The 66937-nt window shown below is 39.1% G+C and overlaps 1 long non-coding RNA gene across 1 annotated transcript; it reads left to right on the top strand.

The window, feature by feature from the left end:
* The first annotated feature begins 29589 nt into the window (after positions 1–29589).
* On the top strand, positions 29590–39288 carry LOC144589164 (uncharacterized). Its single transcript, XR_013545104.1, has 2 exons — positions 29590–31742; positions 33282–39288. It is a non-coding gene; the product is annotated as an uncharacterized LOC144589164 (long non-coding RNA).
* Positions 39289–66937: the final 27649 nt, after the last annotated feature.

Genomic DNA, 66937 nt, shown 5'->3' on the forward strand with positions numbered 1-66937 from the left:
ATGCTTGGCATTATTGGTAGCATATGGCTGTCTTTGAGGAATAACTGGAACAAAGATTTTAAGCTCTCTTCTAAAAGGATTTTCATGGCAGAATTTATTCTTTGAGCCATAGTCTGTGGGAAAAGGGCTCCAGAATTTAAAAGAATATGGAAATTTGAAAATTTTATAGTGCTGACAAAATAATCCATCACTTTTTCTGATATCAAGGGTTCGTCTCCATGAGAGCTGATTAGACTCCTAGTATATTGCAGTCCATATAATACAATAAATTTTATCAGACTAGAATTGTAAAAATGGCATTACTAAAATGGCAAACATAAAACACAGTTTTGTCTGTGGCAAAAATTTGATGAAATTTTTAATTTTAAAAAAGCTTTAAAAATACTTTGCTGCATTTCCTAAATCTGTGAATAGAGGTGTCTTATGCTTGCTAGCTGGTAGAACCTTATCTTAGTCTTTTGGCACCTCTGGCCAGCCAGGAAACTGTATCGATGGAAGCCAGCTCTTCAGCAAAGGGTATATACCACATTGGTGATAACTTGTGTTTCTGTACCACAGAGGGGAATTCTGGCCCCATGCTAATTTTATGAAACAGCATTTATTTCATAATCTCATTTATATCCAGCATATTCTCCAATAAGCCCTAGGTGGGGTACATGAATCTCTGTCACCCAACTTTTTTCTCCCAACAACTCTTTGTGGCTAGGAGAGTGTGATGCTCCAAGGTTGCCTAGTGCTTTCGTTGCTGAGTGGGCACATGAAGTTTGGTCAGCCAAGTCCCAGTCCAACGTTCAAACCATTACACTATAGAAAAAGGAGTGGGGTTTGCCCAAAGCCAGTAGGGAGACTCTCATAATCTTAACCTAAGATCTCCATATCCAAGTCCAATAACTATGCGATCAGTAGCTCAGTAGCTGTGTTATAACTGATAGCACATGCTGGAACATTTATATTAAATCGCTACAGCTGAAATTCTGTGAGGATATAAGATGGCTGGTGTCTGCAGGAGTATAAAAATACAATGTGTTTTTTTGTGGCCAAGTATCTACTAATACAGAACAGGAACCCAGACATTCAGACTGTGATTCCATTGGGCCATCAAATCTATACTTGATGCCAAAACTTGAGCCTAGTATGAAAAGATTCCAATAGCCAAACTCAGAGCTCTAGATACAGTACCTAGTCTTTACTTATTTCTGTATACAGTGTTTTCCTCTGGTTAGTGGAAATGCTTTCTCTAAGAGTTGTTATATTCTGCTATGTTTAGAATTCCTGAAATACTGTGCAGGTAGAGAGTACAAATAGAAATGAAAAATAATTAAATGGATTTTCATTGTCCAGTGAAAATGGAAAAAGAACCCCTGTAGATTCCCTAAGTTAGCCGTTGTTTTCTTTTAGAAAAGGGAAAGGTCTAATGCAGGAAAAGGTATTTAGTGTGTGTATGCTGGAGGTCTGGAGATGTTAAAAAACTCTTTTAAAAAAACACACCCTCTAACAATGGACCATCATGTGGTTAAGTCAAACCTATAATACAGTAATAATTATCTGAACAGAGAGTCATGCTTGTATCATTTCTTGAAAATTTTAGCTTGCTTTGAAATTGCAGGGAGTTTAGGGCACATGTACATTGCAATGTTAGGCTATACTATATTTAGATGTTCATTTCAAGCCTGTCTGCTTGAAAGGCAAAGGTGTCTCCATTCAGCAAGCATTGCTGTCTTGTAACTGATAGCACAGACTGGAACATTTATGTTAAATCATTCACTGCAGTTGAAATTCTATTTATAACTGCATAAAAACTGATAAACCATTGAACTCTTTGGGACTTACTTCTGTGAATAAAAGGTCAAAATCCTCCACCTTTTTTGTGGGTAAAGTTAGGGTGCCGATGTCATGGCATTCCTCTAGGGTAAGGAGAAATTATGTCAAAGGTAGGTCTAAATAGTACTAGTGGTTCTGGCACAGCTTTCTTTTTGTTTGCCCCAAAGAATTTTTAATTGCTTGCACTGCCAGTGTCAGTGGCAACCAGAGCAATGACATGGACAGTCTGTTCCCCATTTTGCTTCTTCTGCAATGCCACTGACCTGGCATCATGCTAGGGTGTGGTGGTGGCAGCAACAGAAGTGGCAAGGAGTCAGACATCAAAATGTTGGTGGAAACAGTTTGGGACAAATTTTGCAAAAGTCCATTTTTTAGCAGAGCAAGAAAAGGAAAATTCTCAGAATGTTTCTTAGAAAAATATCTTCTGAAATAATTTCAATCTTTTGATGACATCTGCAAACTTACTCTACTTAACGGTCACCTTGCCAGTAATTAAATACCATTTTTAAATTTCTAGGCATAATTTCTATCACATAGCTCTTTGTCAAACTGCAGCAGCTTTCCTGGATGCCCATGTTTCTTTATCTGACAAAATCTGGTGAGAGAAGTTACTGTATGCCATGTCCCCCATAGGGCTTCAGTGGAAGTGTGGGAAGCTGGGGAAGGCTGCTAACACTAACTAAGTGACTGCACAATGAAAGACGCAAGGTGCACACACTGTCCACAACCACTTCATCAAAAGTCCAAAACATCTCTTATGAGATTTTGTTTTTCAAAACTTCATCTCCTTTGAAACTATTTTAGATGCAATTCCGTTTCCATCAGTTTGAATGAAGATGATTGAAATTGTCATGGGAGACATTTTATGGGCATCATTACTACGTATGTATAGGACTGGCCAGTAAGTACTGTTCTCAAACTGGTCAAACGTAACCTAACAGAAAAATGCCGGAGTCAAAGGAAAAGCACCACACGGTCCATGATACAACACTAGCCGCCAAGCCTGCTTTTTATTATGTAAATAGCTGTCAAGAGGAATCTGCAGCTGCAGCCTTGGATTGTGAGGACTAAGAGAGAAAAGTTAAACTCTTGCATATTCCTGTCCCTGTCCCTGTCCCATATACCTTCATGCCTTTTCTAACATGATATTTTATTTTCAAGGAAAGCTCTCTCTAGTCCCTCTGAAATACAATGGCAGTTTTTAATGCCAATGATTTCACCTATGTACATAGTTTTGAGGTTTTCCTTCCATACAGTATAATTAGTTGTGGTTTTTTTTTTTAGTATTTAGTGTTTTAAAAACAAGCACGAAAGTACTACATATACTTATAACCTTTTGAAGAGCAGGTATGAAAATAATATTCCTGGATTTTTCATGACATTTCAGAATAATACACCTTTTCTCTTTAGCACTTTACAGATAAGTCTAGTAAGAGAAAAACCACTTTCTGAAAAACAGGCTGAGTTACCAAACCACACAGGATCATAAAAAGAACTGTCAGCCTTACTGTTGGTGATCAAGGAATTTTGGATGCCCCTGGCTGGAGGCATCCAAACACCTCCAAGAAGCAGCATCTAAGTAGTCTTTCCCCTGCCAATCTATCCTAGCAGGAAATATCAAGGGTTGCTGATCAGTGGAGGTCAAGGACACTCGGGGCTCCTCCAAGTTTCATTGCCCAAACTGGTTTCCTCAACCTCCTCTTGCACTGAGAAAGATTGTGGGATGGGAGTTTGTTTGGATGGGGTGGTGATGGGTGCAGTGCGAAGGGGGCAAGTAGGTGGCAGAGAGGGTGGAGACATTAAGTTCCCCTCCCCCAGGCACAAAATGGGAGGAAAAACAAACCAAGAACTGTTTCATTTTTCTAAGGTTCATGGGTAGCCACAAACCACCCCAATTCATTATTTTCCAGTTTGTGCCCATCTTTAGTCATGAGCATGAGTCTTCTTCGGAAGGCTTCAGATAACATTTCTGCAGCTGAGACTTGGAAAGTTCTGCGAACTCATCTTTATAATTATCAGTTCTAGGCAGGAAAAGTTGTGGGAAACAATGTCCATTCCTGTCTCTCACTCTTCCCAAACACTTTTGAGCTTGTATCTGAACATTATGCCAAACTACCTTCTGATCCTGCCTTTGTCCCATTGTTGCCCAATGTATTTGTTAACTGCTAGGACTTTGCTAGCCTGGATGCCAGATTACATATCTGATCCTGTCTTTCAAGTATCCCTGTCTACATTTCCACTGTTTGTTTGGACCCTGTTAATGTAGATTTTGGCTTGCCTAGAAATTGTCCAGGAGGCCACTAATTGAAAGACAAAAATGAGGGAAAGCAAAGGTTAAGAGGAGTCAACTCACATCTCTACTAACAATGACTAACACATGCCCTACTGAAAGTTTTGGTGGCATTTTCAATGTGTTCCCCTGCCCCAGATGGTAGGTATGCATCCATCCATGCCCTCAGAAGGACTTAAAACCCATCCCTCTTCCAGGACAATGGAGGAAGCAAGAACTATATAATTAGCACCTGTGATAAGTAGAATGCCAGGTCTGCCACTGTTAATTCTGCCCTCACATCTGATCTCACCAGGCAGTCATATCAGCATTCACAGAAAATACTAGATATGTAAAGCACAGTGCTACTTACTCTTGGTGGGGGAAAAATTCTCTCTCATCAGAGAAAAAGTGAAAATATTAAAGGTAGTAATCAGTACCTTGAATATTGCCTAAAACCTTGTGGGAAGAAGATGGTGTGACAATAGAGGTGCATCTCTAGAACACCAACTTCTTCATTTTGGGCCATGTGATGTTTCCAAAGACTTTTTCAAAGAGAGCCAAATTGAAAGCCAATTACACTAATAAAAGTTGTTTTGGCTAAGGCACCACCTGTATTTAGTAGAAATAAATACTATTGGTAAACCAGCTTCAGCTATGCAAAAGCGGCCTTGAGTGTGGCTGCCACCCATTCATAAATACAAGATTTAAGCCCCTTATTCTAGGCATAAAAGCAGAGTCTCTGACAGGATTGGTGGCAGAAGGTGAGAGAATGGGTGGAGAATGGGAGCTAGGGAGAGCAGTAGTAGGCAAAGTTGTGTTCACAAGCAAAGCAAGTTGTGAGCAAGGGTGAAAGTCTTGTAAAAAAGGTAAAAGAGGAAGGAAGTAAAGGAAGAATGAGCTCTATTGTTCTTCTTGGTTAGGTAGAAGTACCAGGAGCTCAAAAGGATACAAGCAAATCTGTTTATCTTTAGTTGAAGTCCATAAGTATGAGACTGAGGACTGTGCTGATTTTAATGGGTTTCTTTTAAAGACATTTTAACCGTTTAATCTCTTTTTAACTTATTTCAAGTTCTCTGTTTTTAAATGATGTTTGCAAGCTGTCTCAGAAAGCAACCCACCAGTAGGATGCAATCCTATAATACCAACTTATTAGTTGTTAGAATTTTGCTCTGTTTCTGCTCTGTGAGTACAGGTTATGGAGTAGCTGATATAGTGGTGGCACCCATCAAGATAGGACAATAAAGCTATACTGCTCATTAAGAGAGATTCAAGCTTTTCAAGGCCAAATATATCATGTACCAAGTCAAGAGCATCTTCTATGCTTCTACCCATATATTGCTTAGCAAATTCCAGGTGAATAAGCAGGTGAAAAGATGTTGCTGGCTCATCTCATTAATAACGCTTTTGTTTACAGAGTATGAATGTGTCATAATGGGTGAATAGGCAAAAGCAAACAAGCTGATGGACATAAGCAAACAGCAGGAAAGAAAGCTAATATATATGCAGGAGGCTTCCATCTGTTTGTCAGGTGGCATCATCTCACTGCTGAAAACCTCTAGAATCTGTAAATTAAATGAAGGGGGTGAGTTCTCCCAGGTAGAAGGCTTCTACTACTGCTGGGCAAAAAAACAGTCCTGTGCAGTTATGTAATTTAAAGTAATTTCAATAGAAATAAAGGTCCTGAAGAAGCTGTGGGAAAGCATGGAAGGATTACAAGTGGAAGATAATTACATGGAGCACACACACACTCCAGTAAGATCCTGTGAAAGAAGTGGGGCGGGAGAGGGCTATCCATGATATACTTACTTTGTTCAGAACTGTCTTCTGGAAGACCTTGTGTTAATTGTTTGTTGTTATATACCATCACGTCACCACTGACTTATGATGACCCTATGAATGAGTGATCTCCAAAATGTTCTGCCCTCAACAGTATTGTGTTAATACATAGATCTTTTGACCATGAGGGAGATTCTTTGGTATACTTGAATTGCTATCACCTCTCTTGTCTCTAGATGGTGCTCTGCAGTCAGACATTTGGAGAAAATGAGAAAATATTTCTTTGGAATTTTTTCTCCAAAAGATTATTTATGTGGGTCTCTAATTCTAGTATGTTCTTAACGACTGCATATTCTTTGCTTTTCATCATCTGCTTAGTCTAAGATTTACATACTTCCTATCAACAATACAGACACTTGAAGGTTTCATTGCCAATAAATATAAGCACAGAAATGCGTGACAAACACAGTTTATAATATCTGAGGTGTTCCCATGCGTCATGTTTAAGTTCAAACAATAAACAATTGAAATTTCTCACTTCTCCATTCTTTGCATTTGCTCATAAAACTATAAGATTTTTTTATGCATAGTGGGGAAGGAGTATAACTAGAGATCTTCCCAAACTAGCATGCTACTAAAATGGGTGGCCACTTCTCCCTGACACAGTTGTTCCCCTCAGCTTAAAACTGACTCAAGAAAAATCCTTCTCCTTAGCCTTTATGCACTGGATTTGGTGGATGAACCCTGGGAATGCAAGGGAAGGGGTGGTAGGGGCTGAGTTTGTGCGTTTAATAAAAGCTGCAGTGAGTAATCAAACTAAGCTGAAACCCACAGAATTTTTTCTGGGGGACTCCTCAGATGCCACAGCCCTTAGGAAGGTGGTTGGTACAACCCTCATACCCACTGAGTAGGAAAGCCTCAAGGAGTAAATTTCCATGCCTAGAATCCTCCTCACAACTATGAATCTGTGCAAGTAAAGCTCCCAAACATGAGGACAAATTTATTCATATTTAACAGAACATGTGAAGATAGTCTGTCACAACTTCCTGTTCAACATACATACAAAATCAAGGATAGAACCAGCAAGAATAGGGACATATGGACTGCAGTTAGCATTACTGCTCCTTTCCACACATATTTGTACATATGGGGGAATCAAAAAACATTTGGAGGGAATTTGTTTTGAGCCTACTTACGATATTGGTTGTTATGGAACATAGTAGAAACGGAAGGGCACACAAGGGATGGACCTTCTCAGGTATTGGATTCATTTCAATTAAAAAGCAATGCCTTGAAAGCCAGAACTGTTCCTGAATGTAATTCTCATCTTTGCCAGAAAACTATAGTATTTAAGTTATCAGGGTATGACGTGGAATGCAGTGAGCAGGCCAGGGAGACCTTTCCTCGTTCTCTTCAGGAAGACTTGAAATAGAAAAGGCAGAGGAAAAACAAGCAAAATAATGGAGTTATAGGGTCTTTTAGAATGCTTCCTCCCATAAGTTCTTACCTGTCCCTAACATGGATTTTAGAGACCCTCTTCAGAAGGGGCCTTTTTGATGGTGGCCAGGCCCTGTGGAATATTCTCCTGATGGAAAACCAATTGGTGCCAATGGTATTTTTTATCATTGCCAGATTCAGACTGCCCACTTCTGTTACCCTCAGATCTCTATTTTAATCTCTCTTACAAACTGATGGCTTTATACTCCTTTTCAGTTTTTTGCTGGATTTAAAAAAGAACAGGTTATTTCTGCATTATCTTTTTATCATGTTGACTTTTGTATTAGCATCCTTATTTTTAGTGTGTCGATTTGGGGAGATCTAAAAGAACAGATTTCTGGAGATACGTTTGAACTGCTTTATGGAAAAATACAACTAGATTCAAAAAAGATATTTAGGTATTTCCGTTTTATTGTATAATTTTATTTTAAAATAATTATATGACACCTGTTGAATCTGTCTTATATGTATATGATAAATACAAACAATACATTAAATAAATAAACTGAAAAATCCTATGCAGACCTACAATACTTTTGGGCAGAATGTAACAAAATCCCCATACGTTAATTTGTGTGCAGTGATACAAAGTGAAAGTAATCCTTCATAGGCATCACACCCAGCAGGCAGCTATCTTCGGTGCCATGTGGTAAATTTAACATCAGAGAGTACCCACAATTGTTCTCCCACCACACCCTACAAACAAGATAAAAAACTAATTAGGAGAATTTTCATTTGTAACTATTGCAGACTTTTGAACCAATGATGGGCACTGGCAAATCTTCCAGACTGGTTGATCAATGTTTTCCATTTTAATCCTTTACTGTGGTTAATGGTTCTGTTTAAAGTATTTGGATTAAGGAAGTATTTAGAGTCTTCAATCATGTTTACAATCATTCAAATACAAGATGGTTAGTTTATTGTTTAAATCTGGTCGCATGCATTTTATACATATGCTTTTGCTTTCTCCTTTACAGTCTCTGCTCTAAGAGTCCCATACTTCCAATAATGATTAAATTCATGCTATTTTAGAAAGGAGTCCAATGTCTGTGTCTTATTAGAACAATTGTGTTCAAAACAATGGACAGGAACCTCAATTCTTGTCAAAAACAAAATAAAAAATAAAGACGACAAAAATGTCGTGACACCTTAAAGATGAACTCCTATATTTTAATGTGAGCTTTCGTGGACAAGCCCAACTTCAGGGATCTGAAGAAGTGAACTTGTTCACAAAAGCTTATGTTAAAATATAGCAGTTAGTCTTTAAGGTGCCACAATGTTTTTGTCTTTTTTATATTTTTATTTTGGTTTTGTTTTCACCTGACATGCTAGCACAGACTAAAATGGCTACCTCTTTTAAAAGCACTTCAGTGTGTGTCTCTCTAACAGGAAGTCAGCAGAAACAGGCCTTGTAGTCCAGTTTTCCTCTCTTTACCTTCTTCTCTTCTCCCCTTCCCTTCCCTTTTCTTTAAACTATCTAGAGTCCAAGATTTTGGCGGAATTTAGTGGATCATGGCTTCTTACCAGCCATTAGGCTCCTCATTTTCTCCTGAACAACTTGTTTCCTACATTTTCTTTCTTTAATCTAAAATAGAGTTGTGCAGATCTGTCAAGTTCAAACTTGTTGCAAACCTCTGATTTCTGTCTCAAAGCTCAGCCTTGTCAACATTTGAAATGTTGCATGTGTACAGTGCTAAAATAATTAAGGGGAATAGAAAAATGTAATCCTGAAAATGTACATTGTGCTTAAGAAAATGAGGTTTGAACAACAGTCTAACAAAGGTCACTGCAAAACAATCAAGTCTGAAAGCAAGGCCAGCGTAAACTAGCATTGTCTTGCACAGAAACTCTTTCATGGCAAGGAAATACTTGGGCATGGATATATAAACACTGGGAAGAAAAATGAAAGTATAACATAGGGGGAGGGAGACTTAAATCATGAAACTCCTAGAGTACTGTAATGCAGGTATAGCAATCTGATACCTCAGTAAATTTGTTCACCAGCAATTTATGCTCCTGGTGGTTTACTAGCATCACAGGTTTTCAAGAGAATACACACACACACACATACACATGTATACATATAAAGATTTGCTTCCTTATGAGTTTGCTTGCTTAGCAAAAATGAAAGAGATTTCCATAGAAAATTTGCAAGAAATTGGACTGGTAACAAATTGCTGGTATACAGGAAGCATGGCAGCTGACAGTGAAAAAATTAAACAAATGAGATAAATATAAATATAGGTAAGTGTGACGTTTGCCACGTAACCCCTGCTTGTTTCCTCAAACAAAGGGCTCATGCTATGTCTTCCCACCAGCAGATAACAATTGGGACGTTCCCCCTTTTCCTCACTGCCACCAGTGGATTTCCTTTATCCACAATATATTCTGCCAACAGAACTGATTTATTGAACGATATTAACTTTATGTATTTATTTATGTGAAGGGGATGGGGTGGCGCTGCGGGCTAAACCGCAGAAGCCTGTGCTGCAGGGTCAGAAGACCAAGCAGTCGTAAGATCGAATCCACGCGACGGAGCGAGCTCCCGTCACTTGTCCCAGCTCCCGCCAACCTAGCGGTTCGAAAGCATGCAAATGCAAGTAGGTAAATAGGGACCACCTCGGTGGGAAGGTAACAGCGTTCCGTGTCTAAGTCGCACTGGCCATTTGACCACGGAAGATTGTCTTTGGACAAACGCTGGCTCTATGGCTTGGAAACAGGGATGAGCACCACCCCCTAGAGTCGAACATGACTGGATAAAAATTGTCAAGGGGAACCTTTACCTTATGTATGTATGTATGTATGTATGTATGTATATATGTATGTATGTATGTATGTATGTATGTATGTATGTATGTATGTATGTGTGTGTGTGTGTGTGTGTGTGTGTGTGTGTGTGTTTGTTTGTTTGTTTGTTTGTTTGTTTGTTTGTTTGTTTAACTTATATGCCGCCCACTCTACCCAAAGGTCTCTGGGCGGCTTACAACTATTAAAATTCAATTAAAATACAATAAAAGATAAAATGATTAAAATACAATTAAAATAGATACTCTAAAAATTGCCATCAGGACCCACAATGTTATTTCAATTATAATAATTATAATCATTATTATAATTTATAATTATAATTTATAATTATAATCACAGATGTTCTTTATTCAATATATACAACATAATCATTCAAATATCATATATCTTGCCACCTTCACCACCTGCTCTATGTTTATCTTGACCAGCTTATCTCTATTATCATTCCTTCTCACTATCTCACTGACTATCTCTCTATCTCTCTCTGCTTCTTTCTGCTTCTTTCTCTGCCAAACTTTCTTATCTCTGCTGACTCCGCCCCTCCACTCTTCTCATAGGCTCATGCAAATGAGAACCAGACTGTGAATGACAGGAGTGACATGGGGCAACTCTCACAGTAAGCAAGACACAGTCACCCACATCAGATACCACATACCAAACACAAAGGCACAAGACACCAGAAACCATCAAGCAGTGGGCTTCATGTCCAGATTTTCCTCAAGAGATGCAAACTGGCACATGGCTGGCTTGGCTGGCTGAGAACATGGTTAAATGATTTTCTTTGAATATGCTTAATGATTAATAAATGTATTTTACTTTCATATATTTTTCCATTTAAGAGTGCTGATGTTTTAAGAGATGTATTCTGTGCATTTTGATTGTACCTTTTAAACTATGAACTCTTGCATCACTGTTGTTCTTTTTCATTCTTAAAATATATTTATTAAAATATAATTTAAAAGATATTTATATCCTAATTTTATGCTCCTGCATTTTGGATTGAATTCTGACTTAAATAATTGGCCTGAAACTTAAGTTCAGTCTTCATTTGTTTTTAAGCATAGATGTAATAATGATTTTTATAACATGAAAAAACATGCCTATGAGTCTCAAAAAATTACATGTTTGAATTACCGTAACTTTTGGATTTTTATGTATAGAAGCAATGTAGATAACTAAAGCTTGTATAAATAGGCAAACCAGTGTTACTTGAAATCATTCCAATAAAGGAACAATTTATTATACCTTGATACCCAGATGAACTTTGATATGATTGACATGAGTGTTTGATGTCACACTGGAATTAGCTTTTTTGGGGGATAAATGTCAGCTGTGCTGGACCACCACAGACTCAAACTATCAAGGGATGTTACAAAGTTTTATAGCGCTCTTTGGTTAATGTTTGAATATCATACTTTTTACCCTGACAGTCTGACTCAGGCAATTACTGGACTGCATTATTTCTTTCTTTGCCACACACATAAAAATGTGTACACAATTCTGCATGTGTTGTAAATGTAGTCATTTTTATTTGCATAGGTACGCATTTCCACATTTAGTAAAACATTTTTGTGCACATTCTTCAAATGTACATATTTTTGCATGTGCATTTTTGAAATGCACACATTTTGGGTTGTTTGTATTATACCACAGCGTCATAAATTTTTAGAATATATATTTTAATTTTATTTATTTATTTATTTATTTATTTATTTATTTATTTATTTATTTATTTATTTATTTATTTATTTATTTATTTATTTATTTATTTATTTATTACTGTGTTTTAATTGTTGCAAGCCACCCAGAGACCATTTTATTGTAAATTTTGTTCAGATTCTACGGGGGGCAGAATTGAGTAAACTCATATCAAAATGTGAACCAAACAAAAATGTTCACCCTTACCTCACCTAGATCCAGCACAAGTATAACTTTCAGTTTTTTTCTTCCATTCTTCAGTCTTGCATATGTTGGTAAATTCTGTTGTATAAAATAAAAACACCTGAAATGAAAATCTCACTTATTCCTAATGCAGAAATATTGACAGAAAGATGCCACAGGAAAGGTGACTGACCCAGATCCCCGTGTTTTGGACCTTGTTGCTGTGCACTGATCTAAACAACATTGGAATGTTGTTTTCTCCTGTAGTTAAACTACCAGAGCAACTAGTATTCCATTAAAGCATAAATATTAAAAATTATCTAATTTATGATCAACATGCATTTTTTACCAGTGTCATCATGAATGACAAATGGTAACTTGACTTGCCAATAAATTAAAATTAAAATATATCTGTCCACATTAGAAAGGGAGACTTGGGTACCAAATAATATGCAATTGAAAGAGAAAGAATGAAAGGGAAAGAACTCAATGAACATACATAAAGAAGCAGGGAAACACCTGGAAAAAGAAGCGTAAAGATCATCAAAATGTTCAGGATGCATCTATTTCTTTCTGTAACATTTACATTTTGGGAATCATTTAACAGAGAAGGACGAGATTCAAAGTCTTGTGGAAAAGAATGCTTTTTCAAATATGCATTGCAGAGTTATCAACTTTTCACGCTGCAATCATAGCTGTGGCATGATATACAGACATTCCTATTGTTGCTTCTGCCATCACCCTCTTACTGAACATCGGACATCATCATAGCTGCCCTGATTTTTGATGGTTCATCAGGCAATACAAACATTAGAAAGTGATCATGCTCACCTATATAATGTGAGATGTTTCACCTGCTAATTTCGTCAGATCTGGGTATTGTTAAAGATACACGAACACTTATGACCATCTTTTTTCTGGTTAGTGGGCAACGCCATCCACGGGCATTTGTTGTTTTTTATGCACTTCCTCTTTCTCAGCCTGAGATGTTCCTTATTGCCTGTATATTTTCTAAAGAATTTCAGTTGTATACTTTTCCTCTTCATTTTTTATCCTACCAATTATACAAAGTAATAAAATGAAATGTGTTTACTCTATAATTAAGAACATCGAGGCATGAAGAGTTTAATCTGGTATTAGGAAACCTAGCCAAAGGCTTAAAACACAGCAAGTACTTTTTTTAAAAAAAATGGTTCTTTTAACAAAAACCTCAAATGAATTCTTCTATTTAGATGACTAGTTCCAACTTAATAATGAAAAACTGTGTCTTTTTCTCCCCTCCTCAAATGCTGGTGATACTATTATCAAAATTTGCTGGCATAAACTAAGTCTCACAACATAATAGTGGTTTAATATATCATGAATACAGATGGGCATGAACCAGAAAACCAGCAGTTCGCAATAGTTTGTGGCTAACCTTGAACCACCCCTGAACCCTGGGAAAAATGAACTGGTTCATGGTTCATGCCTGGGGAGTGAGGAACCTATCACCTCCACCCACTGTCTGCCACTGGCCTAACCCCCTTCCCGCTTCCCTGCCACTTCCCTAGCTGATCCTGCTTCTTCCACCACCACCATCTCCTTCTCTACCAGTGCAATCTTCAGAGATAGCAGCCTGGGTTTCCTTCCATGGGCTGGGTCTGCTGTCTCTGTGCACGTCTCTGTCTATCAGCTGATAAGTGGGTGCAGACGGACAGAAAAACATCCCAGCTCTCATTCCAGGTGCTGGGCTTCCAGGAGCCAGGCCCACTGTCTCTGTGCATGCACCAGTCTATCAGCTGATAGGAGGGCACATACACAGAGACAGAAGGCCCAGCTCCTGAAAGAGAAGCCAAGTCTTTGCCTCTGAAGATGGTGGGGAGCAGAGGAGGAAGAGAAGGGGGAGGCAGGACCAGGTAGGGAGGCAACAGGGGCAGCAAGAAGGAGACAAGTGGACATCCATTTTGGTAAAGCAAAGTCCTGCTTGGAAAAAAGTTTGGTGCTTTGTTTCATTTGGGCAAAATAGGATGCGTGAACTAAACCATGAATTGAACCACTGGTTCTTAACCTTGGGTTACTCAGGAGTTTTGGACTGCAACTCCCAGAAGCCTTCACCACCAACTGTGCTGGCTGGGGTTTCTGGGAGTTGCAGTTCAAAAGCATCCGAGTAACAAAGGTTAAGAACCACTGAATTGAACCACAAACCAGTCTAGTTCATGTTTTTTTTCCCCCGGTTTGTAGTTTGGTCCATGCCCATGTCTGATCATGAATTGTTTAATCTGATCTGTAAAAGACAAGTCTGCATATGCATCTTAATAGTCAGGGCCACATCAAGAAATCCACAGACCTGCCATTTTCCTTTCCACTGTGCTCATGGTGTGGCTCTGTGGGAACAAGCCACAACCATTCTTCAAAGATCATGTTACCCTGGTAACATGAACAAGGATTTGAACTGTCTCAGTCATCTAATATACAAAGGGAGGCATAGAAGGGATACCCACCACTTTCTCTTGGAAATGAGAAATAGGTATTAAATCTATTTGCCTGTTTAGTTACTCCTTCAATATTTTCAAAGCATTCTAGTAAGAAAGGAAATTGAAGGGGCTGGTGCCACCTACATTAGACATTGTTGCTTTTGCCTTGGCAAAAAGGGGCAGAAATTACTAGCTAACCCTTGTGAACAACAACAAAAAATATAAAAATTGGTGGAGTATTACCTCCCAGTTACCAAAACATTGTTTTCTAGCACATTTATGAACTGGAAAATTTGATAAATCAATAATTAAATTCACCTTTCTGGGAATAAGCCCCATTGGTCCAAGAGCAACTGATTTTTGAGTAAACCTCTATGGTTGCATTTTGAATTACAGATGTTGTTCTTCAACCTGTGCAGTATACAAAATGAGTATTTCCATTTTTTACTCAAGAAAAATTAAACAGCAGTGGTGGAATGAGCAGAGGCTGTCGTTGCTACAATGGAAAATGAATACATGTACATAATCTGATTACTCTGCATGTATGCAGTGCTATAGAAGAAAATACTAATGAAAGAAAAATCACCCATGGAGAATTGACTATGGAAGGAGAAATCTGAGTCATTGCTTTCGGGCAGGAATAAGGTAATTAGCATTAAAGCTCCAATCCTCAATATTTGGGGGTGAACTTGGAATTTTTTTCTTCCACAACAAGTTTCAACATTTATTTACACAAGGGAATTTGTTGTGCAAAAGACAGCATTAAAAGTAACCAGCTACATCTGACAATTCAATATGTCATGAACAATGGACAGGTTGAGTACAAAGAAATGGCTCTTGTTCAAGCTCTAAGAATCAACCTAACACTATTTTTTTTTCCTCTGACACATTCCATTGCGCTTAATTAAGTAAAATTTGAACCTCTGACGCATCGGGAGCTGACTCCCATGCTCTGTTGCTACACAATAATCCTCAATTCAAAGAACTTTCCCTAATGAACAAACATTGCATGTCCTATTTTACTATACAAACCTGTAAAAGTCAACAGGTTTTGAACAGAATTAAAGGTCCTAGATGGTAAAGGTAGTAGTTTCCTATAATGAATAGGGATAAGTCAAGAGACCTCATAGGCAGAAATCCTGAAACATGAAGGCAGAACCCATGCTCTTCAAGAAGACAGGATTAGTGGTAGAAATGCCCTATTTCAAAGTATCTTAATATGTAATTAAAAGTATTATTAGAAACAGCAATTGGCCCTTTCATTTTTCCTCTTTATTCATTAGAAGTTCCTGTAAGGCCACATTTCGGACTGAGCTTTTGGTTATCTTCTTGTCTATTGATCGATCACTATCATTCTAGACTTTTCTTCACAACTTTTGCATATCACTGAAACAAGTCCGGTAACCCTGAGATTAGGCAATTGCTTGGTAAATGTTATGACATTCACATATTTTGGCAGGGGAGAAATCATGTTCAGGATGCAGACCATGAATAATTGTTCAAATATTTTGAGGGCTGCACAACTCCTAATATTTTCAAAATAGATAAATGCATAAAACTAATTGAGGTCAAAGCAAAGGAAATTATGGAGCCAAAGCCAATCACTGCTGCATCTACATATGCTTGGTACATTCAACTTCACTTAACATTGTAATTTTCTGTGAGGATATCTGAGGAGACAAAGGGAACTCAAACCTCCCTTTTTATACATGAAGGGAGGGAGGGAGAGAGAGAGAAGTCTGCCCTTGGAGAGGAAGATCTCACCTTGGAAACATCTTCCCAGCCATCTGAGAAAATTCAAGAATCACTTCTTTCTGATGCTGGGACTCTGGCATCAGAAAACAGGGGAAGGAGGCGCACACGGAATGCATGCTGGATCAAGCTGTGCACCCACAGAACTGATCATTCTCATTTCAACCAGTGCCTTGTTTAGCCAGGCCGAGCAATATGGCATGGCCATGCAGTCTGTCTCCTGATTTTCAAGCTGTGAGAAATAAACACTGCAGATAAGGAGTTAAACTCGTGCCTCTGAGTTAAAATAACATAAAACTTTGCACAACATCTAGCTTCATAAGTTATTGTTAGATGTGGTCAATTTATAGTGACTCTAATAGGGCTTCTAAGGTTTGTGAGATATTTAAGCATTGATTAACCAGTGAGTCTCCACAGTCAAGAATGATTTGAACCCAGACCGCCTGCAACCTACTCTGACACTCTATCCACTGTACTGCATGGGTGCTCAGCACCATATAACACTTAATAAGATAAAAATAATCATAATTATAAATAGTTTGGATGCACATGACATTAAACTTTGGCAATGTCATGGGATGGTGATATGACAGAAAATATGCTTGTTTATCTACTTATTTCTTTCTTCATTTTAAATTTGTAAGGCACTTTCCCTCACATGACCTTTCCTCCAATCCCCTTGCAGCAATAATTAATGTGCTGCCATCTGAGAGCGAAAGTAGTGCTAGGAGCTGACTCTCCTGCTCCCCACATTTTTCTCAGAACATTTGTGCGATAGGTCAGGTGAAGAGAGTGCAATTGGCTCAAGGCTGCCAAGTGAGTTTAATAGATGAGTGGAAATCTGAACCTCAAATTTCTTGAGTTCTACTCCAACACTGTTTTCACAATGCCACACTGTCTTTCAATGGGCAAAACCTGGATTATTAAATGGCTAGAGAAACAGCAGGGTTACATTTTTGTTGTAAATAAATGGTGCTCACATTTATATATTTTCTGCTAATCATGGTTCCATTGATGAGGCAGATTTGCATCACTAATGGGGTCATTCAGTCCCTTAAATTCAGATTGATGGTGTACAGCTTCACATATGAAATAGATTATTTCCTGAAATTCCCCTTTTGCATGTGGATGCAAATGACAGGAACTAATTGCTCAAATGGTTATTGGAACAGGAAGCTATTGGATTTATTAAACAATTATAGATGGAACAGTGAATAATAGACTATTTTGTTCAGTGACTGTACTGAGCAAGTACCATAAACTTGAACTACTCCCAGTTCGTATAAATACAGAGGAAACACTACTTGTATTTGAGTAAATCAAAGCAACATTGCTTTGATGTCTTGCCAAAGTGTGGCAAAAGTCTCCTGAGGGCATTTAATGCATTTTTTACTTACATTTATCGAATTTAATAGCATGTTCTTATAGAGTCATGTTCCACTGTAGCCTGCATACTGTAATTCTATAAACCCAGTTCAAATTAGGCTGAACATCATGCAAACTAAGATAATTGTGTTGAAACTGAACTAATATCATAAATAAATTTGTGACACTTCCTCTGGTGACCAAATGTTGTAATCTAGAAATTTTGGGTTTTGTTTTTAAACAGAAGTCACCCATTTTTCCACATGTTATATTTTTAAAAAGAGTTATATATCTGTTGTAAAATGATTTTGCATTATAAATATATTTGTTGTAATCCAAATGCTGCAGAAACATTAGTGTTGTGGTACCTTTAATGTTACTGTAGCATAAGCCTTCATTTAAACACAGCCCTCTTCCTCAGGCACATTCTCAGGATTTCAGATGTATATGTGGATATGACATAATGCATTGAGAGCAATTCAGTTAACATAGACACCCAGGCATTAGTAGTGGTATGATCAGAATCAGGTATCTGTTGTTGGGATGCAATGCTCAACCTCTTTCTGTCATCCCATTTCATAATGTGCCTTGTTAAACCACATTTCAAAAGTTTTATGTGACTTCCTACTCTTGGGAATAGTTTTCAGAGTTACAGAGAAATTGAGAGGAGAGGAGCAGAGCAGAAGGATGTAGATTTATATTTCACTTGTACAAAGTTGGATTTTAACCCCCAAAGCATGGTTTTCAAAATATGTGAAATGGCACTTTTCTGCCCAGTACTGGATTGTGGAGCATTCTTTCTAAAGTATGCTTTTTGAAACTCCTGCAAAAGGAATTTTGGAAGAAGTGGCCTGAAACAAGTTTCATTAACAAGACATAGAACAGATTGATGCTAGGTTCCCATGCACAGAAACATACTCTAGCACTGAGCCACCACAAGAGTTAGGTCTCTTCCACTGGATAATTCTGTGCAAAAAACTGAGTAGGCTAAATTTTAATTCAAAAGACATGACACTATCTGCAAAGCCTGAAACTGACTGGGCTCTGAAACTGGCCAAAATGAATAGTGAATCTGTTCTGTTAACAAGGAGAACATGACCTAGCCAAACTGGAATCAAAGAACCTTAGTCATGGAAATAAACTTTTTAAGTCTACATATTTACTGTGCATACACCACATGTTAATTTATAAAACCTTCACTGTCTCTATTATGTCTTTACTACTGATGATTACTGATAAAAATGGGATTACACAGGCGGGAAATGTCAGCGATTTTGTCAAAATTAGATACATTTTTTTTGTTGTTGCTCTTGTTCTGTTTTTCTAAGCACAGATTTCAGAACAGATGGTCAACACACCCTGATCCTGAGAGAATAGCAATCAGAAGAGACAGTACTCACCAAAAGACTTAATGGTGCTGTCCTGAACCCTCCTGTGAATCAGCACATCCTTACTTAGTCAGGGCATTCACTGAGATTGAATTTATTGGGTTTATTGGGAAATTGATTAACATAGTGTTCTGCATATTCTACACCACATGATATTTTTCTTAGAGCTGTGAAAGAATTGTCTATCTATTTATCTATCTGATTCATTTTTTTCCTATTAAAATTTCATTTGCCCATACTCTAGTAATTGAAATCTAATAGTGACACATCTTTTTGACTCAACGTGAAGAGAAAATGCAATAGGAACCAACAATGCAAAACTACAAAGGATGGATCAGGGGCACTGGACCTGAAGAACACAGTACTGTAAGTGAAGTCATCTTCAAAGAGGGTGACACCACCCAGCCCCAGGCACCATCTCAGAAGTTGTTCCAAGATAACATTATCATCATCTGCTCACCTTAAAGGAAACATGAGATAGGGCCCTTCCACAACTGGGAGGTTCGTCTTCTTCGGATTATTTTTCAAGGGCTGAAATGGGGAAAGGGGGGAAAGGATTTTAAGGAGATTTTTAAAAATGTACTGATTAACAGAGAACAGGCTATCATATTTTAACTAACTAACTAATTAGTTACAAGCTGCAAGTAGCTAAGTAGAAGACAGTGAGAAAGGTAGGAAGAAACATGGAATGGATTGAAAATGCTTAGGTTCTTTGAGAATACCACTGGTTATCACTTCCTTTTTTTCTCTCTACCAATATTTAGCACGAAGCAGAGGAAGTAGGTAGAAGTAGCAGACATTCAGAATCACAGGTGTTCCAAACCACCAGGAACAGGTAGAAGTTGGTAAGATGATACAAATCACCAGGGTTGTCCTAAACTTCTGGTGACAAAGATGGATTGGGGAGCACCCTCAAGCTACAAATGGGCTCCTTCAACTGCATCTGGAACTACACAGGCAAACTATTCTGCTTTCAGACTAGGGAAATGCTCATCTATAGAGCTTCTACCATGTCAGTGTGCAACTTCAGTTTACTGGCCCTGATCCAATCCAGAAAGAAGATTAAGTATCATTCTGTAAAATAATATAACCACTAATGTGCCAGTTTGTGGATTTAGTCACAGTGTTTTTCAACACCTTGGAATTAGATGGCCGCAAGGATAACAGACTCTGAGCAGGAAGTCCCTCCCCTGCCTGATAAATTATTCAAGAGGAAAAGAGTCCCTTGAGATGAGTAGTAATAGCTCTTAATATGCCAGCAATATTAACATAACATGGAAAAGATTTATTTCAGTTGACTTCTGTGTTTTCTGCAATTCCCTGGCCACCTCTTCATTATAAGCAGGGTAAAGGCTGAGTTTTATAGCTCTCCCAGGCTGTAATGTTAACCATCATTTAAAGTACCATGATCACTTGAAATGTAATAAGCAACAAGGGGCCAGGGTGCTGCCCTCCACACAGGTACTGTTAAAAAGGATGTCATAGAACTAAGAAAGGTACCAAAAAGGGCAGTGAAAATGATCTAGAAATTAAAGGACGAAATGGTTCAGAACACTGAGGCCAGAAATAAAGACAAATAGAGTGGCATCATAGTATCTTATAAAATCCCGTCTGACAATTGCTAAAATCCTGTTTTGCCTGTGAAAGAATGATGACATCATCAGCAGGGGGAGATTTTAGGTAACTAAACAGTTTCTTCCTACTTTTGTTCCTGTACAGTGTTTGGTGTGTAATCAGTTTCATTGCCTACAAGCAGACTTAGGGAAACCTGTGACCCTCTAGAAGTTGGTGAACTGTCTATGGAATATGGGATGGCACAACAGCAAAAAATTCAGATTGGGCTGGTGAGCCTAGATTCATTTCAAGTGTTCAGGCAGGACCTAATGTGACCTGCTAGGAGTAGAGATGAGCACAAACGTAAACAATTGTGGCTCGTGATGGGACACAAACAGAAGACCAATCCAGTTCGCAGTTTGGTTTTTTGTTTGTGCCTGGTGGGAGGGGCTACCTGCTCCTGTTACACTTTCAACGCTGCCACACTGCTGCCATCACCATGATCAGCTGGTAAGTGAACACCTGCGCAAAAGGAAGCAACCAGCTTTCCTTCCAGGAGCCTGGGTGCTTCCTGTGCGCATGTGTCTGACCCCCAGTTGATTGCCCTGAGCAGCTGAGCAGCAGGCACATTCGGAGAGGCAGCAAGCCTGACTCCCAGAAGGGAAGCCAGCCCACTGTCTCTGGTAAAGGCGGCAGCAGAGGTGGCAGGACCAGGTAGGGAGGCAACAGGGGCCGTGGGAAGGAGGTGGGCAGGTGTCTGTTTTCCTGAAGGAAAATGAAGTGTGAAGGGGGGGGGAGTCCAGTGTTTCCTTTTGCTTTGGCAAAACAGGATCCCTGAACTGAGAAGTGAACCAAACCATAAATCCGCCTGATTTTTCTGGTTCATCATTTCATGCCTATCTCTAGCCATGACCAACCAGCTTCTGCAGAAGCAGACAAAACCCAATATTGTTCATGCTAGCACACGTTGTTATTAAGCCTTGTAGTACCCGGGTAGTAGTGGCATAATGTCAGTTTATCAAGGCTGGGTTGTGGCCAGCAGTCTGGAGTAAGAAAGAAGCAGTGAGCTAGGAGCCTGAGGGGCAAGCTAAGCCTGCAGGATGAACCAGAAATTGAAGGATTATTTTTTTAGCAAGCAAGAACTAACAGTTCCAGCAGTTCTTGATACATTCACAGCTACCCTGCAGTGAACATGAATAAGAGCCAGAGAGGGGAAAAGTCACTTTTCGGGAGTACAACTCCCAAAATACTCCAACTATCATGGCCAGCATTCTGATAGCTGTACTCCAAAAATTAACTTTTTCCATCTCTGAGCGAAGCTGAAGAGATTGGTTATTTATACCTGGATTATTGAATGCTGACCGATGGGAAAAGGAAATTAAGTGGGAACAATGGAAGTACACCGGAGAACGCTAAGCAGAAATACTTCACTCTGCAACAATTTGCTGCAAGTCCCACTGTAGTGATCAAATATTGTTCTGATGTAGAATGTTATTTTCCTGCAAACCTCTGTTTTATATCTTCCACTAACTAATTAAATCAGGCTTGCAGGTAATCCAGAGGAGCTTCCTTGATGGGCTTTTATCCTGTAATTGCGCTTCCTCAAACTTACAATTTTAGGAGGGTTGAGAGGCCCAAATGAAATGAACTTCTATCTGTCATCTTGCCATATTTTCCAAGCACATCCATCTTTTTATTAGCGGAAAGGATTAGAAGAAATCATGTCCCAACAATTATGGCACATAAGGCTAGGGACATCATTAGTCATCAGTGAAATAAGATATTTTGGATTTCCCTTCCAAAGGTCCTGTAGAATCCTGTAGAATCTCTTTCATTGCTGGGAATCTGCTAGGGGCCACGGGACGAGGGGAAGTCTTTAATAAGCAAATATTGCCAATACTGTACTGGCTGCAGTGATTTTTGGTAAGAATACACATACACCCTGCTGCCTCCCATGCCTTCCAAGAAAGAGGGGGATTCCATGAGAGCCTCAGGACATTTGGTGATGGTGGTGGGTGGAATCGGAAATGTTCTAATTCTGAAAAATCATTGCAGTGTTGATGTCATCACCCTTATGTGATGTAACATACAGAATAGGATATCAGCCAGTATGGAGAAAAGGATGAAATAGCATAACAATGTCTTTCAACGACCAGCATTCAATGCCTTCTGTCTGAAAGGCCCCAACATTCTAAGCACTCCTGGAGGGCAGGAAGGGATATGGATGGGTTAAGAAGAGACTGAAATTCTCAGATTCTAGACTTTTGCAAAAATAAATGCTTAACCCTTCCACTTTTTTCTAATGTTTACAAAAGAAGGGAATTTTACTATTAACAAGCTATTTCCAATATGCCATGAGAATTTGTTTCGAGAGGTCTCTAGGGATGGGTATGAGTCCAGTCCTAGCCGTGATCTTGCATTCTAATAACAAGATGGGAGAGATTGTTCATGACATATTACGCAAAGCATTAGAAGTGTCATTTGTTTCTGAAAAAAGAAATTGACAAAAAACTGTATTTTGATAAATATCAGCACAGAAATTCCCAAGAGAAGAAACACGGGAAATGTTCAGCTGCGTACCGTCAAGTGGGTTCCATGGACATGTTCCAAAGTACAGTTGGCTGAATCCAAATGAACTTTAGAATTCTCCCAGGGTTGGGGTGAGGGTTTGTTTTGTTTTTGTGGACAGAGGAAACAGCATGCACAGAAGCACAAGGAATGGAGCACAAAGGAAACATTTGAAAGTTTCCCAATGATAATTTGAGCCCAGGAGCTTAGAAAAGCACTGACAGGGCCATATATGTAGAGTGACGTCCAGCAATAGGCAGATGGAGTATGTCTTAAGAGTTTCTTCTCAAAGTCCAACTTCACCTCCTTTCTAGAAAAAGGTTGATTTGTGGCTTTGGATATGGTATTTTCAGTGTATATTAAGCCTGATAATATATAGTAAATTTTTCTTAAGTGAAAGAGCGGTGCCTCTTTTAAAAGGTTTTAAAAATACTAAGATAGGATGAGGAATTACTGGCAGAGTTTCAGTTACAGAGAAACATGCAAAATGCAGAAGACATTAACCAGCAGCTCTCATTTCGGAATGATTCTTCATGTCCAGAAAAGTTCCAGCTGCTTATAGATGCCAAACTTTCATTTCCCCCACAACTAGCAATTGTAGCTTGCTTGGGCTGTAGTTAAAGAAGATTCATCAAAGATACCTTCCTTAGCAATAGGAGGTTTAATTGCTAGGTTTCTTTTGATCAGGGCTAATAAACTGGGAAATGCCCAAACTTGTTCAATGACTTGTTTCAATAGCGTGTGCCTGGCTTTTCGCTAATATGTACTTTTCAACATTTTTATGAATTGACAATGTTTTTACAAAATCTGTTTCAAACCTGTTCTTGTGAACCACTGCCCTTGGCAGATTGATGTTTAGGATTAGGTTACAAGAGCTGGTGTATTGGTCTGATATCACAATTTACAGTGTTAATGGACCAGTACCTTTTGTCATAGCTCAGGGATACGAATAGATGTTTGTTGTCATTTGAAATGTAGGTGCAGTTCCATGTACAGTACAAGGGTGTAATATGGAGGAAATGACTTTTTGTATGAATTTTGGAAAGAGGGGCATATTAAGAACCCAACTTCCTCAGCTTGAAAATCCTAGATTCATTATCTGCTTAAGTTACTCAATTTTTTTCACATTTCACTTCAATCACTTAGCCAATGGCTTATTGGTAATCCCAGAGGCTCCCACCTCACTGATTTACTATATTTTCAACAGCTTGTGAAATCATGAAGAGTAGGCAGGCTAAACCTGAAGATATCTCCTCACGTGCTACTTTCATTCTATATTCTGAGAAGAATAGCTTTGTATTGCTCCTGACTCACTGCTCAGGAGGAATTTTTTAAAGCCAGAAACACCTCACCATTGTCAAGGCTAAGACAAAGACTTTTTAAAAATAGTCTGCAGTAAAAAAAATTTTGAACATGCCTGGAGCCTGTGTTGCTTACTCTGGGAAGCAGGGTGATTCATTTTGCAATAGACCATACAGAGATTTTTTTAAAAAATTACCAATGCCCCAGATGCATAACAATCAATCACACTAAAATACCCAATGCATATTTTTGTGCACTTGAGAAATTCTCCTTCTGATCTAGAGTAAAAATGTTGCAAATATTTTTATCAAGAATATCAGATGGATGAATTGCGTATGACACACGCACATATGCATGCCTATACATATATGCACACCCCTCCCTCCACACACACTATTGCAAATTTTGCTTCAAAACTCTTTACTTTCAGAACTTATAGTAGAAAAGGAATCAAGACTGAATTTCATTGGGTCTGACCTGCAACATTTTCAGTGTCTGTCAACATTTTCAGTGTCTGTCTGCAGAGTTTTAAAATGCTACTTTTTGGACTAAAACTCTCAGAATCTCAAAGCTGGCATGGGCCAAGGATTTTGGGAATTGTAGTTCAGAATGTGGAAATCTGTGGCCTGAAAAAAAAAAGGAGAAAATGCTTTGGAGCATATGCCTATTTTTGCATTACATTTTTCACTAACCAGCTCACACCAGTCTTCAGCAAAGGCTGAACTAATTCAAGCTGCTATGACCCCTTGCCTTGGCACACTCATCTTAGAACCAAGGCCACTTTGATCAGTAGGAGCTTCTTAAGGTGCTATCAAGGCTAGGTGTCATGATCACAATTCACTTCATTGACTTGTTTGACTACATAAGCAGAGAAATATCTTGGGTAAGAAGCTTTGTTCTCTGTATGTGCTGCCTCTCTCTCTCTCTCTCTCTTTGTGTGTGTGTGTGTGTATGTGTGTGTGTACACACACGTGTGCATGCATGTGTGCATGCATACATATGCATGTGCATGCAGCTGGTTAGGCAAGATACAAGGGGGAAGGTGCTTTGCATGTGCATGCATGCACCTGATTGGGCTTTCAATTCTGCATCATTTCAAAGCGATCACCTGCTCTGACTAATGCGAAAAAACTCAACTTTTTAAAAATAGAAGGGTCTCTGCTGGGGAGGAAAAAACTATGGGGAGTTGACTGATTCACATTTTACATTGCATTGTGTGATTTATGGAGGGAAATGGTGAATCAGCCTGTCCCAAACTTGTAATGTTTCTCGCATTTTTCCCTATGTAGCCAGGCTCTATTGAAGCAAAGACAAACTGCTTTTTTGTTTACAATGCAAGTGGAATATTAGTCCAGTTGCTTCAAGCAGATGTACGGCAGCATCAAATCCAGACAGCTTTAATACTTTGAAGATAGTGCATATCTTCATATATGCTGGGTTTTTCTTGAGGACAAGGGGGTGTGAAATCAAAGATCTCATTTTCTCTTCCAAAGGAATACATTCTCAGTTATGAATGGCATGGGTTATTGAGGCATCAGGCAAAAAGACACAAATAATGCACTGTTCCCAATTTACAAAATCCATTGGTCTTGGGAATGACCTGAACAAAATTTGTTATTTTATGGGAGAGTGAAATAAATACGTCACCCAGAAGGTTTTGTGTTTGTTTTTGTAAGTCAGAAAGAATTATTAAAAGACAAGCTGAATTGTCACAGTGATTCATCTTGTTAAATTGATAATTTGGTTTATGCATGCTGGTATTTCTCATCATATATATTGGGTTAGATCCAGATGTAGGCAGGCACAATTGGGTCATTGGAAGTAGGCTTCCCTTTCTCCGCCTTCTCATTGCAACTACTCCAGTTCCCTAAAAATGCTACACAGATGTTCAGGGGACCCTCCCAAATGTCGTGGTCTATGGTGGTTGCATGAGATGAATTTTCCAAATCAGGCAGAACCTTTTCCAATTGTGGAAAGCCAATCCTGGATCAAATGCTTTGTCTTTACATATATCAAACCTCTTTTGAGGTCAAAACCTAATTTGACGATGTTTTTAAATGTCTTTGAAAAACCTAGTTCTTTAGGAAAGAGTCAAGAAACTAGTGAATGATACCATGATGGAATACAGTTACTTAGCAGATACTGTGCTGTTCCTTGAATAAAGAAGGAATGTTAAATGCTAACAACAAACATATTATTGTGCTTTGATAAGGACATCCCATCATAGTTAATCTTCGAGTTTGTTCTGTTCCTATCTGCTGCTGAGCACATTACTTCACTCTAAATATATTCCTGGTTGCTCCTTCCAGCCCCTCCCTTAAGGGAGTATGACACTCACAGATATGCTTTCCCCACCCGCCCCAAGTAAAAGAGGTCTGGTGGTAACAAAAATCTGTCTGCAACCCACAGTTTTGCTATAGGAGCTGTAAGTACTTTTGCAATGAAGTGCTGTCATATTCTTAGAAGTCTATGTATTTAACTTAAACAATTTCATGCTTTATGCTTTTTTCAGATTAAACCCAATTAGAGCCATGCTTTTGTCTGAAAAAGATACAGGGTCAAAAACATTTAAAAAATTAATGCCGATTTATAATTCTGAAAAATTCTTGCTTGTTCTCAGTCAGAGACAGTTCAACATTTTTCAAAACATGCAATAATATCGAAGGAAGGAAGGAAGGAAGGAAGGAAGGAAGGAAGGAAGGAAGGAAGGAAGGAAGGAAGGAAGGAAGGAAGGAAGTTCAACTTTATCCAAAAATATATTTTGAGTTTTCTTTCGTCTTTCAATGAAACTTTTAGCTAGATGAAGACACTATCACGGTGCAATAGGGATTAGGTGGTTAAATACAAAGTCTCTCCAGGTCTTAATATTTCAAAACAAACTTTCATGTTGTTTGACGATACGCAACTAATTGTTTAACTGGGTATATTGTCAAAGTATTAAAAGATGTTAAAATGTTCAGGGCAGGCAGCCTTTTGAAGACACCCATAGCCTAAAGGAAGAAAGACTTAGAGACTGGATCGACCAAGTCCTAGAAACAAAGTCCAAAGACACTTTAAAATGTCCTCATTCAACACAGTCACTGAACCGATACGTGACTGAATAACAAGGGCTTGAAGACTGGGTCTGGTTTTTTTAAATCACACTTAACTTATTCTGTGGTTTAAAAATTGGATGTTCATTATAATTGGCTTTGTAAGTTTCTTGTATCCTGCATTGATGTAACTTGTCATTCTGGTTCACAAAATCTGTTTAATTGGCCAAGTGCAGTTGTGCAAGAAGAATATGACATGCTTTCTGAACTCTTGGTGAGATTACAACAATATGCTCTGAAACAATTGAAACTTCTAGATGGAATCCAAATCCACATAATTCTCCTCATTTCCTAACTCTCTTTGTGGTTGCTTTGTATATGGATTAGAAATGGGGACAAATAAAAAAATGGCAATTCATTTTGATCTGTTATTTGTCAATGTTAATGGATCAATGAATACAAATATACGAATATTCTTTGACAAATTGATGAATCGACCTGTCAATTTGTCTGCAATTTAAATGGTTATAACACTGGTCCCCAACTACCTAAAGACACCAAATTTGCAGGGAAGCTTCCTCAGACGCTTGTCTACAACTTCTGAAAGTCTGGTGAACATTGCATCTCAGACCCCCAAGTTATATAATCACAAAGAGGATCCCCCAGGAAAGCTCTCCCCAGGTACCTAGAGACTCCAGAATCACAACGGAGCTTCCTATGTCCTTCCCCAACACACCTGCCCTTTGGTGAAGATTGGATATTGGACATCCAAGTTATTCACCCATGAATTGGGTCCCCCCAGGAGAGTTTACCACATGGCACAGAAGCCCATTCTGCCTACCAGCCGCTGATCAGAAGCCAATAGGCAGCCATCCTACACACACAGCCAGTCACCCAACAGCTTACCCCCACACCCCCTTCCTTTCCCTACATTATCCTCCACCCCACTCCCACCGACACCCCTTACCTTAATTGATGATGCCGAAGTCTCCATCAGGCCTTCACAGCCAGGGCGTGTAAAAAGGAAGACTGGCTGACTTTTGCAAAGATGGGAGCTGTGGCTTCATTTAGGGTAGGGAAGCTGCAGCTGCCATCTTTGCAAAGGGCAGCCTGGATTCCCTTAAGGCAGGCTAAGGGAATCCAGGCTGCCCTTTACAAAGATGGCAGCTGCAGCTTCCCTACCCTAAATGAAGCTGCAGCCACCATCTTTGCAAAGGGCAGCCAGTCTTCCTTTTTACACGGCCTGGCTGTGAAGCCACAGCTCCATTTTTACATATGTGTCTCTGAGGCCAACAGACCTCAACAGCAGTGATTAAGGTAAGAGAGTGTCGGTGGGGGTGGCGTGGGGTGGCATGGGGTATAAGGTAGGGAAACGAAGGTGGTGGGGTTAGGCTGTGGTATTAGGCGGCTGTGTGGGGTGGTGGCTGCCTTTCTGCCGCCAATGTTGATCGGCGGCCGGTAGGCAGAAGGGTGTTTTTTGTGTTTTTTTAATACCAAGGACAAATTAAAATGGGTAAACATTCATCCCTTCATATTCGTGGGGGTCTCTGGAACCCAGAAATACAGATCAATGAATATTTAACGAATCAGCTATATTTGTTGGAAAAAGCGATCTGTTTTTATATTCATCCCCATCTCTAATATGGATCTATGAAAAGTTGAGTATAAGGCCCTGGTGACACAAGGGAAATGTTCTCTATTTCTTCCAATGCTTTCCATACCTCTGTGGTACCGATTCACAATCATGTGGTATATTTACTGGGGCAAATGGCCCAGCAACTTTTAGTGGTACCGATTTATTTCCACCTGTTTGAATTGTTATGGCCAGTTACACCATGGTTATGGTCCCGTGTTTTTTTTTCCTTGTTTCAAGTGGCAATTTAGCCCCTTGATTTATATATATTTTTAACATATATATATTTATCGTGAATATATTGGGAAAGTATCATCCGTTGCACTGGCTGCTCCTGTAAAATCGCATTGCACACAATGAAAACTGGACCTCCATCTATGGCATATGCTCGGCAGTAAAGACAGAAGCCACTGCCTAGGCAGACCTGGAAACAGGCATCTATCCACAGGCTGTGCAGTAACACTGGCAATAACCCCTCATGACATATTTATTTATTTATTTATTTATTTATTTATTTATTTATTTATTTATTTATTTATTTATTTATTTATTTATTTATTTATTTATTTATTTATTTTTACTTACTTACTTACTTACTTACTTACTTACTTACTTACTTACTTACTTATATCCTGCCCATCTAGACCTAAGTCTACTCTGGGCGGCTAACAGCATACCGTACCAGCCAGGAATTTATTTATTTTTAAATACCAGTAATATGTGCTTTGCAGAAATGGTGGCCATCTTCCTGCTTTCAGGTTTTGACATATAAAGCCCTAAACGACTTGGGCCCTGGATACTTGAAGGACTGCCTCCTTCCATATGAACCTACCCGGCAGTTAAGATCTAGCCAGGGGGCCCTTTTGAAAGAGCCATCCCTTAAGGAGGTAAGAGGGACGGCTTGTAGACAAAGGCCTTTTCGGCAGCTGCCCCCAGACTATGGAATGCCCTCCCGACTGAGATTCGTCTGGCGCCGCCGTTGATGACATTTCGGCACCAGGTCAAAACCTTTCTGTTCCAGAAGGCTTTTAATTGAAATAATATTAGCTGTGGGTCCGATGGCAATTTTTATCTATATTTTAATTGTATTTTAATTGTTCTAAATTTTTATTGTATTTTAAATGTTGTAAGCCACCCAGAGATCTTTGGGTAGTGTGGGCGGCATATAAATAAATAAATAAATAAATAAATAAATAAATAAATAAATAAATAAATAAATAAATAAATAAATAAATAAATAAATAAATAAATATTGAAAAAAAGTGGGGTAGGTCATGCACACAGGCAGTCCTAATAAGGAATCCACTGGTACAACAGAGGTACAAAATAACAGAACCCTCCCAGCCAGGAGAAAATGTTCCCCAATTATACTGCTGGTCAGGAAAATGTTTTGATCTTGAATGTGTGTCATGTGATGGGGGAAAAACACAACAAACTAACTGGGGAATAACTAGAGAACATTTCCCTGGTGAAATGTACAGCATGGGCTGGAGAAATAAGCCTTAGACCTTGTAAATTTTCCTCTTCCCTTCAGTGATGGATCTGGACATGAGTCTGTCACATCTATGCCTACTATGATTCAAGTGACAGGATATTGTGGGGTCCCTAGTCTACTCATACATCACAAAGAGGATGGCATGCATGACCAGAAAGGGACAAAAGCAGACACTGATCTGCATGAAACTGCATATGCTAATTCATATGTTCAGATATAAAATTGGAATGGATTTTTTTTATTTGAACAGAATTGTCATGCATCTCACTTGAACCGACAAGAAGACAGAGACAGGTCACCTTTGTATCAGGTGACCTGCTATCCATCTTTTAACTGAAGGGGATAGTTTTAAGGTCCTCAATCTCTTTCCTCATGGTTCTTTATCCTTGAATCAGATGTGGATTGGACAGTCCTTCAGAGGGCAATTTCAAATAGCGGACTGCTTTCTACTAATCTTTCAAATGGTTGACTGTTTCCTTAAAAGAGGTCATGTGATCATGTCTGAATGTTTGATTGCACATGATCACAGACTGATCAACTGAAAAGTGGCTTCTCAATGCTATTATTGCTGATACAAAAACAGCATAACTTGGCATGTGTTCCTCATGTGTTTGCCCTTTCATGCACTAAGAAAAAACTGAGGCTGTGGTACTGATGGTAGGCACACATTTAAATTCACCCAGAGTTACAATAGAAAACAGTGAGGGTTCATTCATCTTTGAGCTAATGCTAGCTCATAGGAAAGAATTTTGGTAATCCAGGAAATCTTTTTAGAGATGACATAAGTTCAGCCGTCAGAAGAAAAGGCCATTGAGAGAGAAGATATTGTGTTCCTTTCTAATCCCATTTACTGTGATAAGGAATGCATTCATCCCCGAGAATTTATTGCAGAATGAGTGGCTGACTATGAAACATATTATAAGTGCATATTATTCACACTTAATAATTTGAAGATATAGAGGAGGTATTTGAAGCACAACCATTTGCACCTGCTCCAGAGATGGTAAGTGTCATAGCGCTACCATGGTTAATAATGCTATTAATGGGGCATTCTTTGTAGGACAGCCAACCCGGGATTTCATCATACTAAAAAAAAGTGTGGTGACCTTCTGGAGAAAAAGCAGCTGTGAATGTGGGATGTCTGGGTGAGTACATCAAAGGGACATCATTGAATGGGAGTAGGGTGATCATGCAAAGGTACCACTGAGGATTCTGCTTTGCTTTAGAAAGGATTTACCAAAATGGCCACATTCTTCACATTTGGGACATAAAGAAGGGGATATTCAAAAACTTCAAATGTGGGAGCAATTTTGGCACCTGGGAGAAGCAACGCAAAATTCACCTCCAAATCCACTTTGCATAATGTAATACAAGAAGTAATCACAATATTGAACATTTAGCCAGCATCTCCTCTCCTCCACAGGGGATCAGCAGCACTGTGGCAAATCAAGAGCAAATCAAAAGTGTGTTATGTATTGATAAGCTGACTTTAATCATCATCATCATCATCATCATCATCTTAGAACTGCAGAGCAGGAAGGGACCCTATGGATAATCAAATCCAGCCTCTGTCAAGAAGGTACAGTGGAGAATTGAACTCCCAACCTCTGGCTCCACAGCCAGATGCCTAAACAATTGAGCTATCCTGTATTTTCCAGTCCCCCAAGCTCTGGGCAGATAAGCCCTCTGCTACATCCTTAGATATGTCCCAAAAGAGATTACTTTCCAAAAGAGGTCTTTTGTGCTGCCCTTTACAAACAATGAGGGTCACACACACACCCCGGCCAGGTTTCTCACCAAGAGTGAGAAGATGCAAGATTCACATCCCCAGCTTCCACATTGGAAACAGTCTTATAGCTAGACTTGTTATTTGTTACTGCTCCAAAATGGATCCAGATGTCATAGTGATCTCATCTTAGGTTTGACTAAACATTCATATGCTACTACGGAGATATTTTAACATATTTAAATATTAATCTTGAGTATCACAACTGAAGATACAAAAACAAAGTATACTGAAGAGCCTGTTCCCCATCCCCAGCATAGATACATCTTGAAGCAATTAATTTATAGTCCACTGGGAAGAATTTTCAAAGCAAACTTCCATATCATTTTCAAACATTCAAGAGAAAACTCTTCTAATTAAAACAATCAACACCATGTGGACACAAAACAAATTCCCAAATCCATACTGGGGAGACACCTTTGTTGTTATTATGTGCTGTCAATTCATTTTAGAGTTTTGGTGGCCCTAATAAGGTTTTCAAGGTGTGTGGAATGTTAAGGAGTAGTTTACCATTACTACTCCTCAGTGAGCTTCCATGGCTGAAAGGAGATTTGAACCCGTCTTCTGAGTCCTGGTCCAATGTACTATTTACTACATCACGCCAGCTCTCAATATCTCAACCAGGCTGACCAAAAAGAGGCACAAAAATGTGTCCAAGTGTAACCCCTATGAAACATTGGTTTAGCCCAAAGGAGTGTGACTAAGAAGAGCAGGGCGGTGAGTAAGAGGCTTAAATCAGTAAGAGTGGAAGAGATGGGTTAGAGCTGCTGTTGCCAGTTCAACTACTGAGGCACTTGCCAACTTGGTTTAGGTATAATTCCTATATTTGTGTTGGAGAGGTGAATCCAGATAGTGAATTCATGAATTGCATACAATTGAACTGATATTTTATTTTAAGGTTTTGAAGATCAAGCATGGGGAGCAGATTCTTCTATGTTAAGGAACGCCCAACTCAGTTGTGGAAAATATCTTGGATTGTCATCAGAATTGGAATACAAAAGGACAGTTGAACTTTACATTTCTACAAGCAACTTCTTTATTAATGTTACCCTGTTTTCCCAAAAATAAGACCTAACCTGAAAATAAGCCCTAGTATGATTTTTCATGATGCTCGTAATAGAAGCCCTCCCCCCAAAATAAGCCCCAGTTAAGTGAAACCGTGCCCCACACCATTGTGCAGCAACCAGAAGAAGATGACATGACTGTAGTTGAATAAATGTAGATTTTTTTTGTACATGAAAAAAAAAACATCTGAAAATAAGCCCTACTGCATTTTTGGAGCAAAAATTAATATAAGACCCTATCTTATTTTGGGGGGAAACACGGTATTGCCAAGGACGGGTGCACAAATTGTAGCATTTTTATTCTTGTTATAATTGCTCATGTTGTCTGTTATATAACTGTGAATAAGAAAAGACTCCTTTTGTGAAATTGTGTTTGCAAGATTTATCAATAGACATTTGAGTAAGAAAGCCCCATAGAACTTCACAGTGTTACACAGGCTTGCAAGATGACTTAATCAGGCAAGATGTTACAAAAGTGAGCAAAGATGAAGAGGCTTGGTTTTAAATCCTTAAATCAAGTGCATTTTCAAGTATTGCATCGATTCCTATTTACAGATAGAACTGGGCACTAATTAATTTGAATTGTTGTGAGCAATCTAATAGAAATATCTGATTTATGAGAAAGATATTGAATACACAAATGGTGCAGTTTCAGATAGAGAAGTTTGCTTTATGGCTCCATGGAGAAATCAAACAACTTCCCTGGAGCTTAAATCTAGGACCATTTCAAATTACCCTAAGAGACATCTTTTGACTTCTCAAAATGGAAAGTGATGTAAGGAAATAATCAGGGAAGCAGTTTTTGAAGACTTTCTTTTTCTTTATGAAAGCATGCTGACTGAGTATTTAGACATCAAAAAGGAGGAGGCTCATTAAGTGAAGATGAATGGAATTTTTTACATTCATAGATACCCAGGCCGACATTTTGAAGGATTTTAGTTAGACACAAACAATTAGCCACAGTATTAGAAATCCAGTCAGATAAACAAGAATCCATTGTAAAAATGAAAGTAAGTAAAATTTTCTAGTGGTTAAAGCAGAACACACATATGCCAATATGTAAAAGGAGGGAATCCTGAAGGGGTGGACTGCAAAATATCTCAAGAAGAACTGAGCAACCTCCATAACCAGGGAATGCTGACTGAGTGTTGGGCTAAAAAGTTGAATTCCCCTATCATTACAGCAATTCCAAAACCGACTGTCACACACACACACCCAGTTCCCCTGTTTGTTCTTGCACACAACCCAGGTTCACGTTCAGGTATGACATTTACTTTTCAACCCTTTCCACTGCCACCAGATGAGTTATTCCTCACTATATCAAATATGACTCTTAAATCAGTGTTATTCAATAAAACAATGTTTATTTAAGTGTTCATAAGTAAATCATATAAAGTAAATCATGGAGGGTCTTATTTTATTCATTCAATCAACCGTGCTTTGATAACATTTATATTTGCTTATGTATAATCATGTTAATCAAGGTATTTATTCATTTCTTATCTTGTTCTCTGTCTCTCTATTCTTCTTTAACACAAGGCTGGTCCTGTCTAAACTGCTTCTCTCTAACTGATATCCCTAACTGAAGTCCCTGACTCTAACTCATATCCGTAACTCATCCCTAACTTGATCTTTAACTGTCTTCCATTCTTATATTTTCTTAGTTCCGCCTCTTCTGTTCACCCATTGGTTGTTAAATCAGGGTTCCATTGTGATGGACAGGAGTGGTTACTGACCTGTCAGTCACACCAGCACACCACATTGTGGGGGAATTGCAGTAGCACTTCATTTATTTATTTATTTGTTCATTCATATCGTGGCGCAGTGGTTAAAACGCTGTACTGCAGCTAAAACTGTGCTCACGACCTGGGGTTCAAATCCCAGGTAGCCGGCTCAAGGTTGACTCAGCCTTCCATCCTTCCGAGGTCGGTAAAATGAGTACCCAGCTTGCTGGGGGGGCAATGTGTAGCCTGTATAATTTAAATTGTAAACCGCCCGGAGAGTGCTTGTAGCGCTATGGGGCGGTATATAAGTCCAATAAATAAATAAATAATAAATAAATATTTATTCCCCATTTTTCTCTTCAAGAAGGCAGCTTACAATGTAAAAACAAAAAAATCTAAAACTTATTTTTTTAAAAAATAGTTGCCACACTGTTTTTAAGAACTCTTTCTGAGGCAACTAGTTACTCAGAAAAAGTTTTTGTCTGCTTATCTGCTTGTGGAAAGAGAGCAAATATGGGGCCAACTTGGCCTCTCCTGGGATGGAATTCTACACCTAGGGATTAGTTACAAAGGAAGCCATCTGTCATTGTGGAAGGGGCTCGAGTTACGGGACTTGCTGTCAAGTCGGACTTAAGTTGCAGTGGCAACTCAACTTGGACTCGACTCAGCCTTTTTTTTTTCAATGTCTCAGACTCAACTCACAACCCAGAACTCACCCGCCTTTCCCTTTTTTCTAGAGCAAAAAGCTTGTTTTAAGTAGGGACTCAGACTTGGGGTTTGACCATTGGGACTTGGGACTTGGTACCCAAGACTTGGACTTGAGACTTGGACCAAAAGACTTGCCAACATTCCTGTCCCTTGTAACCTTCAATTAGTCACACAAAGGTGGGAGGTTGTGGGCTACAAACCCAAATTCCAGTCCAAAACAAACAAACAAAAAATTCCACAAGCCAACAAACAAAAATTCACATCTCTAATTTTTTCCTTGGTCTCTCTCTCTCTCTCTCTCTCTCTCTCTCTCTCTCTCTCTGAGACCAAGAGGCTGCAAGATTTACATCCTTATTTGGCTGTTAGTTTGAAGAAGAGACAAAACATTGTTAGGGTTAGGACACTGCTTCATTCATTTTAAAGATTGGTTTACAGTTATTCTCAAAAGAAATGCCAACACCATTTTCTATCAAAGCTTTTGGTAAGCAAGTTTCCAGTATTGATAATTTGCTTTTGAATGGGATAATAATTGAAGTTCTCTGTCATCTTCAATGAATGAACTCTTAACTGGATTCTACTACATGCTTTCCACAATCTTTATATGCCAAGATGATTCAACTAGTAAGAATTGTAGAAAAGCTGAATCAAAGCCTTTGACTGAGCATTTCCCCCAAGTTTCATTCAGACCTGGAAAACTATATGATGACACTGGGAAACTGTTTCTGCTTCTGAATCTCTCATTTTACAAATGCCAGTATGGTTCTGGGAAACTTGTGACCTCACTGTATTTTAATTAGAAGATCTAGTTTTCCATGGCAACTTGTAGTGATTAAAAAAACCCAAAGAAATTGCCAGAAGCACTCAAATCACAAAACTATGTAGATAAACCCTGAAGCATTTTTATAAGATATGATTAATCTCACTTGATTTGAGAAAGGCACAAATTAATATTGCAAAAACTGCACAATATTAAATCATTACAACAGCAAATTGAATTTAACATTTATTCCTCTCACAGTGTAAATTTGCCACAATTCACACAGTCAATTTTAATCTATATATGATTCAAATAGAGGTTGTGATTGGGATGGTTCTTTGTCCAGGATGCTTTAGCTGTGGATTTTTCCCTTCCTCGGGGAGTTGTCCCTGATTATCCTTTTGTATCATTCCAGCTCTGTTTTAGTCCACAATTCTGTGATGTTCCTCAAGTCTCTACAAATATGAGGTACAATGAACCAAGATCTCCAAATACATAACCAACACTTCCCAGAATCAGTTTCCATGAGATGGGACAGCACATATTCCAGGTCACTTTTTCAATGAATAAAGAGGAAAGATTCCAACATGTTTTTTTAATCTCTTCGCCATGATCAAGTAACTATTCCATGGCCACATTTGTTTAATCCCACCAGTGAACGCAACAACTCTATAGATAAATAGATACAAAGCAAGAGGTTGAAAAAATGCTTTCAAATCAATTTATGTTTAAACTGTGTTCACTCTTTTGTTCATGGTGAAAAGCATCTTTTAGTTCTCTGCAAAACAGTTAAATTAAAATGTTATGGGAAATTTTAAGAACAAGATTATGTCTATGTAATTTATAAGATATAATCTTGCTGGGAGTGCTTGTACTCAGCTTTAGAAAGAGAAAACCAAAGTTTTGTGTACCTGGCTTAAGCCATGATGGGAAGAGTTCTTCATCTTGACTTCATTCTAGCAGCAAGATTTAGGGTTATGAGAACTTTTGACAGGCTTTTTTGCTAAGTTCTCTTGACCATACACAAGGCACTGGTGAAATTTCTTCATCTTCCTAATTTCCAATATAAAGAACAGTAAGACCACTGTGCCCACTCTTTTAACTACTTTTAATTCTCTTTAAAGCATGTAATAATTTTAAACAGATATACCATACATTTTATTTTTTAACATTTTCCATGGCATTTAAATCGTAACCAGCCCCAACTACCCATGTAATGCTTCTACTTTTTATTGTCTCTGAGGCAAACTGAAAGCTCACCATTCTACATTTGGTAGAATTATGGAAATACATAAAAACAAGTCTTGCAAATGTACCAAATCGCTCAGTGACTGACCAAAAAATAAATATATTCCATTTTATGTGAGGTAAAATGTATGCCTTTTCATTTAGCAAATGAAAATGAATGAGATTGAGAATTATATAGTGCATAGATGGTCTGATACATATAGCCCTGGGAGGAATCAGCAGTTTTGGGGTTCACATTGATTATGATAAGCAACAGCCTCTGAGTCACTGGGAGACTGTGCTCATTGTAAAGCAATGACTGTAGTAGGTAGGGGGAATGTGGTGGCCACCATTTGGGGGCTGCTGTCTCCTACCCAGGATGCAGCACAGCACCATGTTGTATCATGGGATATCAGCCCCCTAGCCAACCAGACAGGCTGGAGGAGGGGTTCTCTTCCCACAGGAGGTTCAGATTCACGGATTCAAATCCAGGCCACCTCTTGGAAAGATGAAAGAGGTGGCTCCCTTATACCACCCTCATTTGTTCATTGGTGTTTTAGGAAGATAATAAAGGGGTTTTGTTTATTCTGTCACAGCTTTGTTGAAGATAGTTGGAAGCATGAGGACAGATTATTTCAGATGTGGGTAGGGTCAGGCAGGTGTTCAGATCTCCCTATTGGGTTCTCTTTAAGGGGGTGGGGTGGAGAGACATTGAGGGGCTCAGATTGTTTGTGGTGAACTCTCCACTCTCGGGGTGCTGGAAGGGGCCACACAATGACAGGCATCCACGTGGTTAAGCCTATTTTACAGTTACCTTGGTTGCACATCACTCGGCAGACGGGGCAGCAGATGTTGATCTGTCCTTCATGCTATTGCTCATGCTATTGGCAGCTGTTAACAATAAAGTTGTGGCCTGTTTTTCCTTCCAATATTTGTGTGATTACTTCATAAGAAGCCTGGGACAGCTGCCTGCCAGCTTGTACAACAATCAATGTAAATGTAGTTGTGCAATCCTTGTAATAAATTTTAGGATGTTCAGTACAAAGTGTGTTTTTAAAGAGTGGTTTATACATTTCATAGAAATAACACTCACAATGCTAACATAAAGATTTGTTATTATGTTTTGTCAAGTTGCTTTTGACTTCTAGTGACACTTGTAGGGTTTTTATAGGTATTTAAGATGTTCAAGGAGCAGTTTACCATTGCCAGTCTCCACTGGGTTTTCATGGCTTAGTAGGGATTTAAGCTCAGCTATCCCCAGTCTTAAACCAACACACTATCCAATACACTATACTGGATCTCTCCATATACTTCCAGTAATGATTTCATAACAGTCATAATTACTAATCATTTGTGAGCCACCTTGGACCCCATAATTGAAAAAAAGGTTGCATAGAAATAAAATAAAATAAATCAAAAGAAAAAGAGATACTAGGATGGGAAAAGGAATAAAGGGTACTAAGCATGGATAGTTAAAAGGAATAAGAGAGAAAGAGATTAGAGAACCGCTGGATATCTCAGTGGTTTAGAGGTTAGGAGCATGATTCCCCACTGTGTCTCCTTGACAGGGGCTGGACTCAATGATCCATAAGGCCCCTTTCAGCTCTGCAGTTTTAGGATTAATATTATAGAACAGCTGGATAGCTCAGTGGTTTCGGTATCTGGCTGAGGACACAGAGGTTGGGAGTTTGATTCCCCACTGTGCCTCTGTCTTTTGGCAGACCCCTCCTCTTTAACGGGAACCTGATGGGCCAGCATTATATACCAGGACTAGCAGTTCTGCTGTTGTTGAGAAGTAAATAGTTGAGAAATCTGCCTGGTTCAATTTTTTTGGTAAAAAATTTGTATGATTGGCAAATTCTTTCATAATTTTGATAGAACCTGAGACCATAATTTCTAATGATTCAGAGAGCAAAACAGACATATTTGTTCCTCTTTACTGTCAGTTGAACGTATATGTAACATTATAAAAAGTCAGACCCTTTCCCTTAAGACTTAGGCAACAGCATCTCTGCAAACTACCAGGAAGACAGTTGAAAATCAAAACATCCAAAATAGCTTTCTTTTTCATGAGCACAGCCATTAGAAAGATAGATCAAGGGATTTCGGTATGTAAATGAACAAGTAGTGCAGCCATAAACTGGTAACGGTATGCATATTGAAATTTAAAATGCCTGGAATGCCAGATGAGAAGTATGCATATGAATAGATTACAAGTGAGCAAAATTTGTCTCACAAAGAAAGTAAGCAGTAATGGCAACCATGCCAAAAGCAAGAGAAAATTTTTAAAAAATAGGTTTATTTTGGCAAAACATCAATCAAATTGTACAGTACAAAACAAGTAGTGCAATGTAGATTATGCTAAACACTGAGTCCACACTGTGTGTAAAATTTATGTAAGAGAAAAACAAATTCAAACAGTTTGCTTCTAAAAGGAAGCTGTGCTATAATAGTTATGCTGTTTCTATCTTAAGTGGTACAGTATATTACCACAAATTAATAGTTATATAGTATTGATATAGCACAAGAATAAGAAGTTGAACAGCCTTATTTATACAGTACTTATATCAGTGTACTATGCCCAGCCGTAAACTCTTGGGGGGGGGGGTGAAGCAAGCAGAGAATTAAAACTTAGATGAGATTGCTAATATCTTCCTGTCCTTTAATGATGATGACAATGATGTTGATAACAACAATGACAACGACGATTACGATTACGATTACTATTTGGTCTACAAGGGAGCAAATGTAATTAAATTATTAGAACAAGGAGGGAGACTGATGAAGCTCCTTGGGTAACCTTGGGCCATTCAATATTTTTCATATCCAGTTCATTATGTTGCAACCTAGGATCTCAGTTTAACTCTTTCTGATTCCAAATATTGGTCAAAGGTAACTGTGTTGCAGTAAAATTATTGGGACAGCAAAAGAAGATATAATGTGAGTAGATTTGCTACAGGGGCAATGCCCACAGGACAGGTGAGCAGCAGTCAAAGGAAGGAGGAATGGCAGAGCTAAGGCTGCCTTGCAGGCTGAGCTGGTTCCTAATGATGCCAGTTCATAAAGCTGGTCCTGGGTCTTGGGATAATGAGATGTTATCCATGGTGAGGGAGTTATTTGGAGTAGCATGTTCCTCAGACCTTAGGCTCAGGTTGCTGATCTATCAATAGAGGGTTGATTGATTTGACAAAACCATGTGAAAAGCTGCAGCCCCAACTAGTTTGCGCTGACTCTTTGAACCTATACTAATTACACAGTTCTGCCTCCACAGTTCCTGCAAAGGAAGAATATCCTCAGTATACAGTTGTATTATTGCTTGTCACCAAGGCCTCAATTTGGTGTTAACAGCACTGAAACAGTAACGCTTTTCCAGAGGAACAGCTAACTCAGTCCTTCAATTCAGGGGTTTCATGGGAATGCTTTTAATGGACACAGCCTTCCCTCTGCCAGAATTAACATTTTTCTATCAATCAAATATTAAAGTCAGTGGATTCACTGCATCCAACATGAACATATCACAAATCGTTGTAAACATCGCATAAGAGCCTATGTCCAAGCTGGGTAAAAAGACATGCAAGCATGAAGAGCAGACAAATCTCAGAAAGAAGGATCTAGAACATGGAAATTCCAAAGAAAATGTCAAGAAGTTCAACATTGTTTTATAGTCTTCCTGTGAAGTATGAAGGACACTTTGCATGCTTATAACAACTTGTAAAAATCAGACCATTTCAATAAGACCGTATTTGTAATAAAATCCATTGTCCTCTAGAGGAAGATCATTTTGCAGCTGGTGAGAGGAGGAGATGGAAGCCATGAACAGCAGCCTGTATTTTCATTTTTAACTATAAACACCGGTAAAAATCTGAAGACTGATTGTCTCACTAAATAAATAGAATTTAAAGGTATTTGTGTGAAGGGGAGCTGCATAATGGTTGTTGCTGTTTAGTCGTTAAGTCGTGTATGAGTCTTCGGGACCCCATGGTCCTCCTGTCTTCCACTGCCTCCCGGAGTTTGGTCAAATTCATGTTGGTAGCTTTGGTGACACTGTCCAACCATCTCATCCTCTGTTCCCCCTTCTCCTCTTTCCTCCACACTTTCCCAACATCAGGGTCTTTTCCAGGGAGTCGTCTCTTCTCATGAGATGGCCAAAGTATTGGAGCCTCAGCTTGCACACTAGTATTGCACAAGGGATGAAATCCCATAGTAAATCACAGCAAGAGTAGGCCCATTCAGTCAGTGGTGATCTGTGAGTCAACTACTTCATAGGTTCTATGAATTTGACCAAACTCCAGGAGGCAGTGGAAGACAGGAGGGCCTGGCGTGCTTTCATCCATGGGGTAATGAAGAGTTGTACACGACTTAATGACTAAACAACAAAATTTGGCTGTAAAGGAATAGTATACCTAGGTTCTTCCACCTGTTCCTGTCAGAGGGCTTTTCAATGGAATCTATCACATTGCAAGACAAAGCAGTAGTTGATAAGTTTGGTCCAGAATACTTCTAACTGCACTAGCAGCCATGTGCAATGGCAACCATAGCAGGAAGATGAAAAAGAAAGATGGGACCATCTTTCCTTAATTGCAGAAAGGCCCATGGATCTGGCAGGAGAAACAAAAGAATCTAAAGAAAGCTGGATCAAATTCTCCGTAGGCAGATACCACTTAGGCATTTCTTCCTCTTACGTATCCCATCTGGTCTTCTCACCAACCTCCTCACATTAGTACAGTACTCTTTTACTTTTTATTAGAGAAGTGTCACAACGCCTGTGTAGCTTCAGAGCTCCCATGGCTAGTGTATTCACTCTTTTGGTCAGGCGAACTAAACTGCAGAGCCACTACTGGTGCTCATCTCACCACACTGTGAAACTCATCTAAAAGGAGTTTCAGGTGAAGATCTCCAGAGATGAAACTGTATACAGTTTACTTTCACCTTACCATGCAGGTCTCACAGAATATTTTCCATGGGCTACTCTTCGCAGGAAAAAATTGTGATGAAACACTAATCTGTTCTCCCACATTCATGCATGTTACTCAAGTTCATGCATGTTTCCCAGTTCTGTATGTTTTCACAGCTGGCATCCAACACTGCCAGCCAAACTTTATAGCTATTGTTGGTCACTGTATTCCCCAAAGCATCCTATTTTTGTTCTTTCTCTCATTATCTTCTGTTTTTTTTTTTTGGGTGGGTGGTTTTGAAAACAGACATTTTAATTAGCATTTTTCCCATATGGTAAAGATAATAAATTAAAGAAATATGTTATAGGCAAAAAAAAAGTTTAGATTCCCAGTATAAAAGTGCATGGTGTGATACATCAATAAAGTTTATCGCAAAATACTTTGTATTTTCTTAGTTCCTAATGAACATATTAGCAGCAAAAGTTTGGTACAAACCGATCTATAGAGTCAGAATAGAAATTAACCTGGTGAAATGGAGCCCAGGTAGGCTTCCCAGTAGCTCAACTCTTTAGGCTGTTTGGCTTCTGGCTCATCTAAATTGTTAAATAGACACAAAAAATCATAATGCTTAGCATTTGAGTGGGCCCATTGAACAGTGGGGATTTGATGAGTCAACTCCTCTGTAACTGAGGCAGATAAGCCTTAAGCACAGTAGAGTGCAGCTACTGAGTAGGCCCATTTGAGTCAACAGAATTTATGGCAGAGTTGACTCACCAAATAAATCCTCAGTGGGCTTACTCTAGTGCAATTTACTACACCAAGCAACAGGATTCTGGCCAGAGTTTGTGTACTTTTGTGGTGTGACCACCAATAGCTACTGCTGTGTCACCAAAGTCTACAATAATCTTCACAGATTGATGAGCTCCTAATTATTGTGCAGTCCTTGCTTTAAAAGGAGATGGAAAGCAAAGACAGAAAAATGAAGAATTCTACATTCCTCTATGTGCCTAGGCTAAGAATAAACAGTGAAGGAGAATCTGACAGTGACTAAACACCAACTGAGGAGCAATTACTACTGGGGAAATTAGGACACAACACTGATAATTGTATTATGCATACAGTGTTGAAGTGAAAGAGCTGCCTGACTTTGTCCAACTGTATAATTAGCTAATTAAAATAAATACTAGACTATCTCATGGCAGGTGATATTTTGACAGTGTTTGATGCAGACAAACATCTACCTTGCCAAATAGCACTAGCAATAAATTTGTTATCACCCAACCTAAATGCACTACTGGGACTGTGAACTAATTATACAAAAATTAAGTTTTTTTTGAAAAAGTGTTTGGCTCAGTCCTGCCAAGCACTTTTTCAGGGGCAACTCAGATTTAATAATAATCAAATTAAATCAGAGCTTTGAACAATTAACTTTTAAAATACAGCTCCCAGAAATCTCCAGTCAGCATAGCCACTGACCCCTGGCCAGGGGATCCTGGAAGCTGTAGTCGCAAAGGTGACTCTTCCAAACTTTGCTCACAGTTGACCTTTATGAATAATGGATGTATCAGAAAACTCTACCGATTATTCAATTTATGCTACCAATGCAACCCTAAAGGATGAGAATGTTATTTCTCTTTGCAAAGAGGATAGATTACCAAAGGTTGTGAGCACTGCATTATAAGAAAAGTATGTGGAAATCCAAAAGCCAGGATATTTTGTGTTTTATTTCTAATTGTATAACCCAAATGCAACATAGCCTTGTGAAGAGCTTTTTGTTTCAGCGACAGCAGCAACAGCTCTGAACAAGCTTCACATAGTTTGACTTGTTACTACAAGACTCAATGAAATATTTTTAAATCCTTGTAGTAAAATGACTTTTCAGAAATGTCAGAACAACTGCACCCTAGCCTTGTGCATTTTGTGAATTTTTTTAAAAAATGAAATAAATAAATCCAATCATGGTATCAAGTGTGTGCGGTGAAGTGGTGGATCCTTGTTTTTTTTTCTCCACACAGATAATGCATTGCACAACACAATCATTAATTGTTTCTGATAGATAGTTATCTCACAAATAAGATTGTTGTTTCACACAGAGGTGAAACAAGGCTTGAAATTGTCTTAGTTATTTGTCATAGTTTGCTATTGGCTTCTTCATTGTTTTTATTTTTAATTGGAATATGAGGCTGTATTTTGCAGTTGTTTTATTTGAGAATTTGCCCTAAAAGGCAACCTAAAAATATTTAATTAATAGCTCTCTCTCTCTCTCTCTCTCTCTCTCTCTCTCTCTCTCTCTCTCAAACACCCAGAGAGAGAGAGAGAGAGAGAGAGAGAGAGAGAGAGAGAGAGAGAGAGAGAGACTTTTTTGGAAAGATGAACACAAATATTTTTTTCTCATTTAGTCAGGGTATGGAGGAGAGAACGTTATGAACAATTGCATTGCAATTCAACCACGAAAATGAAATTTTATAGCCCACTGGATAGTAGAAAATATGCAGAAGTTTGTCTCCTTATTTCTTGGTAAGGAGGAGGAATATTTATTTTTGTTTCTCATAGTTTGAAAGGCATGCATTTATTTCAATCCTATACAAAGGAATGGAACACCTTATCAGTCTAATACTGCAATATAAATTTTGAGCTGCCACACCGTAATTTAAGCACAGAATACAGAACTTTAAATCTGCTAAAGCAAGGGAAAGCATCTATTGCTGTGTCCTCCATACCTACCCTTGGGAGCACATACAGCTTTCCAGGTGTGTTGCATAGGAGGTGAGAAGCAGTCATAGAACTAAGGAAGAAATGTTCAGGAAGACTCCCATTTGCTTTCTGTCCTTCTTTAACAAGATATTTAAAGGGCTCTTTCCAGCATCAGGATTATGAAATGGCACAAGATTCTGTTAACAAAGGAACAACCTATGCCAGTACAAACAATGGGGTGCACAAGAAATTCTGTTACCCATATGCCTCCTCTTCAATGAAGGATGTTGTAGCAGACTGAAAGGGTGCTGAGCGAAGGATGAAGTGTCAGGCCGGTAGCTTAAACAAAGTAACAAAAGACAGGAAATGAAAAGCCTTTGTCCCAGAATGCTCTTTCTCGACATTTCTTTGATCCGTCTACTCAGGGAAAATCATAAGAAAGCTACCCTGGATATTGCAGGAAGAATTATTAATCTATGTGAGGCATCTCAGATAAAACACCTGGAGAGGGTAGATGTTCTTTGAACATTTTTATTTACCAGATCGTCTGCATAGACTTGGTAGCTCACAGAAACGTTGTAATGTATGCTAACAGGTCTTAGATTCATCCATCCGCCTCATTCTGAGATTGTATAATCAACTCAGGAGCTAACACTCATAATTTAATATGAATACAAGAGTCAGAAGAATTTGGAGAAATCATGGAGATGATATTTCAAACTTTAACTACTCATAGTTTCTCCATTCTATGCTCCTACCTTCTCCAGCTCCCTATGTTCTTTTTCCCCTCATGTTTTTTTCCCCTTATGAAGTTCTAAAGTAGCATTTGCATTCAAATCAAGAAGCAGCTTGGAGTGATTTACAGTGAAAAAGCTATTGCCCTTCCAAACCCGGAATAAAGACGCAAGACAAATAATATGGGTTAAAAACAGGCCACACTTTATTGATTTAGAATTCAAATTCATATTTGCCGTCCTTTGACAAAGGGGGGGGGGACTGCTGTAGTGCGGAAACAGGTAAATTGCAGAGGTATCCAAATACCCCTTAATCAACAAATAGGCAAGTACCCAGCCCCAGGTTCCAGTGATTTTAAAGACAGCAGGAACCCGGCCAGCCGCTAATAAACACCCCCAGACCTCAAGCCATCTTTAGTTTATGACTGTTGGTCTGGAAGTGGTCCAGTGCATCTTCCCCCACAAACACTGTAATCGCATGGTCCGCAGTGCCGGGAGGTTGGATGTGTTGTTACCTTACCTGATCTTACAATGGCACTCACCGGAAAATACCTATTTTTTCCACACTACCGGCCACAGCATAGGGATTAGCATAGCTAAGTCCCATGCCCGCCAATGAGCTGCTTGAGCTCCAGAAGCAGGCCCCCCTTGAAGAAGACATCCAAGCCCAAGCCAGACAGATGTACACCATCATTCTGAAAACTCAGGCCTATCCCATTGGATCCTTGTTGACCAATCACCGATCTGAGGCCGCTGCAAACCGCACTGCAGACCTCGCGGTTAACACCCCTGTGTGACATGTTAACGTTAAGGAAAAAAACCTACCATAACTCCACGCCAAACAAGGTATGATTGTGGACCACAGGATACACATGGCTGTGTTTGTAGCCTTCATTTCTGGTTGCATATGACTTATCAGTGTGTTAACAGAAATAACCGGGGACCTGTTCTCTAACTTTTAACTATGACTGTTAGACTTCCAAAGGGCAAATGCTGCTTATGCTACACTGCCCTAAAGTTATTTGTGAACCCTATGCGTAGCTGATCAGCCTTGGATTGCCAAATAAGAATCTGCACCTTCCCTTCTTCAACCTTAATATCCTGCCATTGCAGGGCTAGCCTGTATTTATCATTTTTTCCAACATAACCACTTTGCTAATTCTAAGAGCCCCTACAACCGTCATTAATGATGTTGTCTCGCATAGGACCCCTTCGTATTTGTCCCTGAATAAGAGCACCCAGTGTTTGCAATTGTGCTCTAATAAAGGAGGTGATATGGAACCCTGGTATCTTGTACTCTACCCCTCTCTTTGGACCATCCATTTATCATTTTCCTTATGCGGTAATCCCCTAAGTGATCTCTAAGGCCATTCATTTTTCCCCAGAAAAGGCCAATGCTGACAGCCACCCCTGAATAGTTCCAGGTGCCATCCCTTCCTGTTTCAATGTACCATAAATTGTTGTAAATGTTTTACAGGTGTTGGCCAGACCAGCTCCAGATCGACCATTTTTCTAAATTCCAACTTCTTAGACCTGGTATATGTCCTGCATGCACTAGTATGTTAAACTACAGTGTACAAATGTAAATGCCCTAACCAATGTCATAACTCATTCTGCATGTGACATAAGGTTATTATAATGTAAACAACTGCTTGATTGTCACACCAGATCGTGCTACTGAGTTTGACCACTGTTTGGCCCATGTCTAAAGTGCACCCTGTATTGGGAGAATTCTAGGAATGTAATTCTCTGGTAATGTCGTTCTGTTGCCATTCGTCAGGCCCAGTGCCAGCACAACACCTTCCTCTCGAATAAGTTCCATATCCTAAGGATCCTGCTGCATCCGCATGAACCTGGAAATCTGCTTTCAACCCAGTTTGCCTCTCAGAAGGAGATCCCCTTAATTCTGCTTAAAGCTGACTCCATACTAATAAAACTTTTTCGCTCCCTGTGAAACCCTGGTCCTTTGTGCAGCTGTCAATATAATCCTTCATGACCTTCCACAGTCATCGCAGAAATGCGCACCTTTGTGCTACCACTACTACAGGTGAAGTTCAGGTGCCCTACTATCTCCAGGAACTCTCTTAGCCTCTGCAAAAAGGTTGCTATCCCAGTCCTAAGGTCCGCTAGGTGATTGAAGTGCAGCCGTGATGTTTGCTGCATCATGTCCATCTCTCTCCCTAGGAAAGTGAGGGATGTGGTTGGACCTTCAGTTTTTTCCTTCAGCTAGGAGTAGTCCCAGTTCTTCTGATAATGCCTGAAAACTATTCAGGGTGAACCTGCACCTTCTTGAGTTCCTTTCCCTAATTGGGCTGGGTCCCTTTTCCAGGAGTACCTGTGCCACTGTTGGGCTTTCATCCACCTCCTATGCCCTTGTTCTGGTGCTAGCCACCAGCTCAAAACTTAATGAATTATGATGCTGACCTCCGCAGGTAGTACACTCATGCCTGAAGCGGCATGGTCTCTTGTACAAGTGCCCTTGGAGTTGCACCTTCAATGGACCAGGTGCCTGCCCCACTCCATTATGTATCTCCATAATTTGGCCTAGCGGGGTTCGTGTGTTGCAGCCATGGATGGATAAGGCCAACCCTATGCTAGCCATGGTGTTAGGTTGGACTGGCAATATAAAGAGAGTATGGCGTGCCCCAAACACTGAATTGTGAACCGGCGCGTGGCCATGCATTGCTGGGAAGCCCCACACTATGTGAATTGTATCGTGAATAAAGTGCATGATGGATTGACCGCCGCCGGCCCAAGGCCGTGCAGGGATTGGTGTGTACATGCCCAGTGCAACAGCTACCTCACCTGATTAAGACATTGTCGTACTTGGTCTGTCCCCAGTGTAGTCTGTCAGGGCTTCCTTCATCTACCTCCTCTTGTACTTTCCGGCACACAGTAATTGTTTCAGCCATTAAGGAGTTGCTGACTTTCTCCTTTCACTGTGCACCATGACCTTGGAGTTGAAGAAGCCCCATTTGCATCAACATCTGGTGGTCGCTTCAGGTAGCTGCTCTGCCTGATGAAGTTGAAGCCACACTCGGACCCTCCCCAACATGTGGTCTGTCAGGGTTGACTTCAAATAATTCTTCTTGAACCTCCTGGCACTCAGTTGCTGGTACAGCTGTTGTGGGATTCAATGACCTTCTGCCGCTCTCCAAATGCTGTGACTTAATGTCGAAGAAGCACCGTCACCTTCACTTCTGATGGTCCCTTCAGGTAGCTGCTCTGCCTTGAGAACAGCAAACGGTGTCATTAAATTGTCATGAGTGCTTCTGAAGATCTGGACCCAGAAGGGTTAAATGTGGCTGAGGAGAATGTGGAGAGATCGGAAACAGCTGAGCAGCCTCCAGGTTCTCCCTCCACAGCAGACAGGCTTCGGGGCAGGCTTCAGAAAAGACTCAGGGCAAGAAGAGCAGAGGATCGCTCTAAGGCTTTCCACAGGGACCTGCGTTCACCTAGCCCTGAGTACTAGCAGAATAGAGAGCTTTCTAACAGCTCAAGGATCTATTTTAGGATAAAACAAGCTTCAGCGAAGCCAGAAACTTCGTGGAAGCAAGGAGTCAGCATCTTGGCTGGCATCCACGTCTCTTGTTCCTGAATTCTGGACCTTGACCCTGGACCTGCGCTGGTATTGAACTTTGGACCTTGGCCCTGGACTACGTACTCTGAACTCTGGACTCTGACTGTGTATCTGAGCCTGGACTTTGACTTTGGCCTGCACTCTGTAAGTTTGTTTCAGAACTCTGGTTTGCATTCTTGGTATCACTGACCTTGGACTGGTTTATCGGACTTTGGCTATTGTAACCCCCGGGACCATGACATAAATCATGTGTCAGAGCCTTAAGTTTAGCCCTACTGTGGCTCTTAGCATCCCTAGCTGATCTGCATGACAAGCTGTGGAGCTTGTCTCACCAGCCACTTGGCTTCTAAAGCAGAGATTTTTTCTTAAAGTTCCTGCCACACGGGTCAGGATTCCTCATCTGAGTAAGACTGAGGAGGCTAAACATGTGGAGCTGGCCACTTCCTGGCCAGCTGTTTTCCCTTTGTCACCCTGGCCTTTCCTTGATGCCATTGTGAATCGAAACTTCTTATTGATTAATTGGTCACACTTAACTCAGTAGTGTAATTGCCTGCCCTGTTGACAGAGTTGAGCCTAGGTTTCCACTTAGCGCCCCCTAGGATAATAGCAATCACTTGTACCAGCATTTGGGTAGCTTACTACCCAGCAGACATGGTCCTTAATATTTCTCATATTTTTAGATATTTTTCAGTTGTTGTTGTTGTTGTTATTATTGATTTTCTTCCAAAGAATGTAATTGTTTAAATATCTTGAAGTGATTGCTCCTATAATGCTGATTATTGAATACGTTTTACTAAACCACTCTGAATTAATTTACCACTTAAAATGATTAATTAATCAATGCCTAGATTGACAACTACTAATCAATTTGAATATCTAATTAATTTACTGTATATGAATTATTAAAATTAGTTTATTTAATAAGTTGAGTGTCAATTAATTCTTAAATTTAATTGTTATTTGTTTCTATTATTTGATTTAATTTAATTTAAGATTAGTTATCTATATCACTTATTATTTAATATTATAATTATTCATTAATATTTATTCAATATCATTTATTTATTTATTTATTTATTTATTTATTTATTTATTTAATTATTTATATTATTTATTTATTTAATTATTTATTTATTATTTATTTGCTGCTAAGCCCACTACAAAATGGGCCCGGCCTGCATCCCAATCCCCCACACCTACCTCCAATGTTGCAATTAATATGACTAGCCATGTGGAGAAAAGGGTAGGAGGAGGAGAGAGGATGGTGCACTTTGTTCCAACTGACGAGGCCTTGCTGATGCATCTAGTAAGTTCATGCCAAAAGTTATTTAAAATGAGGGGGGCACACCAAACCAAAGTCTGCTAACCACTAAAATCCCGGTGCCGATGCCCCAATCCTACCCTCTCACCCCCCAATTCACTCTGAACTTTTTTCTATTTTATTTTATCTTATTTTTATTCTTACTACTACTACTACTATTATTATTATTCTTACTATTATTCTTACTGTTACTATTAATCATCATCATCATCATCATCCTTGTGGAACTGCTAATGCCTAAGTGCGGCCGGCGTGGGCCACGCCATCACTGCTGCCCACTAGCTGGTAATAAAACTTTTAGTATAAAACGGGGGTGGCCATCCAACCAATTTATAATATAAAATTATAAAAACAATAATCACACCCTGGGAGGGAGCCAATGCTACCCTACCCTCCTTTCACAGCAAAGATCTCAGATCGTGCAAGGTCCTCCTCATGCAAAGCCCAGTTCGAGGGAACAATGTCCCTTTAATAACCTGGTGTTCCCCCCTCCTTCTTGGAGATCTTGTGAGGCTATCCAGTCTCACGCTATCCAGGGTGTAGGACAAAGAGCCAGCCACGCTGCCGGAAGCTTGTCAGGTTCGTCAGCAGCTGCAGCATAGGAAGAGATCACTTTCCACTTGTTTATGGATAAATCAGTGATTTAGGCATTCGGGATTGGGAGTTTGATTTCCCCACTCTGCCTCCTTGACAAGCTAGACTTGATGATCCATAGGATCCCTTCCAGCTCTCCAGTTCTAAAATGGCAATGATGGTGATATGCCCTACACATGAGTTCACCATTTCACCAATCAGAACAGAGTCAAGAATATAAAATATGATTTTTGGCTTTGTAAAAACTCTGATTTCCTTCCCCGCACCTTGCCTCCAAGCAAATTCTATCACTCATGATTGTGTGAAGAGGAGAAATCCTAATTTTCTGGGCAAAGTATCTTGTGAAGTGCTAGAAATAAGAGCAGATGGTCAATTTTTGTCAATTTTGACCCCAAAAATGGCACTTTTGTAGGACTTAAAAGATAAATAATTTTTCTTTTTTCCAAAACTTGGTTCATCCTCTAGCTTCTTGTTCTTATTTTACATTGTACTCTGTCATTAAGGAGCAGTTTGGTGGAAGTTCCCAAAATATTTCAATCCGAAAGCCAGATATTATTCTATACTATGGATCGCATTGCTATCAGGTTTTCTATTTAAAAGCAGTCATGGTGGCCACTATGGAAAGGGCAAAATATCTCATTAAAATATAATTAATAAATAAACAAAAAATATAAAATTTCATCAGCAATTGAACTAAACCATTATTTATTTATTTATTTATTTATTTATTTATTTATTTATTTATTTACTTTTATTTATATCCCACCTATCTGGTCGGATGAGGACCACTCTAGGTGTATAAAAAATCTTATTTAGTTTATGATAGGCCACAAATTTATATGCTATTTTTATAACAGAGAACTCATACTGAAATGCACGGAGATAACAGAATGAAACGGAGCTGTCATAATACTTTTCACTCAGAGGCAATAAGGAAAAGGCTACATTTCTAAGAAAACTATCTATTTGCTCTTGAACTCAAGATGTAGATTTGTAGTCAGCTATGTTCAAAAATGTTCTTATGTCCTCTCAGATTGAACAATTCCTTTCCACATAGAGCCAGTATATAAATAACGTGACCTCTAGAGCTCTCCATAAGCCAAAACTTTCTGCTGAACTGGAACATTCATCTGATGTGGCCTAGAAGTTATGTTTTGGGGTTTTATCTGTGTTGTTCCTGCCAAAGTGTGGATTATCTGTTTTCATGTCCATTTACCACGCTGGAGTTGTAACAGCACAGGCAGCAATCCGGGTTTCACTGGCTGGGAAAGCTGCCCTTATAAACCTGACTTGATACATCTGTTTTCTTGGCCGCCTGTCCTTGTCCCCATGTGCTTAGCTGGCCTTCTGCCTACTCAGTGGTGGATCTGTTTCTGTGGTGACAGCTGAGAGGAATGTCTGCATTCCTCTTTTTTCCCCTACAAAAACAAACATTCCTCAATATGTGAAGACAGGGAGATGTGTTTATGAGCGATTCTGGATGACGGCCACAAAAGAAAAGAGATTTCTTCTAAGAATTCTCAATAAAATGAAGTAAGACAACATTAAGTGTCTCATGTACCTGATGTCTCTCTGACCCAGATTTCACTTGTATCACATTATTTTACTGATCCCACCTACAATATATACTATGGTACCTAGAGAACAGATTGAACCACTGAACTACATTCCGCCTCCTTGCTGTGAAATTCGAAACAATTGCTAAAAAGTTAACACTGCAGCCACTAGGGAACAGTACAAGTGAAGAGGGGCTCATCTTCATTTCAGAATATTTGTATCGCATCTATAGGAATATTTGTATGCATCTCCCCTGTGATCATATATTTATCATTCAACCCAGGACCATCCCAAAATCTTTTTCCATTTGCCATGTACGACGGACTGGCACCAGTTAAAATAGATCTGGAATCTGAATGCTGATGATGCAGTAGCATTTTCCCTCTAACACCTCATGTTTTTCAAGTTCCATAGGCTATCACTTGATCCTCAGTATTCAGATGGAAGGAAACATGTCCTATAAAATACATACATACATACATACATACATACATACATACATACATACATACATACATACATACATACATACATACATACATACATACATACATACATACATACATACATACATACAGTGGTGCCTCGCATTATGAGCGCTCCGTTTGACGACGAAATCGCATCATGACGAAGATTTTGCGATCGCAAATGCGATCGCAAAACAATGTTCCCAATGGGGGGATTTTGCTTTGTGATGATCGGTCCCATGTTTCACTAACCAATTATTGCAAAGCGATGATATTCGGCCAGCTGATGGGGAGTTTCAAAATGGCCACTGGGTGAAAAACATGGCTGCCCGCTGTTTTCTGGCACAGATTCCTCGCTGCACGGGCAGCGAAAATGGCCATGCTATGGAGAATCTTTGTTGGACGGTGAGTTTTAAGCCCATAGGAACGCATTAATTGGGTTTTAATGCGTTTCTATGGGCTTTTTAAAATCGCATGATGACGTTTTCATTTGGCAGCGATTTTTTCGGAACGAATTAACATTGTCATGCGAGGCACCACTGTACATACATATTCATATTCATATTCATATACATTAAACTATATACACACACACATATATACACACAGTGCTAGATTTATAAGAGGCAATTGCCCCAGGGGCCCTGTCAGAAGGGGGATCCCTTTATATAATAATATAATAATCAGGCAATTGCCCCAGGGGCCCTGTCAGAAGGGGGATCCCTTTATACAATAATATAATAATCAGAAAATAATTTATATAAGTACAATTTACATTGGGAAACAATACCTTGGCTGCAATCATCTCTAAAAATGTGGAAATTAATCATTAAGCAAAATAAGCCTGTGCTTAGGGCCTCAAGGGGAAGGGATGACCATACAGAGTTCACAAAAGGTGTGGGGAGGGACCAGATCTTCATTCCACTTTGCTGGAGTGGATCTCTTGCTTCCTTCTACTTACCTAGAAGGAACTGGAAATCTGCTCCAGAATTTTGCTTCAGCAGAGGAGAACAAAGATCTGTTTCTTTGCTTCAGCCAAGGAGACCAAAGATAAGGTCTTTTGCAAACTGCACATGAGTCTCCTTCCTATTGCAAACTTCATATACGAGTGCAAAAGAGTCTTCTTCCTTCTCAGGGTGAAGGTACTGCATTGGCAACTCTGGCCCGCAGGAAGAAGAGGGCTTTGAAGAAGTTCATTTTAAGTTCATCCTTCTGCTTTAGGGATCCTCATTTTACCCATGACAGTTTCCATCCCTACCCAGTCCTGGATTAATCATTAAACAAAATAAACACATGCTCAGGGCATCAAAAAAGGGAAGGGGACAACAACAGGTGGGTTTTTTTCCCCCAGTGTCAGATATACCATGGACCATGGTGCAAATGGTGCACCTTCCTTAACAAACCACATCCTTCCCTCCTCACCCTTAGCTTTCTTCCCTCAAGAGGTCAAGAAAACAGCCTCCTAAGTAATTATGAACCAGTAAAAAAAATAAAAAATATAAAGATTCGCCTAGTATGAAAACTCCTGTTCTGAGTGAAATAATCAATCATAATCATCATCACTTGTTTGTTGGTTGTTTTATTTTTATTTCTGTATTTTGGGAGGTTGGGTGGAAATAATGATAAAATATTGTGTTTCCCCAAAAATAAGCCAGCGTCTTATATTAATTTTTGCTTGAAAAATGCATTAGGGCTTATTTTCAGGGGATTTTTTTTCATGTACAACCATCTACATTGATTCAAATACAATCATGTCATCTTCTTCTGGTTGCTGCACAATGGTGGAAAGCAGGGTTTCATTTAAGTGGGGCTTATTTTTGGGGGCAGGGTTTATATTACACGCATCCTGAAAAATCATACCAAGGCTTATTTTCAGGTTAGGCCTTATTTTTGGGAAAACAGGGTAGCTGCTGGACTTTTAGACCCATTGCCTCTGCACTATACACTATATGCGCACCAAAGAAATAACAGCTACTGTTAAAAATTTTCCAAAAAGGGTTTTTTGATCTCTTGTTTGAGCTTTCTGTTTTACAAATTCTGACAAAGTCTATCTACATTAATCAAAATGTGAAGGTGCAAGATTTGGCTGGAAGCCAGTAATTTGATTGTACATATGATTTTCTATACAATATGTGGTTTTTCTTTTGATGCTATATAATTAAATTACCATATTTTCATGCATATAATGTGCCTGTTATACTTTTTTTTCAAGCTGTGAAACTCGCCACACATTATATTAAAAGGAGCAGTTCTTAGGTCCTCTAAAGGTCTTAATCCAGACCTCGGTATATTGTATCCGTTTTAAATTAATTTGGTGGCTCAAGTGAACCATTCATAGAGCACTTATATCCTTGAGGAAGGTAGCCTATAATTGCCCATGTGCTCCTGTGTGTGATCTCATAATGACATCAGATTACATTCCCATACAGTATATCAGAGAAAATTCATTTGGCTGGGGCTCAGAAGAGAGCATGGTGGCACTGTGGGCTAAACCGCAGAAGCCTGTGCTGCAGGGTCAGAAGACTAGCAGTCGTAAGATCGAATCCACATGACGGAATGAGCCCCCATCGCTTGTCCCAGCTCCTCGCCATCCTAGCAGTTCAAAAGCATGCAAATGCGAGTAAATAAATAGGTACCACTACGGTGGGATGGTAAAACAGAGTTCCCTAGTCACGCTGGCCACGTGGCAATGGAAACTGTCTTCGGACAAACGCTGGCTCTACGGCTTGAAAACAGGATGAGCACCGCCCCCTAGAGTAGGACTCGACTGGACTGAAAATGTCAAGGGGAACCTTTACCTTTACCAGAAGAGAAAGGTTTCTAAAGGAAAAAAAAAGAAAGATATGCTGCCATTTTGGCAGAGACAAAACATCTTACAAAATTTTTCTCTGCAATGGAAAATATAGAAACTAATGATGAAGAGCCAGTTCCAGATATCTCTTCTGAAGAAACACCCCTGCTCCCAAGTACATCTGCAGAAAATGAGAGTAACATAGCAAATCAAGATGGTGATGGAACATCACATCTTACAGATATTTCAGACATGGACAGTGAAGCACCATCACATGATTCAGAACCAGCTATGTGAATTTCTGTCAGAGAAAAGCATGTGTCTTTTCGTCAAAAGCAGCTATGATATGTCAAAAGAAAAAGGACCCTGATTCCTATCCAGAATCTCAATGCCATTATCAATTGGGTCAAGGCAATCTGGATGGACATTATTGCTATTTCAAGAATTCAATGTTTTACACTTCTTATAACAATGCAAAGCAGCATTTCCAAAAGTGGCTCCTGTACAGCCCATCAAAGGCTCCTGTTTATTTTTTTTTAATGTACTTTGATGTCCCGATAACATAACAGGTTTTCCAGTGAGGATGAGAATGACTGCAAAAAGGAGAGAGAAGAGAGAAATAAAAACACATGCACAAAGCCAAGGCCATAGAGATTCTGTGCCTACAGTAGGTTCAATTTTAGATGTAGGGAATCTTCTCATGTTGACAACAAGTTGGAAAAACAAGTGTAGGGAAACAAGAAATACTGGACTGAAGTATTGCACCATGTCATGGTCATGTCAATTTTTTTAATCTAAGAATTGCCAAGCATTTAGGGATAGTAAAGATATCATAGGAACCAAGCATAATGGAAATTTCTTTTAGGAATTATGGAACTGATTGATCCATTTCTGATGGGTCATAGAACCTGGCAATCCTGCAAGTCGTAAGCAATCATCACCAACCACCTATAAAGAAAATGTTCTGCTGATGGCAAAATATGGTAAGAATTATATTGTGGCAGAACTGAAAACTGCCAAGTACTTCTCAATTTCCATAGATTCAACCCTAGACCTGGCTCATATTGAACGGCTAATAGTCATTGTGTGATGTGTTGTTTCTGGCAAGCCGATAGAAAGGTTTTTAATTTTCCTGCAGATTAGCTCTCACAAGACTGAAGTTCTGGCTACATCTCTGCTAGAATTTCTAGAAAAAGAAGCTATTACAGTACTTTTGAAAACTGCAGAGGGCAGTCCTACAACAATGCAAGCAATATGTCCAGTCACTACACAGGAATGCAAGCCAAATTTCAGAACCCAGCAGCTGTTTTAATTCCTTGTTTGGCTCACTTATTGAATCTTGTTGGACAGGTTGCTACCTCTTGCTGGGTTGAAGCTGCTAGTTATTTTGGCTTCAAACAACTGTTATACTCCCTTTTTTGTGCATCATCTCACAGATGGGCAGATGTAATGAGGTCTTTTGAAGGAAATAAAAGAGCACTGAATGTGAAGTCCTGTCAGACACTCATTGGTCAACAAGAGCTGATGCTACTGAAGCCCTTGTAGATGGGAAATATTGCATTCAAAATACCCTTAGAGATACTGAAAGTGACTTGGAGCAAACACCTGAAACAAGACAAAATGGACTGTCTTGAAACTACTGTGATGGCCAAGATCTGAAACTTAATTCTTGAATGGTTCAACAGTACACATAAAACTGTTCATGGAGTAGAGGCTTACCTGAAGAAAGTGGTGGGGCTAATTTATTCTCTAGGTAAGTTTCTGAAATCACTCTGGGATAGTTATGAAAAGTTGGAAATGGATTTCAGGAAACCTGTGGCAACACAGACTACAAAGCAACTATAGGCAGGCTAAGAAACAAACATCACGATGTGAATCCAACTTCAGTCTCAGAGGAAGTTGCCTTTTCCTCAAGAAAAGAATTCAGATGTGGAACATTCAATGTCATGTTAGATCAGCTGTCTATTGCCTTACAAAAACGCAGGGTAGCATATGACAGATTCAAAGTCATAGTCAACTTATACTGTCTACCTGATGCAGAGATAAATACTGAAACTGAAAAACTTATCACTGCTTTCCCCCGTGATACATATCAATAAGGTGTTTATAGACAAAATTGTCCAGTTTGCAATCTTTGCCAAGATCAGAGCATGTCTCAATCCATCTCAGTCCATACTCCATGATGTACTCATTGATACCATTCCAAGTGTTCATGTAAAAGGTAAAGGTAAAAGTTCCCCTTGACAATTTTTGTCCAGTCCTGTTCGACTCTAGGGGGCGGTGCTCATCCCCGTTTCCAAGCCATAGAGCCAGTGTTTGTCCGAAGACAATCTTCCGTGGTCACATGGCCAGTGCGACTTAGACACGGAACGCTGTTACCTTCCCACCGAAGTGGTCCCTATTTATCTACTTGCATTTGCATGCTTTCGAACCGCTAGGTTGGCGGGAGCTGGGACAAGCAGCGGGAGCTCACTCCGTCGCGTGGATTCGATCTTACGACTGCTAGGTCTTCTGACCCTGCAGCACAGGCTTCTGCGGTTTAGCCCGCAGCGCCACCACATCCCTAAGTGTTAATGTAGCTCATGGAATATATTGGAACTTGATGGTCACTAGTTGTTCAGGAGCACATGTATTTTCATTCCTGTGTATGAGGGGTCCACTGAACTTGAAGTGCCACAGGCCCCCCAAGGTCTAAATCTGGCTCTGCATACATTCAAGCCACCTTATACTATATGAGGTTTAACACAACATCCCTCCCTTGACCTTCAGCTCCAGCTTTGATTGCATGATTGCCCTGATCTGGAGTGTTCTTGTGCTCATAAACCTTTCCATCAAACCTACATTTGAAAGGCAATGTGAGAGTATCAAAAAGCACTTATTGAAATAAGTCAATTAAAAGAAAAAGCTTCACAACCTAAACTGGAAGATTAACCCAAAGATAATTTCAGGAAAGAAAGGCAGTCACACAAATAATGTGGACATATTTCTATCTAAAAAGGCATAATCAAGTATCACAGTTCTGCAACTTTAGTGGGAAAAATATATTAACAGCAAGATGCAAAGCTGCTTGAAGAAGTTACAAGATCAATGGATTGCACTGTCCATCTATGCATCTCTTGTGTTTCTGGATAAAGCTTTCATGTTTTAGTCTTTAGAATTCTTCTGAACCTACAAAGTGCATAATTTTAATGAATTTAAATGGTTGCAGGGAACAGGATCCTAATGGAATCTAACTCATGGACCTCTCCCCATATCCTCCCACCCCGCCAGTTTAATTGAATTTGTGGTTCTGCCTGGATTTCAGAATCTGTGCTGTCAGAGAAGTCAACTAAAGTACAAAGTACAAGTAAAGTAGTGGGAAATAATCAGATTCTTGAGTGGTGTCCAGCTGGAATTGGACAAAAATAGACAGAAAGATTCTCACTGCAAATTTGCCACTGGAATGAAGGCCTGTTTTTTCATGTCTTCACTAAAGTCCTCTTGATAGAAAGGGGGATGTGGAACAGTAACTACTGGGAAAGAGACATTTTCTTGTTCCCAGCCATGAGGTTAAAGTCTAACAGTATGTGAGAGGTTGGTATGGAACATATGCAGCCGCTCACTTGTCTTCATTCAACCCCATAAGAATTTGACAGGGTACTTCTATTCACCAGCAATATCAATAGTTTGCTCTTCCTATCAGTTTCTCCTGGATTTCCATATTGCAAACAAAATGGTAAACAATTCCTACGATCCTGTCTCTGGGAATAGCCAGTACAAAATGGTTGTTGTACAAAGGCAGTAGATAGTAAGATACAAATATTGTTCAACAGGGAAAAAAATGAAAAAGTAACAGTGTTTCTAATCCCCATTAAAGTGTACAGCATATCTAAAATTGTAGTTCAGTATTTATAAAAAAACTCTGATAAATTAATAGCAATACATTCCTCAGTTGGGAAGGCAGATGAAACAAATAATTCACAACTTGAAGTTGTTCATAGCTGCAAAACTTTGTTTGCATGAAAAAAATGACTATCTGCTATAATATTGCCTTTCATAGAAGGTCACTGTGTCACCAGAAATGACAGGCTAAGTCAAACATAGGTTTATTCTATATGTGATGGCTCTTCACCCCCAAATATTGAAAACAGAGGGTATCTGAGTATGCCACTATAGATTTAACTACAAATGGAGGAATTCTTGCAAATTTCAGCAATGTAGTTTGTTTGGTGGCATCTAGATTGGTTGTTCAATGAATGGGGAAAATGGGCATGTTTAGTCTTGAGAAAAAAAGACTGAGGGGAGATATAATAGCATTTTTTCAAATACTTGAAAAGCTGTCATACAGAGGAGGATCTGTTCTCAGTCATCCCAGAGTGCAAGGCATGTAACAATGGGCTCAAGTTACAGGAAGACAGATTTTGGTTGAATATCAGGAAAAAACTTCCTGCAATTGTTGTACAGCAGTGGAATGAATTACCTCTTGAGGTGGTGGTCTAATACTGGAGGCCTTCAGGAGAAATTTAGACAACCACCTGGCAGATATCCTTTGACTTGTATTACTGTATCAAGCAGGGGGTTGGACTTGATGACCTTATACACCACTTCCAATTTTCATTATTCTATGATTCTGTGAAATGGATAGAAACTGCCTTTCTATATAAAGAAACCACCCATTTCAAAGGGGATTGCCTGTTGGAGGAAAGGGTGGGGAGGCAATATTTACTAACTCCCTTTCTCCTCTATGGCCTCTTATGTATTCCCAGAGGGTTCTGGAGTCCTCCAACCCACCCCCGGAGCAAAGCAAAGCAAAGTGTGTTGCTTATATACTGCACCATAGAATTTAAAGCACCCTCTGGGCGGTTTACAATTTAATCATACAGGCTATACATTGCTCCCCTCCGTGCAGCAAGCTGGGTACTTAGGAACAACTATTCAGGAGACATAGGCTACCACTACATCAGCATTTGCCTTGCAATTTGGACTGCCTGTGGCACAGTCTTGTGTGAGATGCTTCCCAGTGGTCACATGACATATACTGCTCCAGCACAATCCCAATCCATGCCCAAGTTGGACTTTTTTGGTCCTGCAGCAGGGCTACACTTTTGGTGGGGGGGGCAGGGCTATAGAAATTCCCGAGTGGATGGAAGGGTTGCTTAAAGGGATATTCTTCCTGGAAATCAACCCATTGCACTGCGAACAGACGCAATTCTTTCTTGTCATCACATTGCACCCATAGGTAAAGGGAAGGATTCCAAAGATCACATCCTTGCCAGATTCCTCTACTTCATATGAAACTCAACTGTGCTTCGCTAGAGTAAGAGAGGATCCACTGGGAGTCATCTCAATGTCTACTTGGTCTCTTTTATCTCCCAAAGGCAAAATAAAGTCCACATGTACATGGGAAAATCTCCCTAAACCAGCCTTGATCACAATAACCATCACCAACCTATGAATACTTTCTCTTGAAAAAATAAACACCTGAAAAGTGAGAATAAAGGCCCATAAATATACTAGAAATGCAGCGTCAAAATAAGAATCAAAGAATTAGGTGTGGTGAAGATTGTCCTCCTACACACTAGCACTCATCATTCTCTGCTGTCCAATAATCATCAGCATTGTTGAACTCGGTCCAGAACTAGTGACAGGAAAAAAACCAACCCATTATCAATCAAGTACACATGCAATTCTTTTACTCTCTATTTGTTATTGATTTTCATCTTCTTACATTATCTGTCTGTATGAATCATCTAAAATATTCCCATAAATCATAAAATCATTACTCAGTATTATAGAACCAAACACTGCCAGACATCTAGTATGCAATAAGATACCCATCTCAATAACAAATGCTTTAATTGCCAACTACATTTTACAAACAGATCATTACTATTAATTTATCTTCAAAAACAGTCCTTCCTATATCCAAATTGCAGTACATAGATTAGTTTCCATCCCAGCACAGTTATAATCATTACTCAACTAATAGATTTAAGCCAATTTATTATGATTATAATTACACAATAATTTTGAAACTGAATAGTATTAGCAAAGTATCCTCATTGTAAAAGGAATTCAGTATATGAACATTCAGTGAAAATCAGCATCATTTAAATCATGTCTCCAATGTTGAAAATACAGTGTTTATATAAATCTCTTTAGGTATCAGCTATAATTTAAACATAACTGATTATATATTTCTTTTCTTTCTAAGGAACCTGCTTTAATAGTCATGTTCCGATTTTTTTTATTATTGGAGATTGCTTTAGAGCTATCTTCATTTAAATTACCACACATTAGCTGTTTACAACTCTTAAACAACTGTCATAGTTATTTATGAGTTATTGCTCATTTTTAATCATAAAGCGCTTCTGATCTGTAATGATAATGGACAAAATATACCCTGTGTGTATCTGTGCTTCTCATGGATAATAGGTACATTGCATGAAATGTCAAAAATTAGTGAATGTGAATGTGCCAACCTTCAACAGTCTGATATTACTGCCCCGAGATTGATATATATGATCTCAGACTGGAGAAATATGTAACGCCCTCCTGAATGAAATTCGTCTGGTGCCGACACTGATGCTATTTCGGCGCCAGGTCAAAACCTTCCTGTTCCAGAAGGCTTTTAATTGAAATAATATTAACTGTGGGTCTTTATGCAAAGGGACGTGGTGGCGCTGTGGGCTAAACCACAGACCTGTGCTGCAAGGTCAGAAGACCAAGCAGTCGTAAGATTGAATCCATGCAACAGAGTGAGCGCCCGTCGCTTGTCCCAGCTCCCGCCAACCTAGCGGTTCGAAAGCATGCAAATGCGAGTAGATAAATAGGGACCACCTTGGTGGGAAGGTAACAGCGTTCAGTGTCTAAGTCGCACTGGCCATGTGACCACGGAGGATTGCCTTCGGACAAAACGCTGGCTCTATGGCTTGGAAACGGGGATGAGCACCGCCCCCTAGAGTCGAACACGACTGGACAAAAATTGTCAAGGGGAACCTTTACCTTTACCTTTGTGGGTCTTTATGATGGCAATTTTAATTGTATTTTAATCGTATTTTAATTGTATTTTAATCATTTTATATTTTATTGTATTGAATTTTAATTGTTGTAAGCCGCCCAAAGCCCTTTGGGTAGAGTGGGCGGCATATACATAAAATAAAATAAAATAAAATAAAATAAAATAAAATATAAATAAATAAATAAATAAATAAATAAATAAATAAATAAATAAGTTAATTATGATGATAACACATGGTGTGTTTTCCTGTTCACTTTCTCTCTCTCTCTCTTGGATCATTTACAAATATTGTTTTGAATTATCAACTTGGGAATTTGAATGTTGACATTCACCACATTTTGAACATTCACTTCTATGTATACATCATGTTGGCTTGATGTTGTAAATCTCAGAGCTTTTTTCAATAGTGCACACACAGAGTCCTTTCCACTTAAAGAAGACATTTGGAATTATGGCTCTGTGCAGACAAGCAAGCTTTGTCTCGATCCAGACTTTATTGCACTCTATAAAAGTCATACTTCTAGCAACATCTTGCATCCTTGTATAAACCATTTCCATTGCAAAAAATTCTCAATGCTATGTGTGTGGCTATACCACTTCATAGTGATGTATCCTGTGTATTGGATCATTGGTGCAGAGATTGTACTCTAGTAGCAAGTGTCCTCCCTACTCCGTGGAATATTATAACTTCTATCTGACACTATGTATGGTGCAAATGTCAGTATGCTATCTATTAATAGTTTACTTTAGGACCACAAACTATGGAAAACATATTTTGTTTTTGCTATTAAAATAGATAATGTTATGTCTCTAGGAAATCTAAGCACACTTAAACTTCATAGCTAATTATGTTTTATGAAATGCAAGAAATTATAGCTAATTTTATTCTCTTACGCACACACACAAACTCACACAAACACCCTTTACCATAATTATTGCAGAACTAAAAGTCTTGTGTTCCCTTTATAGGAAAACCTATTTACAGACTATCCAATTTATACGTCTGAGGTCTTTTCTTAACACTGCAAGTATTATAATTCTCAGAGTTATTGCTGGGCAGAATGACTACCCATCTATCAGCATGAATGTGGAGTCCAGACTAAATTATAGAATCACAAATGCAATGAAAAAATCTGTATAAATGGCATACTTATGCTAAGATAAATAAAGACATAATTGTTAGGGAATCACAAAGAAATGACGCATCCTTATTGCATGATGTGGATCAGCCGGTGAAGGGGCAGAACAATGCAGAGAAGGACTTGTCTGACCTCAGTTTATATTATGGTAACCTTCAAGTTAGACAACGATAATGTACTATACAAGAGGCTGTCTTTCAAGTTTGGAAAGTACCATTAAGGAACAGTATACCGTATTGTTCTGTGTGTAAGACACCCCATGTATAAAACACCCCCCACTTTTCTAACCCAAAATTTCTTTCTTTGGGAAGAAAGTGCTTTCCCCTTCTACTTTCGTTGCAAAAAGTGTGTGTGTGGGGGGGGGAAGCAGGGATCAAAGCACTTTGATCCCTCCCCCCTTCTTACTACCGTGTATAAAACGACTCTCAGTTTTTCCTCTAATTATTTTAGGAAAAAGTGCCATTTTATACACTGAAAAATATGGTACCTGATACATTACTAAATGGGATTTGATCATATCATCAGTGGTATAGTTAGATCATTTTTAGACTCTGGAGCTAATAGTCTTATAGCCATTACAGTTATTGCTCATGGATTTCTGGTTTGCTTTTTGTGTTTAGAAGATGCAGTCATTACTGATTCTTTTGCTCTGCCTCCATGTTACCTCCACACCTGCTGGGAGGCTGCTACTTTTTTTATTCTAGGTTTTGTCACACAACAATTTTTGCACTGTCAGGGTGTGAATGGCTACATTTCCTGGGAAACTACCATCTGTTGTTGCTACCACTGATGCTGTTCAGCTGCCTGTCCCATATTAAACAAACAAACAAACAAACAAATCCAGGGTGCGCAGCATTGATGCATTGGTAAACTTCTGTAATTGTCCACCACACTTTGACACAGTGATATAATTTTTTAAAAGGGGGGAACTGTAAAAAAATACAGGAAGGGATACATTCCACTACAGAGGTGTAGTTGCACATATCTCATATTATTTTTAAAAAATTGCAGAACTTAAAAAAAAAAAAGTGAGAGTGCACATCATGGGATATAAGTCATGTGACCACAATGTGCAATTGTTCGGTGAGTAAAAGGCACAAGAAACTAGGGAGATATTTTGCTGGTGTGAACACGGCCTTAGTTACATATAAAACAAATAATGAGGAGAGTTTTGTTTAAAAACAAAAGGATTTTTACAGAGGGACTACAATTACGTAATTCCTTTAAAGAGAAAGATAGGTTCTAGAATATGAATGATACAGGTCAAAACAACAAGAAAATGTAAAAATATTCCTTCTGTAGTTCAAGATCAAAGTGTTTCTGACATGCGTACTTTAAGCTCTCAAGACAGACTTTTTCTAATAAACTCTAGCATAGATTACTTCTGCCTTATTCTAAAACAGGCTTCTAACTTTCAGCTGTAACTGACTCTTCTCTAACCCATAGACCAGAGTACCATCTTCTTTCCAATCATACACACCAAATAGCATTCAATCACTCAATTTTCAATCTCATATGGACTCCACTCCTGCATATATATACTGTACATGCATTCAAAACTGCTCACATGCAAATCTGGTATAGTAGTTATAGATACATACAGTATATAAATGGAGATTTAAGAAAGGGTGGATACACCACATATGGAGTATTCACCTTCATGTCTTTATTCATATCAGATCATTGCACCATTTAAAATTATTGACATATCTGAAATATACTAATTTATAATTTTAAAATCATTGGACTATTTTTGACTGGCAGCAGCCTAATTAATGCTGTATCAGCCATTTGCTAGATCTTCTTTTGTACACCTAGTGGGGCATAAATTGCATGCACATAAGTGCTGCATTGACTGAAATTTTCCTCAATCAAAGAAAAATTGTTTTGCATTCAAGTAGCCCCATTTTAGTCAATTATTATTTGATCTTTCTACTTCACTTTGAAGTGACTTCCAGGTGATCCAGCTAGTCTTGTCCTGGTGGAAGACACTCTCAGCATTCATTTATTCAGCAAGGTATGTTGTTTTTCATAGGTTTAGCCTAGCCTCTTCTGGTTTAATATTTAGAGCTTGAAACGTGTGCAGAAAATTTTTCCTTGATTTTAGCTGTCATCTAGAGGGTTGGTATCCATAAAGTGGGTAGGTTTGGTGTTGTATTACCTTATCTTGTTCATTATGTTCTAGTACCTTTCAATGTACAATGCCAGCCAAATACTGTAATGGACTTTTTCAATGGGGGTAAGTTTCAGACAGACAATAATAATCCTGCATTATTTCTTTAAGGGCTACATCTGCTTGTCT

This window comes from Pogona vitticeps, chromosome 4 (genome assembly GCF_051106095.1).
Source record: "Pogona vitticeps strain Pit_001003342236 chromosome 4, PviZW2.1, whole genome shotgun sequence".
NCBI lineage: Eukaryota > Metazoa > Chordata > Lepidosauria > Squamata > Agamidae > Pogona > Pogona vitticeps.